At 45.3% G+C, this 53,064-nt stretch overlaps 2 protein-coding genes across 6 annotated transcripts; both read left to right on the top strand.

Annotated features, from left to right (window-relative positions):
- Positions 1-421: 421 nt before the first annotated feature.
- On the top strand, positions 422-22,060 carry LOC123365916 (amine sulfotransferase-like). Of its 4 annotated transcripts, XM_045008946.1 has the most exons (8): positions 422-486; positions 888-970; positions 6,509-6,682; positions 8,251-8,459; positions 10,147-10,273; positions 11,328-11,422; positions 15,960-16,143; positions 21,816-22,060. In XM_045008946.1, exons 3-8 carry the CDS (start codon positions 6,541-6,543, stop codon positions 21,938-21,940), a joined length of 882 nt encoding a protein of 293 aa, XP_044864881.1. In that variant the 5' UTR covers positions 422-486; positions 888-970; positions 6,509-6,540; the 3' UTR covers positions 21,941-22,060. The 4 variants fall into 4 exon arrangements, with proteins under 4 accessions (XP_044864881.1, XP_044864883.1, XP_044864880.1 ...); XM_045008948.1 differs by lacking the exon at positions 422-486 and having other exon boundaries at positions 701-970; positions 11,331-11,422; XM_045008945.1 differs by lacking the exon at positions 422-486 and having other exon boundaries at positions 704-970.
- Positions 22,061-32,904: 10,844 nt separating this feature from the next.
- LOC123365917 (amine sulfotransferase-like) lies at positions 32,905-52,773 on the top strand. Of its 2 annotated transcripts, none has more exons than XM_045008950.1 (7): positions 32,905-32,995; positions 38,433-38,606; positions 38,974-39,182; positions 41,147-41,273; positions 42,359-42,450; positions 46,982-47,162; positions 52,529-52,773. In XM_045008950.1, exons 2-7 carry the CDS (start codon positions 38,465-38,467, stop codon positions 52,651-52,653), a joined length of 876 nt encoding a protein of 291 aa, XP_044864885.1. In that variant the 5' UTR covers positions 32,905-32,995; positions 38,433-38,464; the 3' UTR covers positions 52,654-52,773. The 2 variants fall into 2 exon arrangements, with proteins under 2 accessions (XP_044864885.1, XP_044864884.1); XM_045008949.1 differs by having other exon boundaries at positions 42,356-42,450.
- Positions 52,774-53,064: the final 291 nt, after the last annotated feature.

Raw genomic sequence — 53,064 nt, 5'->3', positions numbered from 1 at the left:
GCCCGCTGCTCTGGGGCTGACACACGGCAGAACTGACAACAGCCTCTGCCCCGACACCCCCAGATCTGCGAGCGCAGCAGGTGGCTCATCCCGAGGGGCCACTGTGCCCTGCCACCCCCTCCCTAAACGGGGGGGTTTGTCCCCGCACAGGGTCTTGCAGCGTCTCCCCCCCTCTCCCCCCCGGCTTAACCCCGGCTCCCACCCCCCAACCTCCGATTTTCCCCCTTCAGCCCCTCTCCTGCCGCTACCTACAGCAGGTTGACCCCCCGCCCCCGGCCAGTAAATTTCTGCCCCCCGCTCAGACCCTGGCAGCCCCCCCGCTGCGATTTCCCCCTTGAGCCTTTTAAAGCACCCCAAAGAGGAGGCAGCAAATCCTAAGTAGAAGTGAGGGCAGAGGCGACAGCGAAGGTTACTGCGCATGCTCAGTGCAGCCAAAGTAGCGAATCTGGTGCGGTAGCTGTTTCTGTCGTTACACCGGCCCTGCAGGTAAGTGGGCATATTTTCAAATCTATAAGATTATGAATAGATAATTTTCACATAGTTCATCAGGGACGAAAAGCACAAATAGTTTTTCCTCCTTCCATTTCACCTGATGCTGCTGCTGTGAAAAAGTTGGAGTGAAAGTGAAAACTACTATGCTATCGTTTGAACAGCTGACTGTTAAGTTATTTAATTCAGACATACTCAGGAAATTGGAGTCATATTAGTTTTTTTCAGACATTTTGAACTCTTTTCACATTTCTAAGAACTACCCTGCTTGGTAATCTTTCACTAGTGGTCAGCCTTCAGGTCAAAGTTTGGAAGAGATCAAAAGAAAAAAACACCCCCCCATAAAACTCCAATCAGGTTGCACATCAGCTGTAAAGAAAGTATTTTCCTGTTTCTAGGAGTGAATATCAGTCTTGTTTATTCAAGTGGAAGGCAGGAGTGTGGGCTTGTGTCTTGGAGCAGCAGAAATAGCACAGAGAAGGTAAATATTATTTTATTATTTAACATTACTAAAACATATCCATCAGTAAATCTGTGAATGAATTAAATATTTTATAAACTTCCACAGTGAACTGTATGCCGTGGAAATATTTTCCATCACTGTTCTTTGGCAATAAGCTGAGTGGCATGGGAATCTGATCCTGAAATGCTTTTTTGTGTGTGTGTGGTTGTCCAACAAAGAAGTCACAACAACAGTGTGTGTTAAAGAGTTCAATGTAATTTAAGCCATCATTTGTTTTACAATATCAGCATGATGATGGAGCTTTTAACTGGTAGTTGATAGTTCCTGCTGTGTCAGCAGAGGTGGATGGAAAAGTTAAGGGAGCAACAGGTTTGTGTACGAATACAACTGTTGCACCTGGCTGGCCTAATGTCATTCTACACATCACTGCTGGAATTTGATATTTGTAAAAAGGTTATAACTCCTGCATATGAGTGACCACCCTAGACCAGCCCTTGTGCAGTGTCCATCAAGCTGAAAATGTCTGTAGAGCTTGTAGTGCAGCCTGAAGGGTAAAAGGAAGTTGAAATTTTTTAAGTTGGGGAAAAAAATAATGCAAATAAAATAAAATTAGCAAGGGGGCTGATTGCATTCAGAAAGCAGGAAGGGGGGAATCTTCAAGGTGATTGCAGTGCTGCTGGGTGACAGCATATCATTATGAGTTATTTTCTAATTTATGCAGTAGAATGAGGTTTGTTTTATCTTATGACCCAACTATTTTATCACATGGTGCTTTTCCACAGACACATCTAACTGTAAAAAAACAAACAAACACATTATTCCTCAATCCGATTTAAAAGCTCCAGGGAGATTAGCAGATTCACTGGGCAAAACAAAAAACATAGTATCAAATTGAACATTTTGAACATTTTATGGGGTTCTCAAGAGAGAGGATTCAGCTGAAAAGGGGCTACCAGAGATCAATTAGGATCAGCTGAGAAGGGGCTGCCAGAGATCAATTAGGATCAGCTGATTCCAACTAAGGGCTGCCTGAGACCTTTTAAAACCCTCTCCTGTTGGGATAAGGGGAGGGAGAGTGCATGTGTGCACTCACACTCTCCTCCTCCTCCTGAGTAGCAGTAGGGGACCAAGCCTCTTGGGTAGGGCTGTATTCCCTCCCATAAGAGAGAAAAACAAACCCTAAAACACGGGCTGAGAGAAGGACAGACTGGCTGTCCCTGTGCAGCCAAGAGGGACTGTTTTACCTCAAGCCCATCTCACCAGAGCTAAAAACAGCTGAGGCTTGTGAGACTGAGAAGGTGCCTTGCCACAATGGTCTCTGAGGACCAGCAGCTCTTTGCAGTGAATGTACACATATACCACCAGCCCATAGGGAAGGTAATAATACATACTGCCCTGGTTGCAATAAACTAGGTAGCCTAACTCTGTTGCTGGGCTTCTGCCTGCATTCTCTTTTTACTCCTGCAGCTTGTGCCTTTGTTGTTGTTTTGTTCAGGGGGTGGTTTTTGGATTAAGTTTAAGGAATGTTACATGTATGTAGCCCCTACAATGCTCCCCTTCACAACTCCCTTACAAAATCCCTGTGGTCACTTAGGAATGGGCTTTTTAAAGCCTGGTCTTTCTGAGTAGCCCTGCCCCCAGCCTGTCCCTGAGTTGGGCTTTACTCTTAATTAACCTTGGCCCTCCCTCTCACAGATGACACCAGGTAACCTAATCGACTTCTCAGCCCCCATCAACTCTATCAGGGCTGGTGTGGGATGCACACCCCATCCCAAAGTCATACAGGAGATACCTTGTTTTTCTCACTGGATGATGAGAAGGGACACAACTCTTCTCCTGGTTGGACATTTCAACTCTTTGACAGAAGTACAGTCACTTTCTAATTGGACTGCATCAGCTTTGCCAAGAAGAAGGTCACTCCATCCAACAGCAAATGTATAAAATACCCTGTGGTGTTCAACTTGTTGCTCCTTGAAGCTGAAACATCTGGATGAGAGAGATTGTGAGCAGGACTGTCATCTCCTGGCCAGTGACTGCACCTCCTGCTTGGTAACAACTAAGGGCATGACTACACTACAAACTTACATTGATATACAGCCACTGCAGTAATTGCTGCATTTTTTTTTATGTCCACACTACCCTCCTTCTGTCTGTGGGGCACGTCCTTACCAGGAGAGCTTGCAGTAACTTAAGAGGGGCAGTGTGGAGGTCTGAGAGCACCGGGCTCTCAGCTCCAGAGGGAACTCCCTGCTGGGAACCCGTCTGCCACTCTGGTTACTGGATCCCCACTCTGAGGCCAGCTGCTTACCGGGCTTCGGGCTCTGAGCCCAGCTGCTGACTAGAATCCTTGCTCCTCGCTGGCTGCCATCTGGGGAACAGGGAGCTGGGAGCCCAGGCAGGAGGGAACCGAGGGGCCAGACAGCCGCTGGGCTCCCAGTGGGGAGTCAGGAGCCTGGGTGGTAGCCTGGTTGGGAGGTGGGAGCCAGGGGGCAGCTGGTCTCCTAGCAGGGACCCCTGGTGGCAGCCTGGCCCAGTGTGGGAAGCCCAGGTGACAGCTGGGCTCCAGCTGGAGCCCCACACCTGTCATGGGTTGACAGCCTAAGCTGTGAGCTGGGCACTGGATTTACAGCAAGGAGCCTATCAGCCTTTCTTGTCAAAGCTGTGAAATTGACAAGAATAACAGCCAGACGCTGGGGTGGAGTTGTTATGTCAGTGTAGTAGGATACTTACACTGGTGGAAGCAAGGCTGTAGTCTGTACACTCACATAATTAGTTTGACATAAGCTCATAGGTGCAGGGCCGGTGCAAGGATGTTTCGTGCCCTAGGAAAAACTTCCACCTTGTGCCCTCCCTGAGCCCTGCAGCAGCTCCCCGCCCCCGTCCACCTTGAGGCTCCGCCCCTCCCCCGGCCGAGGGAGCCGTGTGGCAGCTCCCCACCCCAGCTCTCCTCTGCTCCACCTCCTCCTCAAGCATGTCGTCGCCACTCCACTTCTCCCGCCTCCCAGGCTTGCGGCCCCAATCAGCTTGGGGGAAGGGGTGGAGTGGGGGCCAACCCCCATCCCCCCTGGAACTCAGGATGTCAGCGCCTCTGCATAAGCTGCCTTACGTGGACCTAACTCTGAGTGTAGGCCAGGCCCAGGGGTGAAAGTAAGGCGGTATGGGGCGATACGGCGTACCAGTAAAAAGTGGCCACCAGTCTGTACCCAGCGTTGCCACAGCAAAGGACCTGTGGCAGCACTTTAATGTCATTGTGCCTTTTGGCCCACCCCCGCAGCCACTGACGGGGGAGAAGTGAAATGAGCAGCTGCCCAGGCTAGCAATTTAAAAGGGCCCAGGGCTCCTTTAAATTGCCACTGGAGCCCCGGTGGACACTGGTCAGGCAACACGTGGATAGGCTGGTTGGGGGTTGCAGACCCTCCCAGCCCCGCCCCTTCTGCCCAAGGGTCCTCCCCTCCCAAAGTCATGTCACTGAACTCACATTGGGGGGAGGGATAGCTCAGTGGTTTGAGCATTGGCTGCTAAATCCAACATTGAGCTCAATCTTTGAGGGGGCCATTTAGGGATCTGGGGCAAAAATCTCTCTGAGGATTGGTCCTGCTTTGAGCAGGGGGTTGGACTAGATGACCTCCTGAGGTCCCTTCCTACCCTGACATTCTATGAATTACTCTTTTTGAGCCTTGTATGTTGTGTAATGACACTAACAAGGGTTTTTTCCCCCACATACTTACTCTTCTTTGTTAGTTATATACCACCAAAAAAGTCTATTATTAGAAAACCTTAAAGAGAGAGACCTGGGTATCAATTCACTTAATTTGATAAACTACATGGAGATTTCTTAAAACCTTTTCCAACTCAAATACTGTAACAGACATACAAGGTGAAATCCTCTAGAAGGTTATTTTAATCTACTTTGTCACCGTTGGGGATCACATCACACCAGTAATGTGTTGGATGGAAACTTCTATTTTCATCGTCTTTGGGGAACATGAAGTTTTTCACTTGCTATGGCCCAGGCAGTACAAGGAAGTCCCCCAGGCTACTGCTCAAGTGAGTCCACAGTCCTGGATCATCTAGACTTAAGGAACTAAACTCAGCAGCAGCTGTTTCTTCTGCCTCCACCACACTCTTCTCTGATCTACACTTTTCTTCAGGAATGTGCATGGTTACATCCATTTGAGATGGAGATATGGACGCTGCAGTAGCTGCCAGTCACCTGCACTCTGACTAACTGGAAGATCAGGCATCTCCTCAACACTCACATTCTCACTGGGGCCGGAAGGCTCACCACAAACTTTTGTGTCTATGTATCTCAGGAGAGCTCCTTCCTGCTTAGATAGAAAAGCTTCCTGGACTTGCTTTCTTTTTCTGAATGCTGCCCCAGAGGGGCATTTTCTTCTTTCACTCATGACTGCTGTTCTGTGCCAGCTATAGTGGCTTTCAACACTCAGTTGAAGGAGACAAATAAGCAGGCTGTAGCAGGGCCTGAGTGAGGGAAGATATCAGCATTTTAAGGGCTTAACTGGCTCCTACTATTTCAGCTGACTGCCTGTTCTCCTCAAGTGGGTTCAGGGAAGCAGCAGGAAACAGGAAGCTTCCTGAGTAGCTGGTGTTAATCAGTCCAGGCTCCTAGGGGTGCTAGAGAGCTACATAAGAGGCTCCTCCTCCTCTTTATCCCTGCAGCTCCTGCTGCTTTCTATTATTCCCTCTCACCTTTTCTCCTGCCTGCCTGTTGTGTCTTCTGCCCGCCTTCCTCCAGCACAGCACTCCACCATCTCTGTGCATCTAAAGCAGGGAGAATACATATGCACCAGCAGCAGACACAATTTTCTACACTCTGGCCGCCTCAGTTAGCCTCATGGTAAGCCCAGCCTGGTATCCAGTGTGCTCCACTGACACATATGTGGCATGATGTCACAGATTTACAAGTGAAGAACCTTCTAAAATATTGTGGCCAAAAATAAAATTATCAAAGAAAACTCTTGAAAGGAAATAAACCTCCTCTCCCTCCCTCCTATTTTGCTGAAATTATGTTACTAGACAAGAGGGACTGGGAGAAATATATTAAACAGGGAATAGGAAAGAGAGAATCAGAAATAATATTATGGGGCCAACAGAATACCAGCTACAAAATTAATTGGAATGCAGCCTCATTACTCTGGTTGTGCACAAGGACTAAGTCATAGCTCATGGAATGCACTGGACTTTGTGGTGAGCTCCTTGAGTAGCTCTGAGTTTAAGTGCCCATTTACATGGATTCTGTGAAGTTAGAAAATTCATTAAAGCAATATTGGTGCCTGACAATACCAGACACTTGTACAAGTAAATAACTCAAAGACAATGTATTACACAGCACTTTTAACTGCAAAAGATATTCTGTTCTCATGCCAGTCCCTGAAAGTGCCATTTCTACACTGTCATTCAGTTTGCTGGTTTTGTTAATATATATTTTCCTATCAAAAGGAGATCTGTTTTGTTTATATTGTACTAAAATTTTTGTCCTGAGGATAGATAACACCAAAATAAAAATGATATAAAATAATGTTTTCTAACCTGCAGATTCTTGACATAGGAGTGAAACTGAGTTAACAATGGAGCCATCAGAAGAATTTTTGTTCAAACATAAAGGATTTTATTTCGTGTCAAACATTGTTACACCTGAATACATAGATTCACTTGAGGATTTTGAAATCAGAGACAGTGATGTATTTGTTGTTACTTATCCAAAATCAGGTAAGACTGATTGCTTGATTCCCTTTCGGAAAATCATATCAGACTTTTGTCTGAAACCTTAATTGACACACCTCCACCACCCCACCGCTTATTGACCACCTTTATGACCTATTTTGGTGGTAGCAGTTCAAAATCTTTTACCTGCCAACATTTTATTGGAAACATTATCTCAGTTTCGTCCCTGTGTTTTAAGCAATGGCAGAAGGTTACCTCTAAGCGTTAATCTGCAAAGTATCAGGGGGTAGCCGTGTTAGTCTGTATTCACAAAAACAACAAGGAATCTGGTTGCACCTTAAAGACTAACAGATTTATTTGGACGTAAGCTTCCTTGTTATAATCTGCAAAATATATTTGAACTGGGCAACTATTGCCAAAAGCTGTTCACAAATATGTATTGTAATAAACCACGTGTATTTGTTTCTGTAGTAGTAAACTAGTTTTATTCACCTTTTGGACATAGTAAGTTCATGGAAAGGGAAGGTGGTGTGAATGCTCAGACTAATGAATTTTTACACAAATACAAAACCTCAGACTGCACTGAGACAGCTATCTCTACTGCAAAAAAAAAAAAGGACAATCCTCCCCTTCTCCCCCTGCCCTCCGATTGATCCCAGTCCTGTCACAGACTATTCAAGCTGAATTGCCAACTTCATGTACTTAGGTGATCAACATTTTTGTTCTCAGACTTCGCAGTGATAAATTTTCTTAAAACAAGAAAGCACTGCTTCCAGCCTATGAGGTATAAGGTTTGAGAATTACTTGCAGCTGAAGTTATAATATAGCAGAACCAGCTCCTCTGTGAGAAGCTCAGAGAGAAGGACTCTTTACCCCATTGTATACTAAACATTGTAACACAGTTTTTGACACTGACCAATTCTGGTCACTAAGGAACCCTTGGCACTTCTTAATAGAGAATTCCTTGTATCGCTGAGATGTCATGTAACATGCACAGAAAGGACAGATCAATGTGAGCCTTCTCCATGAGGCCTGAAGTAGCACTGGTGCTCTTCCACTGCGGGGGTGGAATAGGAGTACTTTAAAAACTCTCAGAACAACATTATACAGGGTGCTTTGAATAGGGCCAGTGAATCCACTGGCTATTACTGTAATGGACAGTCATGGTGCAGCACTGAGGCTACATAAGAGGGAGAAAAATACTCTGTAGTAATTAGGGTGACCAGACAGCAAATGTGAAAAATCAGGTCGGGGTAAAAAGACCCCATATTTTAAAAAGCCCCCAAAATCGGGACATCTGGTCACCCATAGTAATCACCGTTTCCATGGGGAACCTGAATACCCTAGGTAAAAACATTTGAAGATTTAGTTATTGACCAGCACATAGATAGATATGGGATTTTTAAAACTAAAATGTACAAAAGTATAATGCTGTTTGGATTCCCATCCCTGCTGCATTAATGGACTCCCTTTAAGCCCAATTTTTGGACTTCATTTATAAGGTGAAATGAGACACCGTTTTGAAGAGATATGTAATAATGTGCCATAATGACAGATATTACAAATAAAATTAGAATCAAAGCTGTTTCAAATGAGGCTATTTTCTTTCCCAGGGACTGTGTGGACTCAGAATATTTTGAGCTTGATTTATCATGAAGGCCATCGAGATGGAACAGAAAATATGGAAATAGTAGACAGAGTCCCATGGCTGGAATATAACATACGTAATATGGATTATGTCCGTCGTCCATCACCTCGTCTCTTTGCTACTCACCTGCCGTACTATTTAGTTCCAAGAGATCTCAAGAACAGGAGAACAAAAGTCGGTGATACTATTTTTACAATTTAATTAACATTACCCAGGAAAACTGGTAGCTTTCACCAATAAATCAATCTAAATCCTCAGGGCCAGACTGTCTGTCCTCCCCACAACAACCCTTCCAAAAGCAAATCTCCCCTGCATGGGGATGGGGCTCACTTCCTCCATTCCATGTCCCTAGACCCAGCCAAAGGGGGGAAAACAAGTTCAATCAAGACCTCAGAACTTCAGTGTCCAGTTTCAGTGGAGATCCCATTTTTCATGGAACTACTGTGCTTGGTCTCTGGGCCAAGAAAAGGAGCTGCTTCTGCCTCACCATGACAGCTCCCTCTAAAAGGGGTGTTAGTGATGGGTTATGATCATTGCATTCTGCAGGTTATATTGTAAATTACAGTGTTTTTGTTGTGGTGGTGTATGTAGCTATGTAACTGTAAGCTCTTATGTTATCCATGTTTTATGTCTCCTGCATCTTTAAACATCAGGAAACTTCTTGCTAAGGATAGGGGTGTGGACTGTGGCAGATGCAGCTCAGGAGGAAGGATCTCCAGGGTCAGGGATTCACACTGAGCTGTCTCTCATGGAGATGGCTGCCCTGCCCTGCTGTGTTGCTTTCCCTAATCTAAATGGAGAGTCATTCACACCGAAGGTGTGCAGTGCTGGCCTGTGAGAATTGCCTTGTGGGAGCGATGCCAATCTCTTACATTGCTACCTGGATCTCTCCTGAAAGGTGGCATGTGCTGTGCACCCACTTCCCCAGGAGACTCCCTTCACAGTCACCCTTGCAGCTTCCTTATCTCTGTTGCAGTAACACCTATGATACAATGAGCAGATGCATGGTGCAGAGCTTTCACCACATGAGCTCCATCAGTGCAACCTCTCAATCCATAGGAACCTTCCTCTTGATTTGCTTTATAGCTCACTCCATATCCCATGCAGAAAGAGTCCTTAAAGTTACAGGGACAGTAAAAGTAAATGGAACAACAACATCTCCTAAGCTGCACATAGCACAATTTTAACTACAGAGATTAGAAAATCTTGTATTGCTTCTGTATATTTTATAGGGCTCATGTAGATTTTCACAATTTTAAGACCATGTTGATGGTATAGGGAGTTTTTCTCTTTCTGGCTTCTGGCTGGCTGTTCTTAGTGTGCACCACCATATGCCTTGGCTGTCTGTGTGGTTTTCCTGAAATTCTCAACTCCAAATTGTTGGAGAAATAATAATAACTGCACTCCCTGTTAATTTTTGAGCGGTTTATTATCACATTTCCCATGATTTTTTAAATGTTTTTGCTCCTCTCTTGCTGTGTGAAAGACCCATATAAAAATCAGAAAAAACTTGAAAACCTGATTCTAAGTACTCATGTTCCTAACTTTACAGCAGTGAGTAATCCCATTGAGGTCAATGGTACTATCACTTGTATACAGTACACATGTGCATGAGGGTCTTTAGAATTAAGGAAGTGCAATAGTGCCACTGAATGTACAGAAAATGCTGGCAAAGACACACAAAAAATCCCATTCATTTAAATCAGGATAAACTATTTACTAAAGTACTTATTCTAACCCTTTTCAGACATAATGATTTTAGCATTACTTGCATCAGTAGCAATTGTATAAAAACCACCAATTTTTAGGTTAATTGTGTCCCTTTAATATAACTGAGACTGTCACTCTTTTTACCTTGCAGGTTATTTATGTAGCCAGAAACCCGAAGGATGTTGCAGTTTCCTATTTTCATTATTCCAGCCTTTCAGTCCTACTTGAGACAATGCCAGATTTTAATATTTTTCTGGAGAGGTTTTTAGCTAGGAAAGGTAAGGTTTCATTTACTGCTAAAAGGCTAAGCCCTGCTCACTGACCACTGTGGACTGGAACCCGGAGTAGAGGGTGGGCCTGGGTTCCCCCCTACCTCCCAACTCCGATCAAACACAGGAGGAATTGACCTGGACTGTGGCTTCTACCAGAGGGGATGGTCTCTGGGCTGTTTCCCAACCCACAGGGTGAATCTGTGAGGCGAGCAAATCCACCAATAAGCGCAGGACCCACCAAGGTAGAGGAGGAACAATCCAGCAGAGAAAGGTATAATACAATTCAATGGCTGGCAGTTGAAGCTAGACAAATTTAGACTGGAAATAAGGCATAAATGTTTAACTGTGAGAGTAATTAACCAGTGTAACAATTTACGAAGGGTAATGGTAGATTCTCGATCAATGACAATTTTTAAATCAAGATTGGATGTTATTCTAAAAGATATGCTTAGGAGTTATTTGGGGGAAGTTTTATGGCCTGCCTTATACAGGAAGTCAGACTAGATGACCACAGTGGTCCTTTCTGGCTAGAGAATCTATTAATCCATGAATCTATCAATTTAATTCTACGTTTGTGATCACTAATCCATCAAAAGTAATGGAAAATATTATCTATAAGTAAATAATCCAGGACATAAAAGTGCAAATATGTTGTGCTGGTTGCAAGTACCATTCTGTGGTGCCAGTGGATTCTAGAGGTAACAGTACAATGTGTATTAGTTCTCATGTAACGGTCTGTCTGTCTGTTTGTGGAAAAAACAAAACTTGTCCTCAGATCCCTAGATTAGAAGATGGACTTGGTTTGGCCTTTATCTCATGTTAAAGGTGAAAGATAATCCAGGATAAGGCTGTGAATAAAAACAGGAACTGGAACAAAATCTCTGTGAGCCCAAATATCATCCTAACAGCAGAGGGAAGAGAAGCTGAAAAAAGGAAGTCTGCTCCATTGATTCTGCAGCCATGCTTGTGAGAGTATTAGGATGCAAAAATGTCAATAACTGAATGGTTTTTCTGTTTGAGATCCTTAACATTTATTTCTATCATTTTTCTCCTTAATAAGTAGGGGCTGGCTTCTGGCTGGATCACATCACAGGCTGGTCCACCCACAGGGATGACTTCAATATTCTCTTCCTTACCTATGAGGAGATGAAGAAGGTGAGACCAGTCAATCACTTTATATCTGAAAGAAACAGTAAATAAAATGCCTCAATTTGTCAGTTTAATTTTTCCACCCTTACTCACATTGAGCTGTTCTTTACTCTGTGAAGAGTCTCGTTCATTTCACAGAGTAAGGTACATTGCTCTCATTGATTTCAATGTGAGTTCTGGAAAAAGTACTTCCCAGTGTGAGTAAGGGTGGCAGAATCAGAACCGTAGGGTGAGATGTTCAGAAGCACCAAAGTAAGTTAGCCGCTTAACTCCCATGGACATTCAATAGCACATAGGAGCCTAATTCACTTAGTCACCAAAGGTGCCATTTGCTTCCTAGTGAAGAATATCTGCTGGATGTGAGTACAGTTAGAAAAGATAATAATCTTGCTTTACTTCATTTCTTTTCCTGAATAGCAGGATGGCAGCTACACAACCCATCCCACGAGGCATCCTAAAGGGAAAGGAGAAGTTTGGTTACATTTTAGAACTTCTCAAACTGCTTTTAGAACTGAAGATCTCCTTGTAATTTTTTATGAAAAATGATATTTTATTGCACTGTCTATTCAAAACTAGGTTTTTAGTAAATAAAATATATTAATAACTGTTAGAGAGCTTATTCCTTTACTCTCCCACTTCCCTGGTCCTTCTTGCATGAACAGAGAGCAACAATACCCGAAGTTCGAAGGTGCAAACAATTTGATGTTTATTGGGGTGAACTTCCAGCAAGCTTAAATCCAAGTTCCTTTTTCCTTATTTTCAAATCCCAATTTACTTCCTGTTTGCCCCTAATTTATATAGTAATATTCTTAGCTATACCTTAACCAATCATCTACTAAAATTTACCCAACCAATCCTAACATACTGTAACATGATTAGCTAACCAATTATATCCTACCACTTTAATTAGTTTACACCCAGCAAAATTAATTATACAGCAGACAGAAACAATCACAGAACCAGACAGAGACCATGCAAATAAACATAGCAAAGTAGGAACTATAATGACAAAACAATACAGAAGTGAGGATTTTACAACCACATCTGTACAGACATAAGGGTTTTCCAGCTATGTTTATTGATAAGTAAGTTCTTACCAGACAGAAATCTATCAAACTAAAATTTCTTTTACATTTTCTAGGCTCCTTCCTTTCTCTGGGGGTGATAGATTGGATCACCTTCCTAACAGCCCCAGATTGCCTTATTTCAATATGACTAATTTGGAATGTGAGGATGTGACCGCACACTTCCCAGTTTATGGCTGCCTCTTAGCCAAAGGCATTGGCCTAAGAACAGGGCCTCAGACTGTCACAGTGAGAGAAGGCCCTTACACAGATTCTTTCTTTTATACTTCTATAACTAACTAATGATAAACATATACCTACATTCTTAAAGTATAGACCTTTACAGACAGGCTTGAATATCTATACCCTAACACTCTACCCCCTTTTTTCTTTTGGGATTTTTCTGCCCAGTTATTTCTGGAAAAGCGACACACTTTATGATAGGGCCAGGCATTAAGATGGAAGGTGTTGATGCTTTATTTGTTTTACTGCCCCTTGTGCAGTACCGTGCTCTGCACCATTTTTTGTACAGGTATCCCACACCTATTTTAATTAGCGTTTTAGACTTTTTATTATAGTGGGCCCGAGAAGGTTGGGTTTGGGTTGTTTAGTACACTGAGGGGGAGGGTTTGCTACATTACTTATAAGTTATAATTAGTGGCAGTTTGCTAGGGGGTTGTGCCCCCCTTGATCGTTTTTATATGCAACACACACAAATACAGTTAACAATACACCAGCTGCTATGATAATTTACAGCAACACTGAGAGTTCTGACCACTGCAGTATGGTCCAACGTTTTGGCCACCACGAAAAACACAGCTTTTTCTTTTTTGATAGAGTTAACATTTTGTCAGTGCCATTTTGTAGTGTGTATTGTAAGTGTGTCCAACTGTTGGCGCTTACAGCACGTTGCTTTTATAATTTTTCTGTACTTATGTTTATATTGTATGTTTGTTGAATATTTACAGTGAAATTTGCTATTGTTTAAATCAATTTAACTACTTGGTACGGCATGGGGTAGTAGGTGCTGGTTTGATTGTTTATAACGATTTAAGTTTACGGATTCATTGGTGCACCATAGTTTAGGTGGCAGCGTATAGAAGTTTATAATTTTGGTTATATACTGAAAGGATTTTGCCTTCTAGTGTTATATTGCAGGATGGCATACATTCCCAACAGAATACACCATACCCCATATACATTACCCCTAAATTCCCCCTCTTTGCAATAGGCCATTTATTTTGCTTCCTCATAGTTAAAGGAGTGGGGCATATATAATATTTTATACACTACTGCTTAATGTGATGACAGTTTAAATTACCCCATTCCACCCTCCCCGCTGCCTATTTCCTAGTGGCTCCCAATGTGCTCCTCCTTTCCTAGTTACTTCCATAGGGGTTAAGGGGACCGCCTTATTTGCATTTTCTTTCCATGGTATTATAGAAACAATTACTCAAGAACTTTTTTTTACAGTGGGGGATGTTATTTTTTAGGTAGATGGGTATGTTTTTGCAATTGTGGATAAATATGGGCTAGCCTTTTGACTTAATACTGAAGGCCATTGTTTTGACCAAGCTTTTTTATACTATTTATTAACATTACTAATTGAGCGTTTTGAATACCTACACACATTTTTTCCCATGTTAGTTTTTTGAAGCCATCCCCCACCCGTGTTACTAAATCCCCTGCCCAATGTGTTAACTGCAAGTTTACCTTCACTGCTGTTCTTCATCCTGTGGCAACTGCCGATAGTTGCTGTACCATTAATTTCTTTATTTGTTGTTGAAATTTTACATTTTGGCTTACTAATTGTTTGGTTACCCACTTATTCCCCAGATTTTATGTACCCAGCATAGTGTTTTCCGCTGCCCACAATTCCCTTTTTATTCAAAACTAGGTTTTTAGTAAATAAAATATATTAATAATTATTTTGATGTTTTCAATAAAGATACCTATGTGAAATCTTTGAAAAGTACAGAACTCTTCAAAATTCCAATTTTTTTTAGAAACTAGTTTTTCACTTTTCTACCAGCTCAGCTAGCTTTTGACTCCTTAACAACTTCACCTAGCTTAGCAGAAGTCAGGTTTAGACTACTTTCAGTGTCCATACATGGGTTTGTTCTGGTCCAGCTAAATCCATTTTAAACTGATTTTAGTTACACTTTGTAAACAATGTCTGGAGTATCTGAGTGCACCTCTTAGCTAAATAGGTAGCGATGGAGCAGCATCCTCTCAGCTGACTGCTGCAGGAAGCATGTTGATAGTAGCAGCAAGGCTGATTAACAAAGCGAGGAAAGACCCTTCCCATTAAGAGGTCCAACTCCTGATATATATATTCATAGATTCCAACGCCAGAAGGGACCATTGTGATCATCTTGTCTGACATCTTGTATAACACTGACCACAGAACTTCCCCAAAATAATTTCTAGAGCAGATCTTTTAGAAAAAATCCAATCTTGATTTAAAAATTGACAGTGATGGAGAATCCACCATGACCCCCTGGTATATTGTTCCAATGGTTAATTACCCTCACTGTTAAAAATGTAAACCTTATTTCCAGTATGAATTTGTTTAGCTTCAACTTCCAACCCTTGGATTGTATTATATTTTTCTTTGCTAGACTGAAGAGCCCATTAATAAATATTTGTTCCCCGTGTAGGTAATTATAGACTGTAATCAAATCACCTCTTAACCTTCTCTTTGTTAAATTAAATAAGAACATAACAGCCATACTGGGTCAGACCAAAGATCCATCTAACCTAGTGTCCTGTCTTCCGACAGTGGCCAATGCCAGCTGTTCCAGAAGGAATGAACAGAACAAGTAATCATCAAGTGATCCATTCCCAGCTTCTGGCAAACAGAGGCTAGGGACACCATCCCTGCCCATCCTGACTAATAGCCATTGATACACTGAGCTCTTTGAGTCTGTCACTGTAAGGCATGTTTTCTAATGCTTTAATCATTCTTGTGACTATTCACTGAACCCTCTTCAGTTTATCAACATCCTTCTTGAATCGTGGACTCCAGAAAACGACACAACAGGGTCCTTCTGCTTCCAAAATAGGTTGCCACAGACAGACCAAAATACAGTTAGCCAGAAAATTATGACAACCTTTGTCTTAAATGGTGCTAGCAGTTGTAATCACAGTCACAGAAATGAGCCTTTCTCTCCTGATTAGGCCATGAGGATGGGTTGGCTAATGATGAAGGAATTTGCAGTGGTTTAACTTGCTACTCACCTGTCAGTTTTTAATGCTGCTGTAGCCTCTTACAGTGAATTTAAACCTAGCTTATGAAGTAGTGTAGTAAGACTTAAGGTTCCAAATAAGAAGTCACCTTTATTCTTTAATGCTATATCCCTGTGCTCAGTTTCCCTTTATTTAACTATCCCATTATCTTTCACTCTATCATTTATTTAGTTAGTTCTTTTATTTTTCTAATTCGGGAAACCGTTACTTTGAAATAATGTTCATTTCAGGATCTCAGAGGCGCTGTGCTGAAAATCTGCAAATTCTTAGGAAAGCAGCTAAATGAAAAAGAGCTGGACACTGTTGTAGAAAAGGCTACATTTGATCAAATGAAAACTGATCCCAGGGCAAACTACGAGTCCAAGCAAAAAGCCAATTTCCTGGAACCAGGCAAAGGACATTTTCTTCGCAAAGGTAAGGCAGAAACAGCCAACGCTAATAAATATTTAATCCTGCAGATCCTGGCATAGGACGTGTTGAAGCTAGCTGCCTAGGACTTCCAATCACAACTTTCCATCCCCAGGAAACAGTTGGCTTTGGGGCACTAAGTCTGCTGAGTGAGGCTGTATTGCTGTGTAACAATACACCAGACACCACGTCTCACAGATTAAAAGAGAGCTGCACTACTTTGCTGAATGCAATATCTTAAATGTTTGCTGAGCAAAGTAGTGCAGCTTTTTTTTGACCTGTGAGAAAAAAGTGTCAATATTTTTAAAAAATGAAAATGTTCAATAAGCTCTATTAGAGGGTAACATCAGGACTGGCTCTACTTTTTTGCTGACCCAAGCGGCAAAGCAAAAAAAAAAAAAAAATAGCCACAGCAGTGCCGCCAAGGAAGGAAAAATGAAAAAGCTGCCGCCCCAAGAATGGACAGAGTGCCGCCCCTTCATATTTGCCACCCCAGGCACCTGCTTCCTTAGCTGGTGACTAGAGCCGGCCCTGGGTAACATTCATTTTGTATCACTTGTAAAAGGGAAGGGTCGTCTTCAAGAAATTAAAATGTGAACGTTAGAGAAAACTAAAAGCATTTCTGTTTAGTGCTTCTGAGAAACTTCACACATGCTGGGCATCGGAAATGATTTTCTCTACAGCTTCTAGGGGTTATTTAGAGCATGAAATTAGCCAAAGAATAAAATCTAAGGGACTATTCTTGTGGCTGAGAGGAGAGAGGTATTTTTCATGATATAGTCCTTATATGGGAGAGTTGTGAATAGATGTCAGGGGTTTGTGGTTTCTGATACTGCTGAACAGGGCCAGATTAACCTCTTGTGGGCCCGGAGCCAGACATATTTGTAGACCCCCATGTAATCGTTGTTATGGGTCCCTTCCGAGTGAGGGCCTGATATGGCAGTGCCATTGGTGCCATGGTATACCTGGTACTGAATCTCAGAGAAATTTTTCATTTTGATCACGCACCTCTGCAAAACTATGTGTATTGCCATACACAGCTTTCTCAGACCCCAGTTTCTCTCACTGAGCTGTACCCATGTGGGTTTACTAGTGTCCACAGTGAGCAGAATTTTCATAAAGAACAGGGAAACTCCCCACAGATTTATCTCCTTCCTAATTCAGAGGAAGCCATGTCTCCAATACCTCCTTATTTCACCAGTCACTGTACGTGGCCCTGGCCTCAGCTCAATAAAGTTCCACAGCCAGCAGATGCCTGATCAGTTCTAACAAATCCCTTCCCCAGCACCCTTCCTTCCATTTGAGCAAGCCACTTGCAAACACCATTTCCCCAACCCTGGCTCAGTGAACACTTAGCCCCTGGGAACCTGAAAGTCACCAGCCTTCTTTCTCCCTCTGCTCCCATCTACATTCTATTCCACTATGTGGTCACCACCACCTCTCCCCAGGCTTGTTTCCCTTCTATCTTGGATGTGATCTCCAGCCAGCAGGTCCTATTCTCCCCCTGCAAGTCTGACCTGCTTCTTCTTTCCCTGCTTCTCTTGACATTCCTTTCCTACTGCTGACCTCTGTTCCTTGAGGTTAACTCCAGTTTATCTCCTCCTAGCTCTAATGGGCCCCCGTAGTCAGAGAGGCACCTGTTGCTTCTCTGGCTCCAGCCATGGGACCAATTGCCAGAGGCCAGCCTTAGACAGCTGCACCAACTAGCTGCAGGAGGGGTGGCAATTCCAAGGCTGAGCATGCTTGAACCTTGCAACAGCAGCACTAGGGACTCTGTCTCAATCCTCAACGCTGGCCCTAGGCAGCTGCAGACTCTGCAGTAAAATGCTTCCCTACTCCAGGCCATGGCTTTAAGTACTTGAGATGCCCATCACCTGCAGCAGGGGCCCTCAATTCCCATGCACCCCTCAGCCAACAAATAATCATACAGAAGGTGCAACATGGATGATTTTAGAGGCTGGGGTACCAGGAGGTTCCCCATCCCTGCGTAGCAGCTCTGCAACAAGCTCTCACTGCCCCCCTCTGCTGTGGGACCAGGACCCTATGAAGACAGTGGAGTTACCCTGTTTATAACTAGTTCCACCCAAAGCCTGTTGAAGTCAGTGGAAGTCTTTTCATTGTCGTTAATGGGCTGTGTATAGAAGCAAAGGAGCTTCTAGACTCTAGGAGCACAGTGCATCCTAAAACTATGCTGCACTGGTTTACTATTGTAAACAGGCGGGTCTCACATTACCTAGTGAATAATCAACACCTTTTTCAGCACTTAACTTTTTCTAAGAGACTTCCCACCCAGTTACTAAATGCAAACCTGCTTAGCTTACAACGGCTGAAACTATCAGGTGGTATGGTTACAAAAGCAAGACACTTCTGAATTCAGCAGGAATTTTCGATGTGCACAGAATGCAGGACTAGTTCCCGCACGATTTCAGAACTGCAGTAAAGTTCTGTTTGTGTGATTGGAAGATATCTGGATCTATACTATAAGACTGTCCCACATCCAGGCCCGGTGCAACCATTTAGGCGACCTAAGCGGTCGCCTAGGGCGCTGGCATTTGGGAGGCATCATTTTCTTCGGCAGCAACCGCGGTGCCTGGATCTTCGGCCGCCCTGGAGCCGCCGGCATTTAGGCGGAGGGAGCTGGGGCAGGCGCAGGGCCGGCTCTAACATTTTTGGCGCCCCAAGCAAAAACAAGGAGCGCCGCCCCCCTCCGAGCGTCACCCAGTCCCCGCCCCCCCGAGCGGCGCCCCGCCCAAGTCCCCGCCCCTCCGAGCGTCGCGTCGCCCAAGTCCCCGCCCCCCCGAGCGTCGCGTTGTGCCGCCCAAGTCCCCGCCGCAGGCGAGCACCGCCCAAGTCCCCGCACCCCCAACATGGCACCACGCTTCCTAAGCCCCACCTCCCCTCAGCGTCGACTGGCCAAACAAAAAACAAAAACAAAAACAAACCCCGAGTGCCGCCCCCTCCCAAGGTGCCGCCCCAAGCATGTGCTTGGTAGGCTGGTGCCTGAAGCCGGCCCTGGGCAGGAGAGCGCGGGGAGGGCTGCCTGCAGCAAGTAAGGGAGGGGGAGCGGCACGCAGGAACTCCCCGCCCCAGCTCACCCCTGCCCCACCTCCTCCCCGAGCACTAGGCGCCGCAAGCCTGGGAGGCGGGAGAAGTGAAGCAGCCACGGCGTCCTCAGGGAGGAGGTGAGGCAGGGGTGAGCTGCTTCACTTCTCCCGTCTCCCAGGCTTGCGGCGCTAATCAGCTGAGGAGATGCGGGAGAAGTGAAGCAGCCACGGGGTGCTCGTGCACGGAGCAGGGGTGAGCTGGTGTGGGGGGGTGCTTCAGGGTGAAGGATGGGCGTGGGGAGCTGCCGCAAGGGGGGCGCCTCAGGGCAGAGGGGGGGAGCACCTCAGGGCGGGGGTACAGGGGGGAGGAGGGTGCAAGGTGGAAGTTTCGCCTAGGGCGCGAAACATCCTTGCACCGGTCCTGCCCACATCATGAGGAAAAGTTATTTTGTTCTACTCTTAGGCTATGTCTACACCCTAAGAGTAGAAAAACGTTAAAGTGTTCCCAGCACTATCTACACTGCTACTTTACAGTGCTGAAACTTGCATCGCTCTGGGGTGTGTTTTTTCACACCCTGGAATGAAGAAAATTTCAGCGCTGTAAGTGGCACTGTAGACAAGGCCTTAGTGCCTGTGGGGAACTTGCCAGTGCAAAATTTACTATCATTTTCTTTCTAAACAAACAAAACTAAAAGGAAAAATTACAACAACCCGTAATGGTGGTTGAAAATAGCAATGCCAGTCCGAGTTAGAATTGGAAAGAGTTTATCTGGTTGTTCAAAAACTTTAAAAAGTTGCTCAATTTTATCCTACGTTTTCTACAGCAAATTACAATGGATCAGCATTTGGTTTGGGAGAAATGAAATAATAGAGAGCAGCCCAAATTGAACTTGAGCATGCCTGAACTTTGAGAGTGTTCAGATCTGGAAGGCAGGTTCTAGATTCCCTTTCTTAATATCACATAAATCTAGAAAGGAAAAGCCAATTTCTGCTTCCGTGACTCAGATCGTCCTATGTGCCTGGTACTGTACTTAAAGCTGCCCATGTCCTCTAGTAGAGCTTTCCCTCCCTTACCTATCATTTTAACATCTCCTGGCATGAGGCAGGAGGTGAGGAGGTTCCATATACCTCCCTTGCAAGGCTTCAGATAGAGGTGCACTGTCCTTTCATTCCACCCAGTTCCTTCTTTGAGGGCTGCCAGCAAAGTCATCCCTAATCCAGTCTGGGGAAGTCTTCTGAGGGTGACAGCTGGGCCAAAGCCTTCTACTCTTTGTGCATATATGTTCCCCATTCACAGTACTACCCCCTTCTAGCAGCCAGCTCCCCATTCACAGCAACCCCAATGTGCATCGGATCTCACCAGCCCTGGCAGCTTCCCTGCTCCCTTTCCTGTTGATAGCTGCCAACTGAATGCTGGGAAATTTAGTTCCTTCCCTGCTCCAGGGCTGGCTCTCCAGGTAGGGAGCTGGCCAAGGAACTACTGCTCCCAGGGTCCCTTGGGCTCTCGGCTCCCGGGCTAGATCCCTATGCCTGCGGGCAGAGGGTGAGAGCTGGAGTGTTGTTGCCTGTCTCTGGGTGTGGCGCAGGTATCAGGGTCCTGGTATGGTGTATCATATTCCCAGGGAGGGGGGTGGGCTGTCTGGCTGCCTGCCCCAGGGGCTGGCCAGGCCTGAAGAGGGTGAGGGTAGGTGTTCTCTGGGGCTGGAGGCTGGGCGCTGTGGTAAACAGGATGCTACTTCTCCCTCTCGGAGCCCCTCACAGCACTGTGGAAGGGGAGGAAGCAGGTGTTATGGGCCCCTTCTGAGCATGGGCCTGGTGCCAGGGAGCCACTGGCACCATGGTAAACCCGGTACTGCTGCTGAATAGAAGGGTGACCCAGCTAGATGGTGGTGGGCACTGTGGTATGGAAAAGGTAGAAAACCACTGCCTACCATTTAGTACAGCATTGCCTGAAAAGAATGTTCAGAGAAGCTCATATTTCTCTTAACAGTAACTATTTCCTGTTGCCAATTTTTCTTCTAAAATTTGCAACAAAATAAATCAGTACAGGAAGATGATAACTGAGATGTATAAAACCATTGGTTCCTAAAGCAGAATTAGTGACATTGTCTAGAAATACTGGGTCAAATTAGTTACACTGCAGACAAAGTTAGACCGAGAATAAAATTGGGCCATTATGATTTTCCCCAGGGACACAGCTGTATTCCACAAACACAGTCACAGTTTTTGCCAATGGCATGTGTTTTAACACAGGGGCAGCACTCTCTGATAAGGCTACTGACATCTGTAACATGCAAGTCACATCACTAAAACATTTGCCCAGCTAATCAAATGGACACCAATGGGTACATTTCTAGTGCCGTGAAGGATAGATGAGATGTACAACTCGAATTTACAAAACAGGAGGGTGTTTTTTACTGTAGTTTGCCCACACCTTCAGGACTGGAGATGTACCACCAAAGCCATAGAGAACTACGTTCTGGGGAGATGAGAGAGGAAGGAACGGAGGAGAAAATGAACTGCACCCAACTAGCAGCATTCACAGCCTCTTACCTGCACAAGCAATATTCTAATGATAATAAAATGTCCAAGTGGCAGCAGAGCATCTAATGACCAATTCCTCTCCTGCCCCAGGGACCGTTGGAGACTGGAAGAACACAATGACTGTGGCACAGAGTGAAAGGTTTGACAATATTTTTAAGGAGAAAATGAAAGACCTGTCTTCCATGTTCAACTGGGATACTAATGACGACATATAGGCTGGTTTCCAGGTGGAAAGAGGTGAAAGTGCGCTAAAGAGAATGAAAGTATGTGTTTGTCTCCAGTGTTCATAAAAATTCATCATTCTGTGCAAATTAAAGATTTTAAACATGCAAAAATGTTTACTTCTTACATGTATTTGCACATCACCACAGTACCCCAGTTCTAAGCTATGAAAAGGTCTTACATACTGTCATGTTCTGGGGTGCAATCCAGGCCAGTCAGGGGTTGTGTCCCCACATGTCCTATAAACCGGGGTGTCTTAACTGCCCTGAGGTTGTGGCTGAAAGCCTGGACACCAACAGCCAGCAGACAAACATGCAGTATCCTGAGTGTCTGCTATGCAGACCTGGTTCAGTGCTCTGACCCAGCTGCCTGCCTGTGACACAACAGCCCCACTCTAGTCTCAGTCACCCAGTTACCTCATGCAGCAGTGACCCAAACACTGAATTTTCCCAAAACTGCTTTCCGATATCTAGCCCTTTCCTGGACCATTCAGAGAGATATAAAGGTTCATTTGTTCCTTTAAAGATACAGTACCCAGCAGCTTACTACATTAACCTGAGTTAATATTCACTTTAAATCAAACACAGTCGTGGGTTAGTTTTGATTAAAAGTAAAGCAAGTTTAGTAACCAAAGGAGTTTGGATTTTAAGTGAGTTCAAGTACAAAGGATTGAGTTAGAAATGGTTATAAGCAAAATGCTTTCTAGAGACTAAGACTTAACACAAGCTACAGCCTCTCTTCAGGCTAAGAGTCTTACAACACTACCTTCCTGCCAGATGGCTGCCCACCCTTCAGGTCAGGATCAGGACCTCCCACAACATCCAATGTGCTTGGTTCCTTTGTCTTATTACATGAAACATAACTTGGGGTTCTTTGCTCCTTTCTTTTATAGTCCAGTGTACCTTTACTGTGAATTCTTTTTAGGTAACCCCTCAACATAAACTATGAAGAAGGTAACGTGGAGTCTCCTGGCGAAGGAAATTTCATGCATGCTGATTTCTTCCCCTGCTGGTGTATACAAAATGCAAATGGATCTATTTCCTGCAATCTCCTGCATCTGTAATGCTGTGTGGTTATCTTCTCCCCTTGTTGGCTTGATGGTCCTGTTTACCTTCTATGAAAATTGCTTTTCCATTGTCTGTTAATGTACCTTCTGGGTGGCAGAACCACGTTCCTTTGTCTAGGGTGGGGTGGCTTCAGTCCTGCCCTGCCTGGCAGACACATTTTTATAACAATTTCCAATGTGTTTGTTATTTTGAATTTGTCCCCTGTATCCACATCAGACAATAATATCATTGATCAGTATATGTGATGGGGTATACCAACCCCACACTGACCCAGCAAGGGTTAACCACTCACTTTGGGCCCAGGAGGCCACACCCTCTCATCCTTGCTGGGTATACTCCAGGTGGAAGCAATATATAAAAGGGAGCAGCTCAGTTCAGTCAGGGCTGGCTGTTGGAGGAGAGTGGATGCATGTTACAGGCTCCTGTCAGGAATCCAACTGAGCCCCAGACTATGGAGGTTGGGCACCTGCAGAGCATGAGAGAGATGGAAAGACACTTCCTCTGGAGGAATCAATGGTAAATAGGAAGCCTGAAGCCAAAACTAGGGCTACTGTTTCCCTGGGGCCCTGGATCAGGACCTGGTGGAGTAGGGCAGGCTGAGGTCCCCCTACCCCTCCCTGTGTCTAACACTAGGCCTCTCTGCCCTGAATACAAGGGCAGCTGCATAGACTCTGGCCAGTAGACCTCACTGCCTTGAACACAAGAGCAGCTCCATAGACTCTGGCTGCTGAAGGCGAGGAGCCACATTGACTGAAAGGGGGTGTTTTCCCCCTTCTTTCTCCCCTGATGACCTGATATGCTGTAAGAGTATGTTATTAGCTTTTCATTGCTATCTTACATGATACCTTCTAGCCACAGGTTCTGACATTAGTTAGTTGGGGTACATTCAGCTGGTCAGGCAAGTTGAAACTCACTACAAGATACCAATGTGCCCTTTGCCATCTTCCACTGGGATGCTGTTACGGTCACCCATGCAAAACACTTAACTACACACAATACCCTTCCCTACACCCACACCACCTCTACCCCTGACATGTAGAATAAATGTTGACAAAACCCTACTGGAATCGTAGTATCTCAGGCCTGGTCTACACTACAAGTTTATTTCGAATTTAGCAGCGTTAAACCGAATTAATGCTGCACCCATCCACACAACGAAGTCCTTTATTTTGATATAAAGGGCTCTTAATATCGATATCTGTACTCCTCCCCGACGAGGGGAGTAGCGCTGAAATTAGTATTGCCATTTCGGATTAGGGTTAGTGTGACCGCAATTCTATGGTATTGGCCTCCAGGAGCTATCCCACAGTGCACCATTGTGACCACTCTGGACAGCAATCTGAACTCGGATGCACTGGCCAGGTAGACGGGAAAAGCCCCGCGAACTTTTGAATTTCATTTCCTGTTTGCCCAGCATGGAGAGCTGATCAGCACAGGTGACCATGCAGTCCCAGAATCAGGGCCGGCGTTTCCATTAGGTGACCCTAGGCAATCACATAGGGCACCAGGATTCAGGGGGCGGCATTTTGTGCGCGCCCCACGGGCATGCGGGAGCTTCCGGTTCCACTCCCACCATGCCGCTGAAGAAGGACTTTCTGCCGACATGCTGTGGAAAACAGCGGCAGACAATTGAGCAGCTCAATGACTGCCGCTGTCACCTGCAGCATTTTGGAGGAGGGTCCTTCTTCGGTGGCAAGAACATTTGAAAAAAGTTTCCAAAGCTATGATGGACAGAGGCCACAACAGGGACTCGACACAGTGCTGCGAGAAACTTAAGGAGCTAAGACAAGCGTACCAGAAAGCCAGAGAATGAAATGGACGCTCACGGAGGGAGGGGGCGACTGATGACTGTAGCTATCCCACAGTTCCCGCACTCTCTGAAAACCATTTGAATTCTTGGCTGAGCTCCCAAAGTCTGAAGGGTCAAAAACATTGTTGCGGGTGGTTCAGGGTATATGTCGTCAGCCCCCCCGTGAAACCAAAGCAGAAAAAAATCATTTCTCACCTTTTTTCAATGTCACCGTATATCTACTGGATGCTGCTGGTAGACGTGGTGCTGCAGCGCTACACAGCAGCATCCCCTTCCCTTCCCTTCCGGACTGCAGACAGTGCAGTATGACTGATATTCGTCATCGTTGTCCCGTGAGTGCTCCTGGCTGGCCTCGGTGAAGTGATTGTTACCATTCAAGAGAGCTTGTATATATATATATATATATATTTGCCAAAACATGTCACTGTATTTCCCAGCTCTATTCTGTGGAGACTTACGATGTTGAACTGAGCAAAATAGTGCAGCCTCTCTCTCTCTCTCTTTCTATATATATATAGGCAAAACTTTAAGATCTTATTTTTAGGCACTGTGGCAGATGAGGAGAGATTTGGAGGCCAGGGTAGTCAGGGCCGTCCTTAGGATTTATGGTGCCCTAGGCAGGATTATTAAACTGGTGCCCCTGTGCCTGTCTTGCTCTTAGCAACACAAATATAAGCTGATTTGACAGAAGGATGCAAATAATATAATTTTTTTAATTTGTCAACATTTTATTGGAAATTTATATGAAGAGGTATTGAAACAAGGATTAGTTTTTAATTAAAAGCAATCTTTCTTGCTTTTTTGGCTGCAAAATCAGTAATAGTGTCATTGTATGACAAAGACAAAGTGATGTCTTGTTTGATTGCAAGAATAGCAAGACCAGTCAAGTGTTCCTGACTCCTTCTAGAGCGGAGATAGTTTTTAATGAGCTTTAGTTTGGATAAACTCCGTTCTCGTGATGCTACTGTTACAGGAATTGTCAGTAGAATACGAGTGGCAACGCACACATTAGGATATATGTCAACAAGTTTGCTGGTATGAGTAAACTGTACAATGTCCATTATTGATTTTGCATGTGGCAACATTGATGACAATGTCCTCAATTCTTCATACAGTTCAAGTCCATTTAAATCAAAACAATCGCCGTGCTTCAGGAGGCTCTCTAGGTCAGGGGTCCACAACGCGGTGCCTGCGGGTGCTATGGTGCCCGCAGGGGCCTCTCAGTGCACCTGCGTACTGGCTGGCGGATGAGCATCCGCCAAAATGCCGCCAAATTGCCGCCGATAAGCAGCGTCATCCAGAGGCGTCGCCGCTGAAATGCCACCGAATTTTGGCGGATGCTTGTCCACTGCCACGATCCTTCGTCTGGCACCCGCCAGACAAAAAAGGTTGGGGATCACTGCTCTAGGTTCTTGCACTTTGTCATTAGTTGCTCTTGTTTTCCTATTTCGTTAAATTTAGTCCTGCTCAGCCCGCTACCAGCTGAGTGAATGGAACCACAGGCTGACAGCGGGTTGAGTGGCTCAGCCAGGGTATCAGCTGCCAGCCTGCTCAGCCTGTTGCCAGCCTGGGGTTCCTTGGGGGTCCCCAGGCCAGCAGTGGGTGCTGAGTGGGACCGGCGGCCGGGACCCCGGGTGGCAATGGGGCAGCAGCCAGAACCCCAGAGCAGCGGCGGGCTGAGCCGCTCAGCCCGCCGCTGCATGCCATCGAAAATCAGCTCGCATGCCACCTTTGGCACGTGTGCCGTAGGTTGCTGACCCCTGCTCTATACATTAGTAAGGAGATGAGCATATTACAGTTATTGGAGGCCTCTATTTAGCAGTAACAGGGCTATAGGAAGGTCAGTCAACATTTTTTGTTTCTCTGATGAAAATTGGTCCACTCCCTTCCCCATACCAAACTTGTCACAAATAATTGCCAACAACTTAATTTTCTGTTTTTGGCTAAGATATTGATTTTTAAAAAAAATATTGAAATTGAATTCAGGCTTGTTAGCAAGCTCTTTTGGCAAACAAATTTGTTAAGTGACAATCTAAATGGCAACTCAGTACGGCTTTCATGCTTGGCTCAACCCCCAGCCTGCTTGTCCAACAGCTACAGTAGAGGAGGAGACAGGTGGAAAACTGCAGGACCCCAAAATCCATCTCTTGGGGTGCAGAGTGGCGGCAGCAGCAGCAAACCCTCATCTCCGATCACACGCCAATGGGCACCACCGCCAGCCCAATGACCATGGTGAAGTTAGCACAGCATCTGATCTCAGGGACGGGGCACCCATGGAGCCACAGCAGCTCATCCTGCCCTGTGCAGCTCCCCCCGGATGAGATGGATCGCTGCCAGCCCAGGGGAGAGACGTGCTCCCCAGCTAGGGTGACCAGATCCAGATGTCCTAATTTTATAGGGCCAGTCCCAATATTTGGGGCTTTTTCTTATATAGGCACCAATTACCCCCACCTAGGGTGACCAGACAGCAAATGTGAAAAATCGGGACGGGGGTGGGGGGGAATAGGAGCCTATATAAGAAAAAGACCCAAAAATTGGGACTGTCCCTATAAAATTGGGACATCTGGTCACCCTACAGGTGAGTTCCTTCCCCCACCCCTTCCCAGAGACCCCAGCAGCCAATCCCCTCCCTCAGACTGCATTCGGCTCTCTCTAGGACCCAGCAGCCCTGCTGTTACATGCTCCACTGCTTCCCGTCTGTCCGGGCTCACAGCAGAGCGGTGCCCCCAGACCTAGTGGTGCCCTAGGCGGCTGCCTGTTCTGCCTATGGCTAAGGACAGCCCTGCCTTTCCCCCTTAGGGTCTCAAGTCCAATCACCCCAGAGTCCAACAACCCAAAAGTCTCTGGTCAGTGCCACCCCAGAGTTCAAAAGCCTATCTGCAGAGTTTTACCCCCCCCCAGCATGGGTGGAAATGGGGGGGGCACCTAACGTGGGCCAGGGCCAACTGCTCCGCCTCTCCGTGGAGTTCTGCTGCAGCCTTCACCACGACCAGCTCCACTCCACCAGCTGTGCCGCTCCTCCAGCCGACCCGAGAGCCGCTCCAGCCGTCCCCGCAAACTGCTCCACTCCGCTCACTGTTCCATGGGCTGCTCCAACATGCTGCAAACTGCTCCGCTCTGCCAGCTGCTTGGCGATAGACCTTCAGGCTCCCCCACTAGTTAACACAGCACTTAATGATCTCAGCTCAGTAAGCTTAGCTCTTTTAGTGATTTCAGCTTGTAGCAGGGGAGCCCCAGTGCTGGTGCACTACTGGCCCAATGTGAATTCAGCTCAGCAGTCTCTAGACCAGGCCTGCACAACTCGTAAAGCGGTGAGGGCCACATTCCTCCAAAGAAAACAGATGAGGGCCGAAACCTCCCGGCCCTGCAGAAACACCCGCCCCAGGGCTGCCCAGCCCTGCGGAAACAAACCCTCCTTCCCCAGCGCCACCCCACCAAAACAGCTGTGGGCCAAAAAGGAAGTTTGGGGGTGGGGAAGTGATACTTGATTTTAAATCAACCAGGGGCTCCCAGCTAAAGAGGTGGCTGGGAGCCCTCAGGGTCAAATTAAAGGGCCTGGGGCTCCGGCGGCTGGGGCAACCCAGAAGGGCCGGCTCTAGGTTTTTTGCTGCCCCAAGCAAAAAAAAATTTGGCTGCCCCCCCTTCCCAGCCCTAGGCTCCCCCCTGTACCCTCCTGCTGCCCCAGTCCTGGGCTCTCCCCCCACCCACATACACCCCCTGCCGCCCCAGTGCTGAGCTTCCCCCTTTCCTCCCCACCAGTGCCCTCCCTCCACCCTGCTGCTGCCCCAGCCCTGGGCTCCCCCCCCCCACTGCCCCCCCACCTCCTGCCGCCCCAGCCCTGGGTCACTGGTAACTTGCTCCCAGGGTGGGTCATTCAGCAGGAATTTTGGATGTGCACAAAACACAGACAGGACTGGTTCCCATATGATTATAGAGCTGCAGTAAAGTGGAACAATTTTCAGCTTGTGTGATTGGAGGATATCTGGATGCATATTATAAGACTGTCCTCTATAAATGAGGAAAAGTTGAGGTGCCTTTATTATTCTTTTGTTCCACTCTTTCTTTCTATGGGGAATTTGCCAATGCAATATCACTGTCTTCCTTTCAAACAAACAAAAAGGCAATGGCTGTTGAAAATAGTAATTCCAGTCCTAATAAGCATTTCTTGCTCAATTTTATCCTACTTTTTGTACAGCAAGTTACAGTGGATCAGTATATTTGATTTGGGAGAAATGAAGTAAAAGCTGCCCAAACTGAGCTTGAGCACTCCTGAATTTTGAGGTGTTCAAATCTGGAAGGCAGGTGCTGGGGGGGGAGGGGGTGGTGGGCTCCACAGGGGAGCATGGCAGCAACTGTCTGGAGCTGCATGGAGCCAGACACGCTGGTCTGAATGGCACGGTAAGGGAGTTGGGGGTTGGAGAAGGGGTAGGAGGTTCCGGGGGGCAGTCAAGGGACAGGGAGCAGGGGGGGTTGGATGGGGCAGAGGTTCGGAGGGGCAGTCAGGGGACAGGCAGCAATTGGATAGGCAGGGGAGTCCCAGAGGTTTATCAGGGACAGGTAGGGGGTGGGGTCCTGGGGGGGGGAAGTTGGGGGAGGTCTCAGGAGGGGGCAGTTGGGGACTAGGAGAAAGGAGGCTTGGATAGGGGCTGGGGTCCCAAGGGGCAGTTAGGGGCAGGGGTCTCAGGAAAGGGTAATCGGGGGACAAGGAGCAGCGTCATTTAGATAGGGGGTGTGGTCCTGGGGGGCAGTTAGGGGCAGGGGTCCCGGGAGAGGGGTATCAGGGGACAAGGCCCAGCGGTGCTTAGATAGGGGTCCTGGGGGGCAGTTGGGGCAGGGGTCCGGGGAGGGGGCAATCAGCAGCTGCGGGCTGGGATTCAAAGGGCTCTGGGCTGCCGGCAGCCGTGAGGAGCCCTGAGCCCTTTAAATCCCAGCCGCGGCTGGGAATCTCTGCAGGCAGCCCAGAGCCCTCGGACTCCCTGCCGGGCTGGGATTTAAAGGGCTCTGGGCTCCCCGTGGCTGCCGGCAGCCCGGAGACCTCTGACTCCCGGCCGCGGCTGGGATTTAAAGGGCTCTGGGCCCCCTGCCCCTGCGGGCAGCCCAGAGTCCTTTGAATCCCGGCCCCAGCAGGGATTCAAAGGTCTCTGGACTGCCCACAGAGTGCCATGTGCAGGGGATTTAGAATCCCTCAGCGGGCTGCATGGGGCCCATATGTTGTGCAGGCCTGCTCTAGATAGACTCCTAATGGAAACAAAATTAGCTCTGCTCTTTAACAGTGGAGAGAGGAGGATGTGCAACAGGTGTTCCAGGCCCATGCCATAAGGTACACACACCAGTCTCCAACCTCTCTCATTTCACGGGTTTTGGCACCCATGTCCCTTGTCTAGCAAGTGCTACTTAATTAATGGTAAGACTCTTTGTCATAAAGCAGTCTCATAGTTTCTCATTCACATAATCAGGGTGACACCACTTTATTCCTCCTGCCCCAATAACAAAGAAATTGGGGATCTCAAAGCTGTCAAAATAACCATCCCAGGCTGCTGTGGACTATGCTAACTGGGGTGGGAGTGCCAATGCAAATAACTGAAATGCCAATGCAAATAACTGAAATTCCTTTCCACACTCCCCATAATTTACCACCAGATGTCAGGGTAGAGCTCATCCTGACTCTGCTTACATGTAGAAAGAATAGTAAATATGGCAGGCAACCAGCTTGGCTTAACAGTGAAATCCTTGCTGATCTTAAATGCAAAAAAGAAGCTTACAAGAAGTGGAAGATTGGACAAATGACAAGGAAGGAGTATAAAAATATTGCTCAGGCACGCGGGAGTGAAATCAGGAAGACCAAATCACACTTGGAGTTGCCGAGCAAGAGATGTTAAGATGATAAGAAGGGTTTTTTCAGGTATGTTAGCAACAAGAAGAAAGTCAAGGAAAGTGTTGGCCCCTTACTGAATGAGGGAGGCAATCTAGTGACAGAGGATGTGGAAAAAGCTAATGTACTCAATGATTTTTTTCCCTCTGTCTTCACAAACAAGGTCAGCTCCCAGACTGCTGCACGGGGCAGCACAGTATGAGAAGAAGGTGACCAGCCCTCTGTGGAGAAAGAAGTGGTTCAGGACTATTTAGAAAAATTGGATGAGCATGAGTCCATTGAGCCTGATGCGCTGAATCCGAGGATGCTAAAGGAGTTGGCGGATGTGATTGCAGAGCCATTGGCCATTATCTTTGAAAACTCATGGCAATCGGGGGAGATCCCGGATGACTGGAAAAATGCTACTGTAGTGCCCATCTTTAAAAAAGGGAAGAAGGAGGATCTGGGGAACTACAGGCCAGTCAACCTCACCTCAGTCCCTGGAAAAATCATGGAGCAGGTCCTCAAGGAATTAATTCTGAAGCACTTAGAGGAGAGGAAAATGATCAGGAACAGTCAGCATGGATTCACCAAGGGCAAATCATGCCTGACTAACTTAATTGCCTTCTATGAGGAGATAACTGGGTCTGTGGATGAGGGGAAAGCAGTGGATGTGTTATTCCTTGACTTTAGCAAAGCTTTTGATATGGTCTCCCACAGTATTCTTGCCAGCAAGTTAAAGAAGTATGGGCTGGACAAATGGACTATAAGGTGAATAGAAAGCTGGCTAGATCGTCGGGCTCAACGGGTAGTGATCAATGGCTCCATGTCTAGTTGGCAGCTGGTTTCAAGCGGAGTGCCCCAAAGGTCGGTCCTGGGGCCAGTTTTGTTCAATATCTTCATTAATGATCTGGAGGATGGCGTGGACTGCACCCTCAGCAAGTTTGCAGATGACACTAAACTGGGGGGAGTGGTAGATATACTGGAGGGTAGGGATAGGTTACAGAGGGACCTAGACAAATTAGAAGCTTGGGCCAAAAGAAACCTGATGAGGTTCAACAAGGACAAGTGCAGAGTCCTGCACTTAGGACGGAAGAATCCCATGCACTGTTACAGACTAGGGACCGAATGGCTAGGCAGCAGTTCTGCAGAAAAGGACCTAGGGGTTACAGTGGATGAGAAACTGGATATGAGTCAACAGGAGGCCCTTGTTGCCAAGAAGGCTAATGGCATTTTGAGCTGTATAAGTAGGGGCATTGCCAGCAGATCGAGGGACATGATCATTCCCCTCTATTCGACATTGGTGAGGTCTCATCTGGAGTACTGTGTCCAGTTTTGGGCCCCACACTACAAGAAAGAGGTGGAAAAATTGGAAAGAGTCCAGCGGAGGGCAACAAAAATGATTAGGGAGCTAGAGCACATGACTTATGAGGAGAGGCTGAGGGAACTAGGATTGTTTAATCTGCAGAAGAGAATAATGAGGGGGGATTTGATCGCTGATTTCAACTACCTGAAAGGGGGTTCCAGAGAGGATGGATTTAGACTATTCTCAGTGGTACCTGATGACAGAACAAGGAGTAATGGTCTCAAGTTGCAGAGAGGGAGGTTTATGTTGGATATTAGGAAAAACTTTTTCACTAGGAGGTTGGTGAAGCACTGGAATGGGTTACCTAGGGAGGTGGTGGAATCTCCTTCCTTAGAAGTTTTTAAGGTCAGGCTTGACAAAGCCCTGGCTTGGATGATTTGGTTGGGAATTGGTCCTGCTTTGAGCAGGGGGTTGGACCAGATGACCTCCTGAGCTCCCTTCCAACCCTGATATTCTATGATTCTATGAAAGTAAGTGGACATATTTTCAAATCTATAAGATTATGAATAGATAATTTTCACATAGTTCATCAGGGACAAAAAGCACAAATAGTTTTTCCTCCTTCCATTTCACCTGATTCTGCTGTTATGAAAAAGTTGGAGTGAAAGTGAAAACTACTATGCTATCATTTGAACAGTTGACTGTTGAGTTATTTAATTCAGACATACTCAGGAAATTGGTGTCATATTATTTTTTTTTCAGACATTTTGAACTCTTTTCACATTTCTAAGAACTACCCTGCTTGGTAATCTTTCACTAGTGGTCAGCCTTCAGGTCAAAGTTTGGAAGAGATCAAAAGAAAAAAACACACCCCCATAAAACTCCAATCAGGTTGCACACCAGCTATAAAGAAAGTATTTTCCTGTTTCTAGGAGTGAATATCAGTCTTGTTTATTCAAGTGGAAGGCAGGAGTGTGGGCTTGTGTCTTGGACAGCAGAAATAGCACAGAGAAGGTAAATATTATTTTATTATTTAACATTACTAAAACATATCCATCAGTAAATCTGTGAATGAATTAAATATTTTATAAACTTCCACAGTGAACTGTATGCCGTGGAAATATTTTCCATCACTGTTCTTTGGCAATAAGCTGAGTGGCATGGGAATCTGATCCTGAAATGCTTTTTTGTGTGTGTGTGGTTATCCAACAAAGAAGTCACAACAACAGTGTGTGTTAAAGAGTTCAATGTAATTTAAGCCATCATTTGTTTTACAATATCAGCATGATGATGGAGCTTTTAACTGGTAGTTGATAGTTCCTGCTGTGTCAGCAGAGGTGGATGGAAAAGTTAAGGGAGAAACAGGTTTGTGTACAAGTACAACTGTTGCACCTGGCTGGCCTAATGTCATTCTACACATCACTGCTGGAATTTGATATTTGTAAAAAGGTTATAACTCCTGTACTCCTGCATATGAGTGACCACCCTAGACCAGCCCTTGTGCAGTGTCCATCAAGCTGAAAACTTCTGTAGAGCTTGTAGTGCAGCCTGAAGGGTAAAAGGAAGTTGAAATTTTTTAAGTTGGGGAAAAAAATAATGCAAATAAAATAAAATTAGCAAGGGGGCTGATTGCATTCAGAAAGCAGGAAGGGGGGAATCTTCAAGGTGATTGCAGCGCTGCTGGGTGACAGCATATCATTATAAGTTATTTTCTAATTTATGTAGTAGAATGAGGTTTGTTTTATCTTATGACCCAACTATTTTATCACATGGTGCTTTTCCACAGACACATCTAACTGTAAAAAAACAAACAAACACATTATTCCTCAATCTGATTTAAAAGCTCCAGGGAGATTAGCAGATTCACTGGGCAAAACAAAAAACATAGTATCAAATTGAACATTTTGATCATTTTTGGGGTTCTCAAGAGAGAGGATTCAGCTGAGAAGGGGCTGCCAGAGATCAATTAGGATCAGCTGATTCCAATTAAGGGCTGCCTGAGACCTTTTAAAACCCTCTCCTGTTGGGCTAAGGGAGGGAGAGTGCATGTGTGCACTCACACTCTCCTCCTCCTGAGTAGCAGTAGGGGACCAAGCCTCGGGGGGCTGTATTCCCTCCCATAAGAGAGAAAAACAAGCCCTAAAACATGGGCTGAGAGAAGGACAGACTGGCTGTCCCTGTGCAGCCAAGAGGGACTGTTTTACCCCAAGCCCATCTCACCAGAGCTAAAAACAGCTGCGGCTTGTGAGACTGAGAAGGTGCCTTGCCACAATGGTCTCTGAGGACTAGCAGCTCTTTGCACTGAATGTACACATCTGCCACTTGCCCATAGGGAAGGTAATCATACATGTTGCCCCGGTTGCAATAAACTAGGTAGCCCCAACTCTGTTGCTGGGCTTCTGCCTGCATTTTCTTTTTACTCCTGCAGCTCGTGCCTTTGTTGTTGTTTTGTTTTTATCAGGGGGTGGTTTTTGGATTAAGTTTAAGGAATGTTACATGTATGTAGCCCCTACAATGCTCCCCTTCACAACTCCCTTACAAAATCCCTGTGGTCGCTTAGGAATGGGCTTTTTAAAGCCTGGTCTTTCTGAGTAGCCCTGCCCCAGCCTGTCCCTGAGTTGGGCTTTACTCTTAATTAACCTTGGCCCTCCCTCTCACAGATGACACCAGGTAACCTAATCGACTTCTCAGCCCCCATCAACTCTATCAGGGCTGGTGTGGGGTGCACACCCCATTCCAAAGTCATACAGGAGATACCTTGTTTTTCTCACTGGATGGTGAGAAGGGACACAACTCTTCTCCTGGTTGGACATTTCAACTCTTTGACAGAAGTACAGTCACTTTCTAATTGGGCTGCATCAGCTTTGCCAAGAAGAAGGTCACTCCATCCAACAGCAAATGTATAAAATACCCTGTGGTGTTCAACTTGTTGCTCCTTGAAGCTGAAACATCTGGATGAGAGAGATTGTGAGCAGGACTGTCATCTCCTGGCCAGTGACTGCACCTCCTGCTTGGTAACAACTAAGGGCATGACTACACTACAAACTTACATTGATATACAGCCACTGCAGTAATTGCTGCATTTTTTTTTATGTCCACTCTACCCTCCTTCTGTCTGTGGGGCATGTCCTTACCAGGAGGGCTTGCAGTAACTTAAGAGGGGCAGTGTGGAGGTCTGAGAACACCAGGCTCTCAGCTCCAGAGGGAACTCCCTGCTGGGAACCCGTCTGCAACTCTGGTTCCCGGATCCCCACTCTGAGGCCAGCTGCTTACCGGGCTTCGGGCTCTGAGCCCAGCTGCTGACTAGAATCCTTGCTCCTCGCTGGCTGCCATCTGGGGAACAGGGAGCTGGGAGCCCAGGCAGGAGGGAACCGAGGGGCCAGACAGCAGCTGGGCTCCCAGTGGGGAGTCAGGAGCCTGGGTGGTAGCCTGGTTGGGAGGTGGGAGCCAGGGGGCAGCTGGTCTCCTAGCAGGGACCCCTGGTGGCAGCCTGGCCCAGTGTGGGAAGCCCAGGTGACAGCTGGGCTCCAGCTGGAGCCCCACACCTGCCGTGGGTTGACAGCCTAAGCTGTGAGCTGGGCACTGGATTTACAGCAAGGAGCCTATCAGCCTTTCTTGTCAAAGCTGTGAAATTGACAAGAATAACAGCCAGACGCTGGGGTGGAGTTATTATGTCAGTGTAGTAGGATACTTACACTGGTGGAAGCAAGGCTGTAGTCTGTACACTGACATAATTAGTTTGACATAAGCTCATAGGCGCAGGGCCGGTGAAAGGATGTTTTGTGCCCTATGCAAAACTTCCACCTTGTGCCCTCCCCAAGCCCTGCAGCAGCTTCCCGCCCCCTTCCACCTTGAGGCTCCGCCCCTCCCCCGGCCCAGGGAGCCGTGTGGCAGCTCCGGACCCCAGCTCACCTCTGCTCCACCTCCTCCTCAAGCACGCCGTCGCCGCTCCACTTCTCCCGCCTCCCAGGCTTGCGGCACCAATCAGCTTGGGGGAAGGGGTGGAGTGGGGGCCTACCCCCACCCCCCCGGAACTAAGGATGTCAGCGCCTCTGCATAAGCTGCCTGACATGGACCTAACTCTGAGTGTAGGCCAGGCCCAGGGGTGAAAGTAAGGCAGTACGGGGCGATACGGCGTACCAGTAAAAAGTGGCCATCAGTCTGTACCCAGCGTTGCCACAGCAAAGGACCCGTGGCAGCACTTTAATGTCATTGTGCCTTTTGGCCCACCCCTGCAGCCACTGACGGGGAGAAGTGAAAGGAGCAGCTGCCCAGGCTAGCAATTTAAAAGAGCCCAGGGCTCCTTTAAATTGCCACTGGAGCCCCAGTGGACACTGGCCAGGCAACGCTGGTTGGGGGTTGCAGACCCTCCCAGCCCTGCCCCTTCTGCCCAAGGGTCCTCCCCTCCCAAAGTCATGTCACTGAACTCACATTGTGGGGAGGGATAGCTCAGTGGTTTGAACATTGGCCTGCTAAACCTAGGGTTGTGAGTTCAATCCTTGAGGGGGCCACATACAGACCTGGGGCAAAAATCAGTACTTGGTCCTGCTAGTGAAGGCAGGGGGCTAGACTCAATGACCTTTCAAGATCCCTTCCGGTTCTAGGAGATTGGTATATTTCAAAACAAAAAAAAACATTGAACTCAATCTTTGAGGGGGCCATTTAGGGATCTGGGGCAAAAATCTGTCTGAAGATTAGTCCTGCTTTGAGCAGGGGGTTGTACTAGATGACCTCCTGAGGTCCCTTCCAACCCTGATATTCTATGAATTACTCTTTTTGAGCCTTGTATGTTGTCTAATGACACTAACAAGGGCTTTTCCCCCCACATACTTACTCTTCTTTGTTAGTTGTATACCACCAAAAAAAAGTCTATTATTGGAAAACCTTAAAGAGAGAGACCTGGGTATCAATTCATTTAATTTGATAAACTACATGGAGATTTCTTAAAAGCTGTTCCAACTCAAATACTGTAACAGACATACAAGGTGAAATCCTCTAGAAGGTTATTTTAATCCACTTTGTCACCGTTGGGGATCACATCACACCAGTAATGTGTTGGATGGAAACTTCTATTTTCATCGTCTTTGGGGAACATGAAGTTTTTCACTTGCTATGGCCCAGGCAGTACAAGGAAGTCCCCCAGGCTACTGCTCAAGTGGGTCCACAGTCCTGGATCATCTAGACTTAAGGAACTAAACTCAGCAGCAGCTGTTTCTTCTGCCTCCACCACACTCTTCTCTGATCTACACTTTTCTTTAGGGATATGCATGGTTACATCCATTTGAGATGGATGCTGCAGTAGCTGCCAGTCACCTGCACTCTGACTAACTGGAAGATCAGGCATCTCCTCAACACTCACATTCTCACTGGGGCATGAACTTTTCACCATGAACTTTTGTGTCTATGTATCTCAGGAGAGCTCCTTCCTGCTTAGATAGAAAACCTTCTGGACTTGCTTTCTTTTTCTGAATGCTGCCCCAGAGGGGCATTTTCTTCTTTCACTCATGACTGCTGTTCTGTGCCAGCTATAGTGGCTTTCAACACTCAACTGAAGGAGACAAATAAGCAGGCTGGTAGCAGGGCCTGAGTGAGGGAAGATATCAGCATTTTAAGGGCTTAACTGGCTCCTACTATTTCAGCTGACTGCCTGTTCTCCTCAAGTGGTTTCAGGGAAGCAGCAGGAAACAGGAAGCTTCCTGAGTAGCTGGTGTTAATCAGTCCAGGCTCCTAGGGGTGCTAGAGAGCTACATAAGAGGCTCCTCCTCCTCTTTATCCCTGCAGCTCCTGCTGCTTTCTATTATTCCCTCTCACCTTTTCAGTGACACATATGTGGCATGATGTCACTGATTTACAAGTGAAGAACCTTCTAAAATATTGTGGCCAAAAATAAAATTATCAAAGAAAACTCTTGAAAGGAAATAAACCTCCTCTACCTCCCTCCTATTTTGCTGAACTTATGTTACTAGACAAGAGGGACTGGGAGAAATATATTAAACAGGAAATAGGAAAGAGGGAATCAGAAATAATATTATGCGGCCAACGGAATATCAGCTACAAAATTAATTGGAATGCAGCCTCATTACTCTGGTTGTGCACAAGGACTAAGTCATAGCTCATGGAATGCACTGGACTTTGTGGTGAGCTCCTTGAGTAGCTCTGAGTTTAAGTGCCCATTTACATGGATTCTGTGAAGTTAGAAAATTCATTAAAGCAATATTGGTGCCTGACAATACCAGACACTTGTACAAGTAAATAACTCAAAGCCAATGTATTACACAGCACTTTTAACTGCAAAAGATATTCTGTTCTCATGCCAGTCCCTAAAAGTGGCATTTCTACACTGTCATTCAGTTTGCTGGTTTTGTTAACATATATTTTCCTAAAATTTTTGTCCTGAGGATAGATAATACCAAAATAAAAATTATATAAAATAATGTTTTCTAACCTGCAGATTCTTGACATAGGAGTGAAACTGAGTTAACAATGGAGCCATCAGAAGAATTTTTGTTCAAACATAAAGGATTTTATTTTGTGCCAAACATTGTTACACGTGAATACATAGATTCACTGGAGGATTTTGAAATCAGAGACAGTGATGTATTTGTTGTTACTTATCCAAAATCAGGTAAGGGGTAATAGGATCCCATATTTTAAATAGCCCCCAAAATCGGGACATCTGGTCACCCATAGTAATCACCGTTTCCATGGGGAACCTGAATACACTAGGTAAAAACATTTGAAGATTTAGTTATTGACCAGCACATAGATAGATATGGGTTTTTTAAAACTAAAATGTACAAAAGTATAATGCTGTTTGGATTCCCATCCCTGCTGCATTAATGGACTCCCTTTAAGACCAATTTTTGGACTTCAATTATAATGTGAAATGAGACACAGTTTTGAAGAGATTGTGATTATGGCACATTATTACATGACATTACAAATAAAATTAGCATCAAAGCTGTTTCAGATAAGGCTATTTTCTTTCCCAGGAACTGTGTGGACTCAGAATATTTTGAGCTTGATTTATCATGAAGGCCATCGAGATGGAACAGAAAATATGGAAATAATAGACAGAGTCCCATGGCTGGAATATAACATACATAATATGGATTATGTCCGTCGTCCATCACCTCGTCTCTTTGCTACTAACCTGCCGTACTATTTAGTTCCAAGAGATCTGAAGAACAGGAGAGCAAAAGTCGGTGATACTATTTTTACAATTTAATTAACATTACCCAGGAAAACTGGTAGCTTTCACCAATAAATCAGTCTAAATCCTCAGGGCCAGACTGTCTGTCCTCCCCACAACAACCCTTCCAAAAGCAAATCTCCCCTGCATGGGGATGGGGCTCACTTCCTCCATTCCATGTCCCTAGACCCAGCCAAAGAGAGGAAAACCAGTTCAATCAAGACCTCAGAACTTCAGTGTCCTGTTTCAGTGGAGATCCCATTTTTCATGGAACTGCTGTGCTTGGTCTCTGGGCCAAGAAATGGAACTGCTTCTGCCTCATCCTGACAGCTCCCTCTAAAAGGGGCATTAGTGATGGGTTATGATCATTGCAGTCTGTGTGTTATATTGTAAATTACAGTGTTTTTGTTGTGGTGATGTATGTAGCTATGTAACTGTACGCTCTTATGTTATCCATGTTTTATGTCTCCTGTATCTTTAAACATCAGGAAACTTCTTGCTAAGGATAGGGGTGTGGACTGTGGCAGATGCAGCTCAGGAGGAAGGATCTCCAGGGTCAGGGATTCCCACTGAGCTGTCTCTCATGGAGATGGCTGCCCTGCCCTGCTGTGTTGCTTTCCCTAATCTAAATGGAGAGTCATTCACACCGAAGGTGTGCAGTGCTGGCCTGTGAGAATTGCCTTGTGGGAGCGATGCCAATCTCTTACATCGCTACCTGGATCTCTCCTGAAAGGTGGCATGTGCTGTGCACCCACTTCCCCAGGAGACTCCCTTCACAGTCACCCTTGCAGCTTCCTTATCTCTGTTGCAGTAACACCTATGATACAATGAGCAGATGCATGGTGCAGAGCTTGCACCACATGAGCTCCATCAGTACAACCTCTCAATCCATAGGAACCTTCCTCTTGTTTTGCTTTATAGCTCACCCCATATCCCATGCAGAAAGAGTCCTTAAAGTTACAGGGACAGTAAAAGTAAATGGAACAACAACATCTCCTAAGCTGCACATAGCACAATTTTAACTACAGAGATTAGAAAATCTTGTATTGCTTCTGTATAGTTTACAGGGCTCATGTAGATTTTCACAATTTTAAGACCATGTTGATGGTGTAGGGAGTTTTTCTCTTCCTGGCTTCTGGCTGGCTGTTCTTAGTGTGCACCACCATATGCCTTAGCTGTCTGTGTGGTTTTCCTGAAATACTCAGCTCCAAATTGTTGGAGAAATTGATTGAGGTGTGCAGCAATGCACGTTAGCATTACTTTTTAAACACTGTATCCACTAAAATTCTCTAAAAATATCTCTAGCTGCAATTTTTTTTGAAAGAGCAAGAAATTCATGCTTACTAGGATTCTAGTCGAATGATATGTTTTTCACTGAAATACTTTATCAATATACCAAACTACACACAAATAAATATCTGTTGCTGACTTAACAGTGTTTGTATTTAAAAGGAACTCAAAATCAAATCAATTTATTAAAGTTTAAATTCTTTTTAGATAGTACACCTGCAACTGCACTCCCTGTTAATTTTTGTGTGGTTTATTATCACATTTCCCATGATTTTTTAAAATGTTTTTGCTCCTCTCTTGGTGTGTGAAAGACCCATATAAAAATTAGAAAAAACTTGAAAACCTGATTCTAAGTACTCATGTTCCTTACCTTACAGCAGTGAGTAATTCCATTGAAATCAATGGTACTATCACTTGTACAGTACACATGTGCATGAGGGTCTTTAGAATTAAGAAAGTGCAATAGTGCCACTGAATGTACAGAAAATGCTGGCAAAGACACACAAAAAATCCCATGCATTTAAATCAGGATAAACTATTTACTAAAGTACTTATTCTAACCCTTTTCAGATATAATGATTTTAGCATTACTTGCATCAGTAGCAATTGTATCAAACCACCAATTTTTAGGTTAATTGTGTCCCTTTAATATATCTGAGACTGTCACTCTTTTTACCTTGCAGGTTATTTATGTAGCCAGAAACCCGAAGGATGTTGCAGTTTCCTATTTTCATTTTTCCAGCCTTTCAGTCCTACTTGAGACAATACCAGATTTTAATACTTTTCTGGAGAGGTTTTTAGCTGGGAAAGGTAAGGTTTCATTTACTGCTAAAAAGCTAAGCCCTGCTCACTGACCACTGTGGACTGGAACCCGGAGTAGAGGGTGGGCCTGGGTTCCCCCCAAACCTCCCAACTCCGATCAAACACAGGAGGAATTGACCTGGACTGTGGCTTCTACCAGAGGGGATGGTCTCTGGGCTGTTTCCCAACCCACAGGGTGAATCTGTGAGGCGAGCAAATCCGCCAATAAGCACAGGACCCACCAAGGTAGAGGAGGAACTTTGTCACAGTACCTACAATGGGGAACAATCCAGCAGAGAAAGGTATAATACAATTCAATGGCTGGCAGTTGAAGCAAGATAAATTTAGACGGGAAATGAGGCATAAATGTTTAACCGTGAGAGTAATTAACCACTGTAACAATTTACGAAGGGTAATGGTAGATTCTCGATCAATGACAATTTTTAAATCAAGATTGGATGTTATTCTAAAAGATATGTTTAGGAGTTATTTGGGGGAAGTTTTATGGCCTGCCTTATACAGGAAGTCAGAGTAGATGACCACAGTGGTCCCTTCTGTCCAGAGAATCTATTAATCTATGAATCTATCAATTTAATTCTATGTTTGTGATCACTAATCCATCAAAAGTAATGGAAAATATTATCTATAAGTAAATAATCCAGGACATAAAAGTGCAAATATGTTGTGCTGGGTGCAAGAACCATTCTATGGTGCCAGTGGATTCTAGAGGTAACAGTACAATGTGTATTAGTTCTCATGTAACGGTCTGTCTGTCTGTTTGTGGAAAAAACAAAACTTGTCCTCAGATCCCTAGATTAGAAGGTGGACTTGGCTTGGCCTTTATCTCATGTTAAAGGTGAAAGATAATCCAGGATAAGGCTGTGAATAAAAACAGGAACTGGAACAAAATCTCTGTGAGCCCAAATATCATCCCAACAGAAGAGGGAAGAGAAGCTGAAAAAAGGAAGTTTGCTCCATTGATTCTGCAGCCGTGCTTGTGAGAGTATTAGGATGCAAAAATGTCAATAACTGAATGGTTTTTCTGTTTGAGATCCTTAACATTTATTTCTATCATTTTTCTCCTTAATAAGTAGCGGCTGGCTTCTGGCTGGATCACATCAGAGGCTGGTCCACCCACAGGGATGACTTCAATATTCTCTTCCTTACCTATGAGGAGATGAAGAAGGTGAGACCAGTCAATCACTTTATATCTGAAAGAAACAGTAAATAAAATGCCTCAATTTTTCAGTCTAATTTTTCCACCCTTTCTCACATTGAGCTGTTCTTTACTCTGTGAAGAGTCTCGCTCATTTCACAGAGTAAGGTACATTGCTCTCATTGATTTCAATGTGAGTTCTGGAAAAAGTACTTCCCAGTATGAGTAAGGGTGGCAGAATCAGAACCGTAGGGTGAGATGTTCAGAAGCACCAAAGTAAGTTAGCCGCTTAACTCCCATGGACATTCAATAGCACATAGGAGCCTAATTCACTTAGTCACCAAAGGTGCCATTTGCTTCCTAGTGAAGAATATCTGCTGGATGTGAGTACAGTTAGAAAAGATAATAATCTTGCTTTACTTCGTTTCTTTTCCTGAATAGCAGGATGGCAGCTACACAACTCATCCCACGAGGCATCCTAAAGGGAAAGGAGAAGTTTGGTTACATTTTAGAACTTCTCAAACTGCTTTTAGAACTGAAGATCTCCTTGTAATTTTTTGTGAAAAATGATATTTTATTGCACTGTCTATTCAAAACTAGGTTTTTAATAAATAAAATATATTAATAACTGTTAGAGAGCTTATTCCTTTACTCTCCCACTTCCCTGGACCTTCTTGCATGAACAGAGAGCAACAATACCCGAAGTTCGAAGGTGCAAACAATTTGATGTTTATTGGGGTGAACTTCCAGCAAGCTTAAATCCAAGTTCCTTTTTCCTTATTTTCAAATCCCAATTTACTTCCTATTTGCCCCTAATTTATATAGTAATATTCTTAGCTATACCTTGACCAATCATCTACTAAAATTTACCTAACCAATCCTAACATACTGTAATATGATTAGCTAAGCAATTCTATCCTACCACTTTAATTAGTTTACAACCAGCAAAATTAATTATACAGCAGACAGAAACAATCACAGAACCAGACAGAGACCATGCAAACAAACATAGCAAAGTAGGAACTATAATGACAAAACAATACAGAAGTGAGGATTTTACAACCACATCTGTACAGACATAAGGGTTTTCCAGCTGTGTTTTATTGATAAGTTCTTACCAGACAGCAATCTATCAAACTAAAATTTCTTTTACATTTTCTAGGCTCTTTCCTTTCTCTGGGGGTGATAGATTGGATCGCCATCCTAACAGCCCCAGATTGCCTTATTTCAATATGACTAATTTGGAATGTAAGGATGTGACCGCGCGCTTCCCAGTTTATGGCTGCCTCTTAGCCAAAGGCATTGGCCTAAGAACAGGGCCTCAGACTGTCACAGTGAGAGAAGGCCCTTACACAGATTCTTTCTTTTATACTTCTATAACTAGCTAATGATAAACATATACCTAAATTCTTAAAGTATAGGCCTTTACAGACAGGCTTGAATATCTATATCCTAAAACTCTACCCCTTTTTTCCTTTTGGGATTTTTCTGCCCAGGTATTTCTGGAAAAGCACAGAACATATGGCGACACACTTTTTGATAGGCCCAGGCATTAAGGTGGAAGGTGTTGATGCTTTATTTGTTTTACTGCCCCTTGTGCAGTACCGTGCTCTGCCCCATGTTTTGTACAGCTATCCCACACCTATTTTAATTAGCGTTTTAGACTTTTTATTATAGTGGGCCCGAGAAGGTTGGGTTTGGGTTGTTTAGTACACTGAGCGGGAGGGTTTGCTACATTACTTATAGGTTATATTTAGTGGCTGTTTGCTAGGGGGTTGTGCCCCCCTTGATTGTTTTTATATGCAACACACACAAATACAGTTAACAATACACCAGCTGCTATGATAATTTACAGCAACACTGAGAGTTCTGACCACTGCAGTATGCTCCAGCACTTTGGCCACCACCAAAATCACTGGTTTTTCTTTTTTGATAGAGTTAACATTTTCTCAGTGACATTTTGTAGTGTGTATTGTAAGTGTGTCCAACTGTTGGCGCTTACAGCGCGTTGCTTTTATAATTTTTCTGTACTTATGTTTATACTGTGTGTTTGTTGAATATTTACAGTGAAATTTGCTATTGTTTAAACCAATTTAACTACTTGGTACGGCATGGGGTAATGGGTGCTGGTTTGATTGTTTACAACGATTTAAGTTTAATGATTCATTGGTGCACCATAGTTTAGGTGGCAGCGTATAGAAGTTTATAATTTGATTATATACTGAAAGGATTTTGCCTTCTAGTGTTATATTGCAGGATGGCATACATTCCCAACAGAATACACCGTACCCCATATACAAATGCCCCCTCTTTGCAATAGGCCATTTATTTTGCTTCCTCATAGTTAAAGGAGTGGGGCATATATAATATTTTATATACAACTGCTTAATGTGATGACAGTTTAAATTACCTCATTCCACCCACCCCGCTGCCTATTTCCTAGTGGCTCCCAATGTGCTCCTCCTTTCCTAGTTACTTCCATATGGGTTAAGGGGCCCGCCTTAATTGCATTTTCTTTCCATGGTATTATAGGAACAATTACTCAAGAACTTTTTTTTACAGTGGGGGATGTTATTTTTTAGGTAGATGGGTATGTTTTTGCAATTGTGGAGAAATATAGGCTAGCCTTTTGATTTAATACTGAAGGCCATTGTTTTGACCAAGCTTTTTTATAATATTTATTAACATTACTAACTGAGCATTTTGAATACCTACACACATTTTTTCCCATGTTAGTTTTTTGAAGCCATCCCCCACCCGTGTTACCAGGTCCCCTGCCCAATGTGTTAACTGCAAGTTTACCTTTAATGCTGTTCTTCATCCTGTGGCAACTGCTGATAGTTGCTGATAGTTGCTGTACCATTAATTTCTTTATTTGGCTTACTAATTGTTTGGTTACCCACTTATTCCCCAGATTTTATGTACCCAGCATAGTGTTTTCCGCTGCCCACAATTCCCTTTTTATTGAAAACTAGGTTTTTAGTAAATAAAATATTTAATAATTATTTTGATGTTTTCAATAAAGATACCTGTGTGAACTCTTTGAAAAGTACAGAACTCTTCAAAATTCCAATTTTGGTTAGAAACTAGTTTTTCACTTTTCTACCAGCTCAGCTAGCTTTTGACTCCTTAACAACTTCACCTAGCTTAGCAGAAGTCAGGTTTAGACTACTTTCAGTGTCCGTACATGGGTTTGTTCTGGTTCAGCTAAATCCATTTTAAACTGATTTTAGTCACACTTTATAAATGAGGTCTGGTGTATCTGAGTGCACCTCTTAGCTAAATAGGTAGCGATGCAGCAGCATCCTCTCAGCTGACTTCTGCAGGAAGCATGTTGATAGTAGCAGCAAGGCTTATTAACAAAGCGAGGAAAGACCCTTCCCATTAAGAGGTCCAACTCCTGATATATATATTCATAGATTCCAACGCCAGAAGAGACCATTGTGATCATCTTGTCTGACCTCCTGTATAACACTGACCGCAGAACTTCCCCAAAATAATTTCTAGAGTAGATCTTTTAGAAAAATATCCAATCTTGATTTAAAAATTGACAGTGATGGAGAATCCACCATGACCCCCTGGCATATTGTTCCAATGGTTAATTACCCTCCAATGTTAAAAATGTAAACCTTATTTCCAGTATGAATTTGTTTAGCTTCAACTTCCAGCCCTGGGATTGTGTTATATTTTGATTTGCTAGACTGAAGAGCCCATTAATAAATATTTGTTCCCCGTGTAGGTAATTATAGACTGTAATCAAGTCACCTCTTAACCTTCTCTTTGTTAAATTAAATAAGAACATAAGAACAGCCATACTGGCTCAGACCAAAGATCCATCTAGCCCAGTGTCCTGTCTTCCAACAGTGGCCAATGCCAGCTGTCCCAGAGGGAATGAACAGAACAGGTAATCATCAAGTAATCCATTCCCAGCTTCTGGCAAACAGAGGCTAGGGACACCATCCCTGTCCATCCTGACTAATAGCCATTGATACACTGAGCTCTTTGAGTCTGTCACTGTAAGGCATGTTTTCTAATGCTTTAATCATTCTTGTGACTATTCACTGAATCCTCTTCAGCTTATCAACATCCTTCTTGAATTGTGGACTCCAGAAAAGGATACAACAGGGTCCTTCTGCTTCCAAAATAGGTTGCGACAGACAGACCAAAATACAGTTAGCCAGAAAATTATGACAACCTTTGTATTAAATGGTGCTAGCAGTTGTAATCACAATCACAGAAATGAGCCTTTCTCTCCTGATTAGGCCATGAGGATGGGTTGGCTAATGGTGAAGGAATTTGCAGTGGCTTAACTTGCTACTCACCTGTCAGTTTTTAATGCTGCTGTAGCCTCTTACAGTGAATTTAAACCTAGCTTATGAAGTAGTGTAGTAAGACTTAAGGTCCCAAATAAGAAGTCACCTTTATTCTTTAATGCTATATCCCTGTGCTCAATTTCCCTTTATTTAAGTATTCCATTATCTTTCACTCTATCATTTATTTATTTAGTTCTTTTATTTTTCTAATTCGGGAAACCGTTACTTTGAAATAATGTTCATTTCAGGATCTCAGAGGCGCTGTGCTGAAAATCTGCAAATTCTTAGGAAAGCAGCTAAATGAAAAAGAGCTGGACACTGTTGTGGAAAAGGCTACATTTGATCAAATGAAAACTGATCCCAGGGCAAACTACGAGTCCATGCAAGGCAATCTCCTGGAACGAGGCAAAGGACATTTTCTTCGCAAAGGTAAGGCAGAAGCAGCCAAAGCTAATAAATATTTAATCCTGCAGATCGTGGCATAGGATGTGTTGACACTAGCTGCCTAGGACTTCCAATCACAACTTTCCATCCCCAGGAAACAGTTGGTTTTGGGGCACTAAGACTGCTGAGTGAGGCTGTATTGCTGTGTAACAAAACACCAGACACCATGTCTCACAGATTAAGAGAGAGCTGCACTACTTTTCTCAATGCAATATCTTAAATGTATTGCATTGAGCAAAGTAGTGCAGCTTTTTTTTGACCTGTGAGAAAAAAGTGTCAATATTTTTAAAAAATGAAAATGTTCAAAAAGCTCTATTGGAGGGTAACATCAGGACTGGCTCTACTTTTTTGCTGCCCCAAGCGGCGAAGCAAAAAAAAAAAAAAGAAAATGGCCACAGCAGTGCCGCCAAAGAAGGAAAAATGAAAAAGCTGCCGCCGAACTGCCACCAAGGAAGAAAAAAAATAATAAGCTGCCACCCCAAGAACGGACAGAGTGCCGCCCCTTCTTTTTTGCCGCCTCAGGCACCTGCTTCCGTAGCTGGTGACTAGAGCCTGCCTTGGGTAACATTCATTTTGTATCACTTGTAAAAGGGAAGGTCGTCTTCAAGAAATTAAAATGTGAACATTAGAGAAAACTAAAAGCATTTCTGTTTAGTGCTTCTGAGAAACTTCACACATGCTGGGCATCGGAAATGATTTTGTCTCTACAGCCTCCAGGGGTTATTTAGAGCATGAAATTAGCCAAAGAAATAAAATCTAAGGGACTATTCTTGTGGCTGAGAGGAGAGAGGTATTTTTCATGATATAGTCCTTATATGGGAGAGTTGTGAATAGATGTCAGGGGTTTGTGGTCTTCTGATACTGCTGAACAGGGCCGGATTAACTTTTTGTGGGCCCGGAGCCAGACATATTTGTAGGCCCCCATGTAATCGTTGTTATGGGTCCCTTCCGAGTGAGGGCCTGATATGGCAATGCCATTGGTGCCATGGTATACCTGGTACTGAATCTCAGAGACATTTTTTATTTTGATCACGCATCTCTGCAAAACTATGTGTATTGCCATACACAGCTTTCTCAGACCCCAGTTTCTCTCACTGAGCTGTACCCATGTGGGTTTACTAGTGTCCACAGTGAGCAGAACTTTCATAAAGAACAGGGAAACTCCCCACAGATTTATCTCCTTCCTAATTCAGAGGAAGCCATGTCTCCAATACCTCCTTATTTCACCAGTCACTGTACATGGCCCTGGCCTCAGCTCAATAAAGTTCCACAGCCAGCAGATGCCTGATCAGTTCTAACAAATCCCTTCCCCAGCACCCTTCCTGCCATTTGAGCAAGCCACTTGCAAACACCATTTCCCCAACCCTGGCTCAGTGAGCACTTAGCCCCTGGGAACCTGAAAGTCACCAGCCTTCTTTCTCCCTCTGCTCCCATCTACATTCTATTCCACTATGTGGTCACCACCACCTCTCCCCAGGCTTGTTTCCCTTCTATCTTGGATGTGATCTCCAGCCAGCAGGTCCTATTCTCCCCCTGCAAGTCTGACCTGCTTCTTCTTTCCCTGCTTCTCTTGACATTCCTTTCCTACTGCTGACCTCTGTTCCTTGAGGTTAACTCCAGTTTATCTCCTCCTAGCTCTAATGGCCCCCCGTAGTCAGAGAGGCACCTGTTGCTTCTCTGGCTCCAGCCATGGGACCAATTGCCAGAGGCCAGCCTTAGACAGCTGCACCAACTAGCTGCAGGAGGGGTGGCAATTCCAAGGCTGAGCATGCCTGAACCTTGCAACAGCAGCACTAGGGACTCTGTCTCAATCCTCAACTCTGGCCCTAGGCAGCTGCAGACTCTGCAGTAAAATGCTTCCCTACTGCAGGCCATGGCTTTAAGTACCTGAGATGCCCATCACCTGCAGCAGGGGCCCCCAATTCCCATGCACCCCTCAGCCAACACATAATCATACAGAAGGTGCAACCTGGATGATTTTAGAGGCTGGGATGCCAGGAGGTTCCCCATCCCTGTGCAGCAGCTCTGCAACAAGCTCTCACTGCCCCCCTCTGCTGTGGGACCGGGACCCTATGAAGACAGTGGAGTTACCCTGTGTATAACTAGTTCCACCCAAAGCCTGCTGAAGTCAGTGGGAGTCTTTTCAGTGTCGTTAATGGGCTGTGTATAGAAGCAAAGGACTCCATTCTAGACTCTAGGAGCACAGTGCATCCTAAAACTATGCTGCACTGGTTTACTATTGTAAACAGGCGGGTCTGATATTACCTAGTGAATAATCAACACCTTTTTCAGCACTTAACTTTTTCTGAGAGACGTCCCACCCAGTTACTAAATGTAAACCTGCTTAGCTTACAAGGGCTGAAACTATCAGGTGGTATGGTTACAAAAGCAAGGCACTTCAGAATTCAGCAGGAATTTTCGATGTGCACAGAATGCAGGACTAGTTCCCGCACGATTACAGAACTGCAGTAAAGTTCTGTTTGTGTGATTGGAAGATATCTGGATCTATACTATAAGACTGTCCCACATCCAGGGCAGGTGCAACCATTTAGGCGACCTAGGCGGTCGCCTAGGGCGCTGGCATTTGGGCGGCACCATTTTCTTCGGCAGCAACCGCGGTGCCTGGATCTTCGGCCGCCCCGGTAGCCGCCGGCATTTAGGCGGAGGGAGCTGAGGCAGGGGAGCATGGGGAGGGCTGCCTGCAGCAAGTAAGGGAGGGGGAGCGGCACGCAGGAACTCCCCGCCCCAGCTCACCCCTGCCCCACCTCCTCCCCGAGCACTAGGCGCCGCAAGCCTGGGAGGCGGGAGAAGTGACGCGGCCATTGTGTGCTCAGGGAGGAGGTGAGGCAGGGGTGAGCTGCTTCACTTCTCCCACCTCCCAGGCTTGCGGCGCCAATCAGCTTAGGAGATGCGGGAGAAGTGAAGCAGCCACGGGGTGCTCGTGCGCGGAGCAGGGGTGAGCTTCATGGTGCTTCAGGGTGAAGGATGGGCGTGGGGAGCTGCCACAAGGGGGGCGCCTCAGGGCGGAGGAGGGGAGCTGCCGCGGGGGCGGGGACACAGGGGGGAGGAAGGAGCACGGGGGGGAGGAGGGTGCAAGGTGGAAGTTTTGCCTAGGGCGCGAAACATCCTTGCACCGGCCCTGCCCACATCAGGAGGAAAAGTTATTTTGTTCTACTCTTAGGCTATGTCTACACCCTAAGAGTAGAAAAACGTTAAAGTGCTCCCAGCACTATCTACACTGCTACTTTACAGTGCTGAAACTTGCATCGCTCTGGGGTGTGTTTTTTCACACCCTGGAATGAAGAAAATTTCAGCGCTGTAAGTGGCAATGTAGACAAGGCCTTAGTTCCTGTGGGGAACTTGCCAGTGCAAAATTTACTATCATTTTCTTTCTAAACAAACAAAACTAAAAGAAAAATTACAACAACCCGTAATGGTTATTGAAAATAGCAATGCCAGTCCGAGTTAGAGTTGGAAAGAGTTTATCTGGTTGCTCAAAAACTTTAAAAAGTTACTTAATTTTATCCTACGTTTTCTACAGCAAATTAGAGTGGATCAGCATTTGGTTTGGGAGAAATGAAATAATAGAGAGCAGCCCAAATTGAACTTGAGCATGCCTGAACTTTGAGAGTGTTCAGATCTGGAAGGCAGGTTCTAGATTCCCTTTCTGAATATCACATAAATCTAGAAAGGAAAAGCCAATTTCTGCTTCCGTGACTCAGATCCTCCTATGTGCCTGGTACTGTACTTAAAGCTGCCGAGATCCTCTAGTAGAGCCTTCCCTCCCTTACCTATCCTTTTAACATCTCCTGGCAGGGGGCGGGAGATGGGGAGTTTCCATATACCTCCCTTGTAAGGCTTCAGATAGAGGTGCACTGTCCATTCATTCCACCCAGTTCCTTCTTTGAGGGCTGCCAGCAAAGTCATCCCTAATCCAGTCTGGGGAAGTCTTCTGAGGGTGACAGCTGGGCCAAAGCCTTCTACTCTTTGTGCATATATGTTCCCCATTCACAGTACTACCCCCTTCTAGCAGCCAGCTCCCCATTCACAGCAACCCCAATGTGCATTGCGTTTCACCAGCCCTGGCAGCTTCCCTGCTCCCTTTCCTGTTGATAGCTGCCAACTGAATGTTGGGAAATTTAGTTCCTTCCCTGCTCCAGGGCTGGCTCTCCAGGTAGGGAGCTGGCCAAGGAACTACTGCTCCCAGGGTCCCTTGGGCTCTCGGCTCCCGGGCTAGATCCCTATGCCTGCGGGCAGAAGGTGAGAGCTGGAGTGTTGTTGCCTGTCTCTGGGTGTGGCGCAGGTATCAGGGTCCTGGTATGGTGTATCATATTCCCGGGGAGGGGAGCTGTCTGTCTGTCTGCCTGCCCCAGGGGCTAGCCAGGCCTGAAGAGGGTGAGGGTAGGTGTTCTCTGGGGCTGGAGGCTGGGCGCTGTGGTAAACAGGATGCTGCTCCTCGCTCTCGGAGCCCCTCACAGCACTATGGAAGGGGAGGAAGCAGGTGTTATGGGCCCCTTCTGAGCATGGGCCTGGTGCCAGGGAGCCACTGGCACCATGGTAAACCCGGTACTGCTGCTGAATAGAAGGGTGACCCAGCTAGACGGTGGTGGGCACTGTGGTATGGAAAAGGTAGAAAACCACTGCCTACAGTTTAGTACAGCATTGTCTGAAAAGAATGTTCAGAGAAGCTCATATTTCTCTTAACAGTAACTATTTCCTGTTGCCAATTTTTCTTCTAAAATTTGCAACAAAATAAATTAGTACAGGAAGATGATAACTGAGATGTATAAAACCACTGGTTCCTAAAGCAGAATTAGTGACATTGTCTAGAAATACTGGGTCAAATTAGTTACACTGCAGACAAAGTTAGACCGAGAATAAAATTGGGCCATTATGATTTTCCCCAGGGACACAGCTGTATTCCACAAACAGACTCACAGTTTTTGCCAGTGGCATGTGTTTTATCACAGGGGCAGCACTCTCTGATAAGGCTACTGACATCTGTAACATGCAAGTCACATCACTAAAACATTTGCCCAGCTAATCAAATGGACACCAATGGGTACATTTCTAGTGCCGTGAAGGATAGATGAGATGTACAACTCGAATTTACAAAACAGGAGGGTGTTTTTTACTGTAGTTTGCCCACACCTTCAGGACTGGAAATGTACCACCAAAGCCCTAGAGAACTACGTTCTGGGGAGATGAGAGAGGAAGGAATGGAGGAGAAAAAGAACTGCACCCAACTAGCAGCATTCACAGCCTCTTACCTGCACAAGCAATATTCAAATGATAATAAAATGTCCAAGTGGCAGCAGAGCATCTAATGACCAATTCCTCTCCTGCCCCAGGGACCGTTGGAGACTGGAAGAACACAATGACTGTGGCACAGAGCGAAAGGTTTGACAATATTTTTAAGGAGAAAATGAAAGACCTGTCTTCCACGTTCAACTGGGATACTAATGACGACATATAGGCTGGTTTCCAGGTGGAAAGAGGTGAAAGTGCGCTAAAGAGAATGAAAGTATGTGTTTGTCTCCAGTGTTCATAAAAATTCATCATTCTGTGCAAATTAAAGATTTTAAACATGCAAAAATGTTTACTTCTTACATGTATTTGCACATCACCACAGTACCCCAGTTCTAAGCTATGAAAAGGTCTGACATACTGTCATGTTCTGGGGTGCAGTCCAGGCCAGTCAGGGGTTGTGTCCCCACATGTCCTATAAACCTGGGTGTCTTAACTGCCCTGAGGCTGTGGCTGAAAGCCTGGACACCAACAGCCAGCAGACAAACATGCAGTATCCTGAGTGTCTGCTATGCAGACCTGGTTCAGTGCTCTGACCCAGCTGCCTGCCTGTGACACAACAGCCCCACTCTAGTCTCGG

This window comes from Mauremys mutica, chromosome 3 (genome assembly GCF_020497125.1).
Source record: "Mauremys mutica isolate MM-2020 ecotype Southern chromosome 3, ASM2049712v1, whole genome shotgun sequence".
NCBI classification, from domain to species: Eukaryota; Metazoa; Chordata; order Testudines; family Geoemydidae; genus Mauremys; species Mauremys mutica.
The sequence above is the reverse complement of the archived record's forward strand: the minus strand, read 5'-3'. Positions and strand labels throughout refer to the sequence as shown.

Bases quoted from the DNA above. Each gene is read 5' to 3' on its own strand.
- LOC123365916 (XM_045008946.1), top strand. From the start codon at position 6,541: ATGGAGCCATCAGAAGAATTTTTGTTCAAACATAAAGGATTTTATTTC. The intron at 8,460-10,146 runs GTCGGTGATACT...TTTACCTTGCAG, and splicing joins TCAAGAACAGGAGAACAAAA to GTTATTTATGTAGCCAGAAA. The intron at 11,423-15,959 runs GTGAGACCAGTC...TGTTCATTTCAG, and splicing joins CCTATGAGGAGATGAAGAAG to GATCTCAGAGGCGCTGTGCT.
- LOC123365917 (XM_045008949.1), top strand. From the start codon at position 38,465: ATGGAGCCATCAGAAGAATTTTTGTTCAAACATAAAGGATTTTATTTT. The intron at 41,274-42,355 runs GTAAGGTTTCAT...CTCCTTAATAAG, and splicing joins GAGGTTTTTAGCTGGGAAAG to TAGCGGCTGGCTTCTGGCTG. The intron at 42,451-46,981 runs GTGAGACCAGTC...TGTTCATTTCAG, and splicing joins CCTATGAGGAGATGAAGAAG to GATCTCAGAGGCGCTGTGCT.